Raw genomic sequence first — 72,089 nt, forward strand, 5'->3', positions numbered from 1 at the left:
CATTTCTAGTCTAACCGGAAACATACAAATTTAATTAAAATTTAAAGCTCATATAAATTTATAATTGAATCCAAAAAGTTTAATTTAATTTCAGTCGTTATTTAAATTAATTCATGATTTTAATTTTAGTAAAATAATTAGAATAAATAAAATTTATTATAATTACAATATTCAAAATTAAAATCCAAGAAAATAATTTAAATTATTAATTTTAAAATTAATTAAAATTACGTGAACTGAAATTTTCAAATTAAACATTCAAAACGATCTAATCGTAACGCAAACACCCTACGCATTGCACGCCCATGGGCCGCACGCACACAGCCATCGCTGGCCATGTGCGCGCAGCCCATGCGCTCGTCGCATAGCTGCTGCATCTCCCATCGCAAGCCATCGCACGCTGTGGTGCTCGCTGCGCGCGCGCCAGCGCTCGTCGCACGCGAGCCATCGCTCGCAGTGCGCGCTCGCCAGCGCTCGCTGCGCGCGCTCCATAGCTCGCTGTGCGCGCGAGCCATTGCTCGCTGTGCGCGCGAGCCATTGCTCGCTGTGCGCGCGAAATCGCTCGATGGGCGCGCGACATCGCTCGCTGGGCGCGCGACATCGCTCGGTGGGCGCGCGAGCAACGCTGGGCGCAGCGCTCGTGGCACGCGAGCTTGCGCTCGCTGCGCGCGAGGCTGCGCGCTCTTGCGCGAGGCAGTGCACGTTGTGGCGCAGCTCGCTTGCTGCCCACACGCGACTGCCTTGGCTTGCCTTTCGCCCATGCCCATTTGTTCATAGCTCGTGGCACACGACACAAGGCAGGGCTGCTGCCTTGTGCTCGTGCACTACGCCCTTGCTCATTGCATTCGTGCCGCACGGGCGACGAGCTCCCTTGCTCGTCGTCGCATGCCCGCACTATACAACACCCCTTAAGGGTAACACGAAGCGTCCATTGCTTTGTGCGTGCAAGTTTTATGAACGAATCGCATAAAATTTAAAATTTATATTTAAAATTAATGACAAATTAATAAATAATATTAATTTCATAATTTTAGGGCGAAAAAATCGAAAATTTATTATTCAATTGATTTCCGATTGTTATGGATTCAAGTCTAGGTCATAAAAATTTAAAATTTATCATAAATTTACAATTTTTATGGTGGTTTTTAATCATAGGTTTCTAATTAAATTATAATTAATTATGAAAATCAAATTAATTCTAAATTTTCTAATTTTCAACAAATTAATCATAATTACAAATTAGATTGCATAATTAACAAGGCTAGGCATTCAAACTTGTTAAACATATACAGTAGGTCAATCAAAAATTCAAGATTTATCAACAAGAATCGCAAATAATTAATTTAACATCTTAAATTTACGAAATTTTGCATTCGAAAAACTAAAACCTTCGAAAAGTCATAGTTTGGCTTCGAATTTGAGAATTCTGGGTTCGGCAGAATTGACACAAAAATCACTCGATTTGGATGAGTAACGAAGAAACTGCCGAAAAACTGCGTACGTATAATTAAATAAACGCAATTTGCAATTAATTAACAATTACGAAAATTCATCACCCCTTTTAATTCTTGCAAATTTGTAATATTTAACCATGTTCATGCAAATTAGATTATGAAAATAATAAGGGGCTCGTGATACCACTGTTGGGTTATGATACATATGATATTACATAAATCATGCGGAAACAACCATTAACCCAGGATTACATATTATTTACACATAATCATATAGCATAATTTAGATGCATACTCTTTGTTGCGTGCCCTCCCTAGCTGCGCCCGAACCGAGCAAGAACAAGTCTTTAGGACTCCAAGTGTCGTCCCTCCGTAGATAGTCCACAGCACGTCCGGATCCGCCTTAAGATTGACCAACTAGAATCGCCCTTAAGGTACTAGAATTTTCGGCACTTTTGAGCAAGATGTGTGATTGAATTTTTCTCTCAAAAACTCACTTTGAATACTTTTAAAACTCGTTATAAATTGTGAACCCAGGCCACATATTTATAGGGGTATGGAAAGGGAATTGGAATCCTATTCAGATACAAATTAATTAAACCTAGAATCCTACAAGAACTCTAATTAATTAATTCATCAAATAGAATTAGGAATTTAATCATTAACCGAACTCTGCACGTTTTAGGAATCGTGCATGAACACAAACACTTACGCACACGCACACGGCAGCCACGATGGGCCGCCCATGCGCGTGCGTGCGAGCAGCAGCCCACGCAGCGAGGCCTACGCGAGCTACAAGCCCACGTAGCTCCTGGGCGCGCTGCGCGCGCTGTGCGCGCTGCCACGGCCTGCTGGGCCTGGCGTGGCCTTGGCTGTTCGTGTGGCGCGCTTGGCTTGCTGGGCGATGGCCTGGCTTCGTGCTGGGCCCTCGTCCGGCAGGCCTCGTCCGATGCTTATTCGTACGATACGCTTCCGATTAAATTTCCGATTCTGGAATTCATTTCCGATACGAACAATATTTAATATTTCCGATTCCGGAATTAATTTCCGTTTCGAACAAATATTTAATATTTCCGTTTCCGGAATTATTTTCCGATTCCGATAATATTTCCGATTCTGACAATATTTCCGTTTCCGGCAATATTTCCGATTCTGGCAATATTTCCATTTCCGATAATATTTTCCGATACGTACCATGTTTCCGTTTCCGGCAACATCTACGACTTGGATAATATTTATATTTCCGATACGATCCATATTTCCGTTTCCGGCAATATCATCGTTTCCGGAGTATTCATTTCTTGCCTGTGACGATCTCAGCTCCCACTGAAACCAAGATCCGTCGATTCCGAATATTCATAGATGGAGTATTTAATGCCATTAAATACTTGATCCGTTTACGTACTATTTGTGTGACCCTACGGGTTCAGTCAAGAGTAAGCTGTGGATTAATATCATTAATTCCACTTGAACTGAAGCGGCCTCTAGCTAGGCATTCAGCTCACTTGATCTCACTGAATTATTAACTTGTTAATTAATACTGAACCGCATTTATTAGACTTATCATAGAATGCATACTTGGACCAAGGGCATTATTTCCTTCACAGGCCCCTTCATGTTAGGCATCTTTTTAGGCCTGAAACTGGAACGGGGAGGAACTTCCTTTCGCTTTCGATCAGGACGAGCTTTCACAGTCTTAATACTATAGCTACGAGGTCTGGCAGAATCAGGACCCTCATACTTAACACGAATACGAGGTATCAAAAGCTCAGCCGGCTCCCCATTTCGAGCTTCGGTCCTCACATCTTTGTCATCGGAGCTCATCCACAACTTGTAGTTTTCAGAAAGACCCACAAAGCCATTTGTAGCTACGGCCCAACGCGGGAGACCATCATAATACTTGGCCCACTCTAGGACCCGTGTTTGTGCAAAGGCCGCTACCTTAGGTGGTACCGTATCAGAAAAGGGGATAGTCTGCCTTAAACCATATTGACGCATGACTCGGTAAGGGAAAATATAAATGGGACGAGATAGCCCCAACAAAGAAATATAAACCGATACATCAGAACCCCCTGTCATAGTAGTCAAACCCCACCATGGTACCAACCACTTAATAGAACAAATTCCATAAGTAAAAAAGGAGGTCCATTCGGCCTCGTCCTGGCCTTGGTGCAAGTATTTTCGGTTACCCAAAGCTATAGGACGATAATGTTTAGGATCGGCAGGAGCTTCCAAAAGTCTAAGACGTTCCGCAAGCCAAATCTGCAAAAACAGGTACGATCGAATCAAAAGAATGAAAAGAAAGAAAAAAACGGTTCCTGAGGCGCAGTTTCAACGCCCAGGACCAGGCGCCGAAAATTCCAGCGCCCAGCCCTGGGCGCTGAAACTCAGCCCCAGGCAAAAAGAAATATATGCAAAAGGGACGTGTATGCGCGCAAGGAAAAGATAGATTACCTGCAGCAATAGGGGGCTCCCCTTAAAATATTCAGATTTGGCGCCCTTCTTCAGTTCATCCGCACTCAGCAAAGTCTCAGCAACAACCAACGGCATAATAGAATAGCAACTTTCCATCTGGCTAATCAAGGGGATCAACCTTATGTCACCGAACTCACCATTATTATTCGACAGCAAATAATGATTCAACAAGCAAAATACAAGGGCTCGAATGTTCAATTTTTGTTCGGTCATATTCTTACTAGGCCTAAAGTGATGTTTTACAAGTTTCGCCAAGTTAACCTTATCATCTACAACAATTTCAGCAAACATGTTATCATCTAGCCCTAGGAAAGCCCTTATGGTTGTTTTACCCTCTTCAAAAGTGCCAGGGGTAACAGGAGTAGCATTAGTAGGATAGCCAAGAATCGCAGCAAATTCATCAGGCAAAGGACATATTTCATTGCCCCGAAAGGCAAAAACATGATGATCGGAGTCCCAAAAGCTTAGGGCAGCATGCAGAAAGTTATAATCGATATTAATTTGTTGTAAACCTAAAAGTGCCTCTAAGTGGTATTCTTTTAACAAAGCTTTTTCTGTGGGAGTAAGGGCCCGTAGCCCACGCCTAACAGTCCGTTGGAGTGAGAAAGTAGGGATCGACATGGAAAAAGCAGTGAATAATTAGAGCACAGTAAAAAGGAGAGAAAGAATTTGAGAGTGGTGGAAAATAAGGACGTATCTAGCCCCCTATATATAGCTGAACACACCCAATGACATCCTGATCCCATTCGGAAACGTGTTAGGAAATCCGAAAATCAAATATTACCAGGAAAGGACTTTCAGCGCCCACGCCTGGGCGCCGAAATGTTTAACGCCTGAACTTGGGCGCTGGAAATGCAGCCCAAAGCCCAGATTTCACAAAACACGGAACAGGAAAGGACTTAAGACCGTGTTGCTAAAACACGAGGCCCTATTGCAAGTAGGATCAAGCCCAAAGCACCTTTAGCTCCCAAATAAGCAAGAAAAAATAATAACATTAAAACTTGGTCGAAACTTAGACTCGTCTCAGAAAATGCTTATGTACACTTTAAAAAAAAAAAAAAAGCAAGTTAAATATCATGGTCATTCTTCGAAACACCAAAAATATGTGTCGTCAAGTCATTGGTTTTCCAAATAAAAAAAATGTTTGTCTGTCAAAGGGTTAATCCGGGCCAAGCTAAAACCGGATGTCGCCTGAAAACTAAAGTCGCACTCCACGGCTTCGCTAAAGTAGCACACTACTATAGAAGGTCGCTCGCACATACGAGCATGACCCCAAACATGATTACAAGATGCGAAAAACAACCGACGAGCCCCAGTGCTTGGGGGCTCGCGAAAAATAGACTCCAACAAGGAGCGCTAAAATCACATTCCCGGACTGCGCCAAACACCATATCATGTTTGGATATCTCAAAAAAAAAGAACAATAATAGGTTCGACCTCATCGAAAGGACATCACTGATACTTGTACACGGTCCTCTGATCAAAGAGCAAGTCGAGCCGTAAAGACTAGCTCAAAGTCACGAAAGCGGACGGTCGCAAGACAAAGATCCGTCTGACCACGTTGTTAGCCCACGTTCAGGTTACAACTAAATTCGAGCACCCCTCGAAAGAATTCACTCTTGCAAGAATGAATAAAAGAAATTCTCAAAAGAAATCACAAAGAACCAAAGAAATAGGAACTTGCCCATCTTCAGTCGGCAAAATCTCGTCACAAACCGCGCGAGTTCCCAAATCAAAAAGAAAACGAATTCCGGGACGTCCACCCTCAGCGGAAAGGGCTCGCCCACCCTCAGCGGACAGGGCTCGCCCACCCTCAGCGGGCGGGGTCTGCGTCACTAGCCGCGCAGGTCCTCAGTTTTCGACAAAAATAAAGTCTTCAAATTTAAAATAGGCTCGCCATCTTCAGCCGGCGGGGTCTACGGCGCAAACCACGTAGGTCCTTATTTTCAAAAAAGCAAAATAAATTTCAAAATAGATTCGTCCACTTCTATCGGACGGGGGTGTCCACCCTTAGCGGACAGGTTCGCCATCTTCAGCCGGCGGGGTCTACGTCACAAACCGCGTAGGTCCTTATTTTCAAAACATCAAAACAAATTCGTCCACTTCTATCGGACGGGGCGTCCACCCTCAGCGGACAGGCTCGCCATCTTCAGCTGGCGGGGTCTCACTAACCGCGCAGGTCCTTAGTCGCTGCAGCGATAACTTTTGCTGGATTTTCCTTCGTTTTACGTCCTATAAAAACAAGGGTGATGGATTTTCCTTCGTTTTACGTCCTATAAAAACAAGGGGGTTTTCTCGTTTAGCTAGCCCTGAAAATGAGAATCTTTAAAAAACATTTTTTACCTCGTGATTGGGCTTGGCCAGGCCCAATTACACTTTATAGCTTTGATTTCGAAAAACTCTGTAGCTACTCCCAATGACAAAGTGAGGGAGTTTCTACGCACCTTTAGATTCTTCCAATGACAAAGTGAGGAAGTTTCTATACTATCAGTTGACAAATCCCAATGACATGTGAGGGATATGTCGACACTTCAAGTGATGACCCTTAAGTCAAATGTTATCACTCGGGGGCTCGTGAGACCCTCGCAAAACAGGTCACATACACCATGGCTTGTGTGACGCACTCCGTCTAATACTTTGACCATCGTCTTACTCCAAGACTTAGTCAAAGTGGGGGCTAACTGTAGACACCTACTTTTGTCCCCGTTCCCGCAAGGGAAAGGTTCGATGATGAAAACGTAAATCTCCACTTGACAACGCATCTCCTATGAAATAAACGAATCTCAATTCCCCTTTTCATTTCACCCGAAACCTGCTATTTATGGAAACCTGCTAAAAATAGTGACTGCCGTAAAAGGTAGCTTCTAAAAGTGGCAAATCATAAAAGATAGAAACCTGTCAGAATTAGGTGTTGCATTCCAACATAAATCCTAAGTGAGATAGAAAACTGCAAGAATCCTATTCCTAATATGATTCGGAAATAAGAGTTACGTATTAATTAAAATCCTAACGAGCCTAGAGTTCGTAACGGGCCCAGACGCATTCCGTCATAAAATTGATACGCGCTAAAAGACTCGAATTAATCTCAAACTCTACGGATTTCAGGAATCCGAATCTGACTAAAGAAAACAGCCCAGACCCTATTTTCAACGCCTGGCTCTGGGCGCCGAAATCTTCGGCGCCCAGGCCTGGGCGCTGAAAATACCTGGGTACGTGTTTTTTCCTAATTCTTTGTGGATTAGAACTCTGCAATTCTATCTTTCCACGAACTCTTCCCTATAAATAGGCCCCTAAATTCGACGTGAAAGAACACACAACAACACACAATTATATTCTGAGTATTGACTCCAACCCTTAGCCTAAGCCTCTCGCTGCGAAACTGTTCACGCGTTCTGTCGCAATCGATCCATGGACGTATCCTGTCCCATATTTGAGATTCGTTAAATAAAAAGGAGAAATAGCAAAGTCAAAGTGGTTAGTTTTCTGAGAACCGTGACGCACCTCTCAAGGGTGCATCGTAATGTGTCCCTTTTCGATGATTTAACTGCTTTCCTCGCCCTTTTTATGAACTGTTAAACTAACCTAATCTGATTGTTCTATCACGCCTAACAAATATAATATTTTTGGGAAATCGGATTATCATGCTAGGTCCCTTAATGCTATTTAAATCAGATAATCACGATCGAATTAGTATTATATGTTGCATATTGCTAAAATCAACTCAGATTAGTTTAATAGTTAACGCATGTCCCTTCAATTATTTATGCTGAGCTAGTAAGGATATCCTGCCTCTGGAGTTATCGACAAGCGAAGTACTCCTCTCGGTAGTTACAGTCCCCCGAACCCTCAATCTCTACCTTGCGGGTGTATATTGAGAGATCCCCACACCAGGGATCACAAGGGAACCTACGGCCGTCGTGGTCAAACATAATTGCACTCCCTTTATGTCACGATAACCGGGTTTTGTCAGTTTTTCTCATTGTCGTTAAAAACTGAATGGCGACTCCTATATTACTAGTCAATTGGGTATATGCTCACAGGAAATCCAATTACACTTGATTGAATAAAAAGAATCGTCACACCCACGAGGGACGAGGTCACGCATTAGCCTCGCGCTTTTTCGACCCCCTCACACATACTTGAAATAGTATATAAAGTTACGTACCTATTGCTAGAAAAGGTGGTGTCGAAACTGATCACATCCCAGAAAATTTTTGCAAGTTCCTCTACTACGCGCGTCGGACCAGAATGCGTTCTTTAAAATACCTTCTTCATTTCGTTGCATAGAACTATAAAAATCACCATTCAATTCTCGTTGTGCTTTGAAATACTCTTCAAGACCGGCAGCATCTCCTTTCTCAAAAATTGTTTTACGACGTTCAACGGCTATGGCGTTTCTCTATCCTTCTTGTTGAACGTAATTTTATCAAAACCACCTTTTTCAATCAATTGAGTGCCGAAGTTTCTACTAATGCTACACCCCCCACTACTACAAAAAAGTGAATAGAGAACTGTTGAAATATGCTTTAGAGGACGCATGAGGACCGTTCTCCTGCTAAGCGATCTCTATAGTATAGAGGACGGTTTGGATAGCCGTTCTATATACATATAAATGGAGTACGGTGGTCTCAGCTAACCGTTCTCTATTCCCTTCCTTAAATCAGAAAATATAGGAGGAATAGAGAACGGTTGAGACACTAAACTGTTATGTATTTACTAAAATAAAGGACAGCTTGCTTAGATAGGCGTACTCTATTCTTCCTCTTTTACATTAAGATAAAGGACATTTTACATAGATAACAGTCCTTTATTCCCCATTTTTTTTCAAAAAAAAAAATATATTATTTTATTAGATAAATAAGCATTAAATATATAAATAAAAAAATAACGTTCGTACAAGCTGCAACCTTTGGAATGATACTAATTAAGTTCCCTTAAAAAAAATAGTTATTGCACTAAAACAAAGACTATACTAACCTACAGTAACGTATTACAACATTCTATTCCCATACCCTTTTTATACCTGCAACATATAGTCCATACCCTTTATACCTACAATATATTCCATACCCTTTAACTTCTAACCTAGTACAACTAACCTACTGCTCACCCAATAAACTATGAGCTTAAAACCAGACTAGTGTTGCCATAGTACGTAAACAACTTCTTTCGAACATCAACTTCATGGAAACCGTTGCCTGAATATCAGCTTCAAAACAACTTGTCGCTCTACTTAATCTTCTTCTATGGCCTCAACTGCAAACCAACAACACAATTTTTCAATAGCAAACCAACAGAACCATGAAATCGAAGGCGAGTTTGTCCTGATAGGCTTCTAAATACTACAATTAGTAGCAGTAGAGTACTACTTGAAATAGAAGTCACACACTTGTTGTACTCACTTGCATACCTTAGTGGAAGCCAATGCATAAATCGTATATATTAAATAGATTAATGAGCACATTAACACTTGTTAACAGGGAATAAATATGCAGGCAAAGCCAAATAAATTAATTAATTAACCATAAGTTTAGCAAGGATTCTACATGTAAAACACATGCTTAAGCTCACCTACACAATAGCTGAAGGAAATAATGCCCTTGGTCCAAGTATGCATTCTATGTTGAGTCTAATAAATGCGGTTCAGTATTAATTAACAAGTTAATAATTCAGTGAGATCAAGTGAGCTGAATGCCTAGCTAGAGGCCGCTTCAGTTCAAGTGGAATTAATGATATTAATCCACAGCTTACTCTTGACTGAACCCGTAGGGTCACACAAATAGTACGTAAACGGATCAAGTATTTAATGGCATTAAATACTCCAACTATGGATATTCGGAATCGACGGATCTTGGTTTCAGTGGGAGCTGAGATCGTCACAGGCAAGAAATGAATACTCCGGAAACGATGATATTGCCGGAAACGGAAATATGGATCGTATCGGAAATATAAATATTATCCAAGTCGTAGATGTTGCCGGAAACGGAAACATGGTACGTATCGGAAAATATTATCGGAAATGGAAATATTGCCAGAATCGGAAATATTGCCGGAAACGGAAATATTGTCAGAATCGGAAATATTATCGGAATCGGAAAATAATTCCGGAAACGGAAATATTAAATATTTGTTCGAAACGGAAATTGATTCCGGGATCGGAAATATTAAATATTGTTCGTATCGGAAATGAATTCCGGAATCGGGAATTTAATCGGAAGCGTATCGTACGAATTAGCATCGGACGAGGCCCGCTAGACGAAGGCCCAGCACGAAGCCAGGCCATCGCCCAGCGAGCCAACGCGCACCATCGCACGCCAAGCCTCGACCAGGCCCAGCGCAAGGCCAGGCCCAGCCAAGGCCTTGGGCGCGCGCGCGAGAGCACAGCAGTGGGCCGAGCGCTGTGCGCCTAGCGTGGGCCGCAAGGCTTGCGCGGGTGTACGGTGCTCGTGCAATGCTTGTGCGGGAATCCTGAAGCAATCGGGATTCGAAGTATGATTAAATCCTAAAACTATTAGATAATGATTATTTAATTAGAGTCCTAGTAGGGTTATAATTAAATAAATTAGTATCCTAATAGGATTCCAAAACCTTTTCCATAACTCTATAAATAGGTGTCTAGGGTCACATATTTACATAGATTTTTCAAGTATTCAAAGTGAGTTTTTGAGAGAAAATTCAGACACATTCCTTGCCTAAAAGTGCCGAAAATCTTTAGTACCTTAAGGGCGATTCTAGTTGGTCAATCTTAAGGCGGATCCGGACGTGCTGTGGACTATCTACGGAGGGACGACATTTGGAGTCCTAAAGACTTGTTCTTGTTCGGTTCGGGCGCAGCTAGGGAAGGCACGCAACAAAGAGTATGCATCTAAATTATGCTATATGATTATGTGTAAATAATATGTATTCCTGGCTAAATGGTTTTTCCGCATGATTTATGAATTGTCATATGAATCATAACCTAACAGTGGTATCAGAGCCTCTTATTATTTTCATAATCTAAATTGCATGAACATGGTTAAATATTACAAATTTGCAAGAATTAAAAGGGGTGATTAATTTTCGTAATTGCTAATTAATTGCAAATTGCGTTTATTTAATTATACGTACGCAGTTTTTCGGCAGTTTCTTCGTTACTCATCCAAATCGAGTGATTTTTGTGTCAATTCCGCATGTAAAAGGCATTCTAAAATTTTGACAAAAAAAGTATTTTTCTGCCGAACCCAGAATTCTCAAATTCGAAGCCTAACTATGACTTTTCGAAGGTTTTAGTTTTTCGAATGCAAAATTTCGTAAATTTAAGATGTTAAATTAAATATTTGCGATTCTTGTTGATAAATCTTGAATTTTTGATTGACCTACTGTATATGTTTAACAAGTTTGAATGCCTAGCCTTGTTAATTATGCAATCTAATTTGTAATTATGATTAATTTGTTGAAAATTAGAATAATTTAGAATTAATTTGATTTTCATAATTAATTATAATTTAATTAGAAACCTATGATTAAAAACCACCATAAAAATTGTAAATTTATGATAAATTTTAAATTTTTATGACCTAGGCTTGAATCCATATTAATCGGAAATCAATTGAATAATAAATTTTCGATTTTTCGCCCTAAAATTATGAAATTAATATTATTTATTAATTTGTCATTAATTTTAAATATAAATTTTTAAATTTTATGCGATTCGTTCATAAAACTTGCACGCACAAAGCAATGGACGCTACGTGTTACCCTTAAGGGGTGTTGTATAGTGCGGGCATGCGACGACGAGCAAGGGAGCTCGTCGCCCGTGCGGCACGAATGCAATGAGCAAGGCCATGGTGCACGAGCACAAGGCAGCAGCCCTGCCTTGTGTCGTGGGCTACGAGCTATGGACGAATGGGCATGGGCGAAGGCAAGGCACGGCAGTCGCGTGTGGGCAGCAAGCAAGCTGCGCTACAACGCGCACTGCCTCGCGCAAGCGCGCGCAGCCTCGCGCGCAGCGAGCGCAAGCTCGCGTGCCACGATCGAGTGCTGCGCCCAGCGTCGATGCCTCGCGCAGCGTCGATGCCTCGCGCAGCGAGCGATGGCTCGCGCACAGCGAGCGCTGGCGAGCGCGCACAGCGAGCAATTGCTCGCGCACAGCGAGCGATGGCTCGCGTGCATCGAGCGCTGGCAAGCGTGCACAGCGAGCGATGGCTCGCGTGCATCGAGCGCTGGCGCGCGCGCAGCGAGCACCAACTTGTGCGATGGCTTGCGAAGGGTAGAAGCAGCAGCTATGCGACGAGCGCATGGGCTGCGCGCACATGGCCAGCGATGGCTGTGTGCGTGTGGCCCATGGGCTTGCGATGCGTAGGGTGTTTGCGTTGCGATTAGATCGTTTTGAATGTTTAATTTGAAATTTTCAGTTCACGTAATTTTAATTAATTTTAAAATTAATAATTTAAATTATTTTCTTGGATTTTAATTTTGAATATTGTAATTATAATAAATTTTATTTATTCTAATTATTTTACTAAAATTAAAATCATGAATTAATTTAAATACGACTGAAATTAAATTAAAATTTTTGGATTCAATTATAAATTTATATGAGCTTTAAATTTTAATTAAATTTGTATGTTTCGGTTAGACTAGAAATACATTTTTATGTTTAAAATTAGTAAAGCATATGAATTTATTGGTTTTAGTGGGAGCCCCTTTTAGTCATAAACTCTTGATTAGGTCTACAAATCCTTAAGGTTAAAACAACTTGATTAGAATTAATAAGGACTGAATAATTGGTAGATTATTGGTGCCCTTGATTAATTGCTGCAAATGTTTACGTGATGCATAATGTGTTATACTAACCAGCTATGCGGGCCATTCATGATGATGAATGGGTGAATGGTATATATTGTATATGTACTGTTTTGCAGGTTATGAAGTGACTAGTATGGCCCAAATAGGATAGAAAATATGGTCTGCGTACCATTAATTTGAATGTAATTGGTCTAAAGTACCAAAGTTGTTTTTCAAATCAAATATGGTCTGCGTACCATCAAATAGTTGTAATTAGTTTTAATTATAGCTTATCCTATTTGAAGAAAATGGTGCCTCCCACGGAGATTTTCAAGACGGACTTTGAAGTTAAAGCTTCAAGATGAAGTCGGGCCATACTAGATCACATTTATCTTGTGCATGCTTTAAGTTATTTATTGCTTTAAATATGTCTTAATTATGCATAAGATTGTGGCTTGATTATGTTGCATGATTAAGGATTTTAGTTCACTTAAAATCTAACCAACATAGTAAGAGCCTTAAGTTCCAAACTTAAAAATTGAGTTAAAAGGTGCCATGCCAAAATATACACTTGCTTGGATATCCTTTACATCAATCTAGTAATAGTTTTCGCTCAGCGAGGTGTTACTTATTGGTCCTAAAGGGGCAAGGTACACAAATAATTGTGAGTACATGTTAGTTTTGGTGAAACTCAACGATATAAGTAAGGAGTCCTTTTATGTCGTGGCAAAATCGATAGGTTTACCTAATAAGTTCTTAGACGTACCTATCAACCAAGAATAGTTTCTAGACTATTAGCAAAAGGCTTTTTCTTACCTAAGATGTTTTAGGATTAAGTCGACAAACTGTGCTTAATTCTTCAATGATTTTAGGATCTTGGAATCATTTTATTCACACCTGCCGGAACAATAAATTCGAATAAAATGCTAATAACTTGTTGAAATTGCATGATTGCTTTAATTTTCAAGTTATTACTCATGATAAATGTTTAGACTTTGCATGCTTCAATGTATGTTTTAATTATTGTTTATAATTAAATATCTTGCACTGCAGTAAATCCTTTTAGAAAGGTAACAGTAAATTTCCTCGATTGGTAATGAATCCAAGAACGATTCACGGAAATGAGAGAAAGTGAGCAATTTAAAATGTACGTTTCTTATAGCGACTTTTATGGTTGTTTTCGAACATCAAAGTCGAATGGCAAACCAATTGGTGCTTGTGAATTCAAAATACACTGTAGTTTTGAGATCATAAAGCATTGAGTTTAATACGCTCAGCTTTACCAATGGTTAAAAACTAATATCTTTGTCCATTTAATTCTCGAATGAGTCTAGTCCCTAGACATTCGAATAGATCGATGCTTAGAGAACTTTAGAAGCTTCTGGTAAGATCATCTAGTTGAAACTTAATATTCAACATAAATTAAATGGTAAGAACCTTGTTGGGGTGACATTGGACATGTCTAACAAAGTATAAAAGTCAACACTAAAGAATTCAATTCTTAAGACTATAAGAAAGGGTACAAGAAATAGGAAAACGAGGAACAAATGAAAGGAATTTACGATTCCGTTTCTACCTATAAATTTATGTTTAAAGAGAAGTGACCTAGCAATCAAACTTCCTTGGTATCATATACCGCTTGAGGTTCTTACTTCGGTAATAACTCAAACAATGGAAGCTAGGATACACTAATGACCTACAAGTAGGAAATGAAGCATGGCAATGCTACATTAGTTGTAGGGTCATCTAGTTTGTTTTAAGTCCTTTCAAGGCTGGAACTAAATGGTTATTTTGTTCCATAATCAGCATACCTAAATTTCTGCTTCAAACACAGAAAGACTCACATTCAGAAGAACAAAAACAATGCTTGTTTGTTTGTTTATTTGAATGAAATGGTCATTTACGGGTTGAGTCAATTTGCTTGATTAAAACAAACAACTCTTTAACAATAAAAAACTTTACTAGGTTCAAATCAACCCCTTGATTTGAGTTCCACTAATCTTTGGCATTGTTGCTTAGACCATATCAACAAGTTAACATTCATAAGCTCTATTTTGATGGACTTTTGAAAGTTGATTGATTTCTAGATCATTTTAAGACAACTAGTCTTACTTGTTGAAAGTAACAAAAGATATGAACTATTGTTAGAACGCCTAGACAATAGAGTTCAAAGCTAAAGAAAGATTTTATGACTTTATTATTTCACATGGATTTGAGTGAATATAGGTTTATTGACTCAAATGTGATATAAGTTGAATCTGTTTGGGTAGTTCCAAGATTCAGAAGTATAAAATCCACTTGGCAAGAAATCATAAAAATCTAGGTTGGATCATGTTGGTGATTACTTGAGACCAAATATGATCATCAATGATTGTGTGTTGTAATTTCACAATCTAGGTCCATAAGATATGGCATATCTTAGTTGGAATAATCGAAGTCAATTAGTACTTGATTCGATTAATGATGGATCATAAAGACTTTTCCTATAATTTCTAAAACAAAATGATCAACTACCACCAAACTAAACCAAATTCGTCAAAGCTATTGAAAAGTAATTTCAAAATATCTTTTCATAATATATCTAAAGAGTTCCTAAACTCAGTGGGAGCTTAGTGTTTGTTATTCGAAAAACTAAGGCCCAAGTATAGATATATGTTTCATTGTGATTTATTCAAATGAGACACAAGGGTATTGTTTCTACCACGAATTTTTTGAGAACATAATGTTTGTTTGCTCGAAATGATGTCCTTTTGGAGATTCGTTTCCAAAATGACAAGTGGGAGAAAATAGGCCTCGAAAGTATTCGAGGCGAACAACAAACATAAACGGACATTCCGGAGGCTTTTCGAAGTGCTTCAGAAAAACCGAACTTATTCTTTAAGGACTTTAGAAGTGGCTTTAAAGAATAGACATCTCTTAGAAGACTTTACAAGTGCTTCAAGGAGAACAGAATATCGAAAGTATTCGAGGCGAACAACAAACATAAACGGACATTCCGGAGGCTTTTCGAAGTGCTTCAGAAAAACCGAACTTATTCTTTAAGGACTTTAGAAGTGGCTTTAAAGAATAGACATCTCTTAGAAGACTTTACAAGTGCTTCAAGGAGAACAGAATATTCAAAGGACTTTCAAGTGGCTATTGATGTTCTATACCCAAGTAGGCATAGAATTCAAGCCACTGAAACTATGCAATTCTTCTATTAAATAGTAAAGAAACCTACAACTTGCAGTCAAACTTAAAGAAGTGACTTGTAAGAAAGCTATGACGAAACCCAGATTCCCTAAAATGGTTAGAGGCCATATATAGACTATATGTTTAATTGGTTAAAGGCCATAAAACATACTCAATGTTTTGATGACAAAATTGAAATTTTGTTGATTTGCAAGAATAGTTTCACACCTATTGGTTGCAAGTTTGTTTTAAGGATAAAAACCATCAAACATGGAATTGTGTTCACACACAAAGCTAGATTAGTTGCTAAAGGTTAAAAGCAAATTCATGGCATGGATTGTGTTGAAACCTCATGCAAAATCGTAATGCTTAAGTCTATAATTCAAGCAATGATTGCATATTGGTACATATGGCAATTGGATGACAAAACGTATTCCTCAATCAAATGTTGGAATATAATATGTACATGGTATGTCATAGAATTTGTGGATCCAAATAAATGCTTGAAAAGGAAAGCTAGCTTATAAAATCTAAGTACAGATTTAAGCAAGCAATTGGGAATTGGAACTGTATTTTAAGTGAAGCTAATAAGCATTTTAGTTTCATAAAATATACATGATTCTTATCGATATATAAGAAGTTTAGTGGGAGTACTTAAAACTTAATTGGTCCTATGTGTATTACACACATATCTCTCTATTGTGAAATAACATTCAAATGCTAATGACTTAGATTTGAAATTATTCATCAATGATGGACCATGGCGAAACTTAGGACATACTGGGTATTAAGATCTATTTACAAAGATCTTATGATATTATTTTGGATTAAGTAATGGCATTTACTAAATCAAACACGAAAGTCTCCATTGGAGATATTCGACCCATGTGAATAAATCTAAGTAAAGGATGTTTGAACTATGTATAAGCATTTACTAAGTTAAACATCAAAGGATCTAAATAAGATTCTTAACCTATATTATATGTCAAAGAATTTAGCTGAATTTAGTATCTACTGAAACTAGATAAGCTAAAGTTACATGAATAGAATTCAATTGGGAATTATTCTGCAAAAAAATTTATCATGTATGATATAATATGAGGATCGCCAAAAACGTATCGTATGACTTTAGCCATGACGAACATATACCAATCTCTATTGATCTAAGTAAAGATCAACTAGATTGAGATCAAGAATACTTATGGTACTTGAAAAGGTACATAGGAATAGTTCTTGATTCAAGGAAATAAAGATATGCTAAATATTGATGCTACACGCATAAACACTGGCAAAGGATCAAGCAAGACCCTTTGGAGTTAACCATTGATAAGGACGAGCTATAGAGCATCGTGTTTTGAAAATGGCAACATGGGTTGGAGACCATGAGTTGTTGCGTGGGAAATTAAAATAATAATTTCTATGTTCTAAGATATAGTTGGAGAATCTTCCACATATCTATGAACTGCCTGGATAGGTAAATCCAAACAAAGCATCACTAGCAACCTATACAGTTGAAGTAAAAGTAATTATTGCCTAAGAAGCAATAAAACAGGGTTGTTTAAAGTTCTTGATTGAACTTGGGTAGATCACCTATCTGCTGGCTTGATGGTTCTTCATTGAAAAATGCGTAGAACCACTCTTGAAGCAAGAAAAACGTCTGCTAACTTGATGGTTCTTCATTGCAAAATGAGTAAAACCACCATCGAAGTAAGAAAGACTAGATCACATAATAAACAAACTCGAAAAGATCTTATCATCATATCTCGAAGAACATTTGATGAAAAGGATATTAAGATTGGCAAAGCATGATAACTAAACCTATGAAACAAGTGAGAAGCAACACTCACGTTGTAGCACTGGAAATCAAGCATAGCTTTGAATTCCATGAATTGTTTTAGAAGATGGGTTTGAGGCCCATGGTTATAAAACATTGGGGTTGAACATTTATCATATATGAAATGTATTTTCATATTCCATTTAATCTTGGTTTAGTATTAAATGATGAGTCCCTTCAAATTTGACGATATATTCAAGATAGACTGTCAGGACCAGTCCTATGACTAAGAAATGTCTATCAAGTGAACTTGAATGTCAAAAGGTTGAAAATGGTCCCTAGTCGGAGTTTTCTATAAAATTGGACGCATAGAAAACGTTAGACGATTAGAATGCAAGATGACTAGTAGTTCTGTTTCTTGAACTATGTGGACATGGCAATGTCATAATCATTTGCATAGATACCTACTTTGGGAAGACTAGTATCGGACAAGACCTATGAAACTTTACTGTAAGAGATGAAAATCTGTCATAAGTAAATTTCATTAAAATTATTAGACACTAAATCCTCAATACCTGAGTAATTTGAGATTACTTGTTTGAGAACTGGTTGCTTTGACGTTGACCAACCGTCGCACCGTAAAAGGAGGCTATAAAGGCAACGCTCAGGTAATCACCTATCAAACGAAGTCTAATCTCAAGATCGCAAGATTGGGATTGTCCTACCATAAATCGGGATGAGATGCTTAAAAGTTGTACAAGGCCACTCGGAGAGCTAGAAACTGTGAAATGCATGGCCGTGCTCGGATGAATCATAGGCTATGATTATCTGTTTATTTGATCAGTTGAACTCTGAAACCGAGGAACACCTCTGGACATAATAAGGATGACAACTCTTACCTTATGTTCAAGAGCAAGCATCGAGCGACAAAGGAATTAGGAAATGCACACTTGTCCCTAAGGACAAGTGGGAGACTGAAGGAAATAATGCCCTTGGTCCAAGTATGCATTCTATGTTGAGTCTAATAAATGCGGTTCAGTATTAATTAACAAGTTAATAATTCAGTGAGATCAAGTGAGCTGAATGCCTAGCTAGAGGCCGCTTCAGTTCAAGTGGAATTAATGATATTAATCCACAGCTTACTCTTGACTGAACCCGTAGGGTCACACAAATAGTACGTAAACGGATCAAGTATTTAATGGCATTAAATACTCCAACTATGGATATTCGGAATCGACGGATCTTGGTTTCAGTGGGAGCTGAGATCGTCACAGGCAAGAAATGAATACTCCGGAAACGATGATATTGCCGGAAACGGAAATATGGATCGTATCGGAAATATAAATATTATCCAAGTCGTAGATGTTGCCGGAAACGGAAACATGGTACGTATCGGAAAATATTATCGGAAATGGAAATATTGCCAGAATCGGAAATATTGCCGGAAACGGAAATATTGTCAGAATCGGAAATATTATCGGAATCGGAAAATAATTCCGGAAACGGAAATATTAAATATTTGTTCGAAACGGAAATTGATTCCGGGATCGGAAATATTAAATATTGTTCGTATCGGAAATGAATTCCGGAATCGGGAATTTAATCGGAAGCGTATCGTACGAATTAGCATCGGACGAGGCCCGCTAGACGAAGGCCCAGCACGAAGCCAGGCCATCGCCCAGCGAGCCAACGCGCACCATCGCACGCCAAGCCTCGACCAGGCCCAGCGAAAGGCCAGGCCCAGCCAAGGCCTTGGGCGCGCGCGCGAGAGCACAGCAGTGGGCCGAGCGCTGTGCGCCTAGCGTGGGCCGCAAGGCTTGCGCGGGTGTACGGTGCTCGTGCAATGCTTGTGCGGGAATCCTGAAGCAATCGGGATTCGAAGTATGATTAAATCCTAAAACTATTAGATAATGATTATTTAATTAGAGTCCTAGTAGGGTTATAATTAAATAAATTAGTATCCTAATAGGATTCCAAAACCTTTTCCATAACTCTATAAATAGGTGCCTAGGGTCACATATTTACATAGATTATTCAAGTATTCAAAGTGAGTTTTTGAGAGAAAATTCAGACACATTCCTTGCCTAAAAGTGCCGAAAATCTTTAGTACCTTAAGGGCGATTCTAGTTGGTCAATCTTAAGGCGGATCCGGACGTGCTGTGAACTATCTACGGAGGGACGACATTTGGAGTCCTAAAGACTTGTTCTTGTTCGGTTCGGGCGCAGCTAGGGAAGGCACGCAACAAAGAGTATGCATCTAAATTATGCTATATGATTATGTGTAAATAATATGTATTCCTGGCTAAATGGTTTTTCCGCATGATTTATGAATTGTCATATGAATCATAACCTAACAATAGCTTCTTCTAGTGCACGCATCCCTTAAAAGCAAAGGCAACCATGAGTGATTGATTAGCCAAATAAACATCAGCAATGCAGCGGCTTAAAACAACACCTGCTCACCAAATCAGTAATGGTTGCGGAGTACTGATTTGCCGATCACCATAGAAAGCTTGTTAAAAACGCATCAAGAGACTTACTTGCGACAAATTATCTTCTCTTGGTTAAATTTCCTAGCCATGACCGTCGGAGAAAGCTCAAGGGGAACCAAAATGTGCACTTCTGTTTGGCCTTTTGAATGCAATACTGATTACATATCTGCATCAAAGAAAAAAGGCAAACAAGAACACCTAAGTAAAGAACTTCAGCTAATTACACAAAATATCTTATAAGGGGTTAAAGACAATCAATAAGCTGCCAGAAAGGTAGAAATAATTTCAAATGATGAATTCTGTAACCAGTGAAATAACCCAGACTGAGAGGGATCACAAGTAAGAGAATGGAGATAGGGAGAATTTTAATGTGTACAAGATGAAAAAGAATACGTAATCAATCAGTGGTAATATATGAATTGATAATATGGAACCAACAAAAATATTTAACAAGTGCGTCAGGGAGAAGCATTAGGCCTCTGAAGCTTGCTCTTTGAAATTCTAGTACAAAACATGAACATTAAAATAACACAAGAAAGCAAAAATAGTCTGAAATAAGATCGTATTTCCTGCAATCCCAACTCAAACACCTCCAATTTCTTTCCATATCGACTCCGTCTACTCATCAGGTATCCATCTAAAAAATCATCCATCGATATCAACTTTACTGATTCATTCGAGTTTGCCATACCCAGCAATTGTGGCCCAAACTTGAATAGTGTGAAGAATGCAGCGGACCAGTCATTAAGAATTCTCTACAATAAAGAAAACTATCCCAGCCCACTAAAAACAAACTAATGTAATACCAAGTATTACTTACTTACTCATCATACCTTAAAGGTGGTTTGATCTGTTGGGTTAAACATTCTGAAGCAGATTCATCTCCATAAATCTGCAAGTGTGAATCAAACTTATATATATAAAACCATCGCATCAAGTAACTTGGTCAGAAAAATACATCATCTCACAAACCTCAAAAGTGAAAGCCATGGGAACTTTTGCAATCTCATAAATGTAGTCTGTTGCAGTACCGTGTGCTAGATACCTATAAAAAAAGGATTTCTGAAGTGAGTTGTAAATTAAATACAGCAATACCTTTATAAGAACTACAGATAATAACCAATGCTATTATTCTTAGCTTTATTAGTTAGATGAACTAACCCAACGGAGCCTCCCCCAGAACCAGTCATGCAGTGACCTTGGAAGTGCCGATAATTCAAATCATTCACCAATGCTTTCATTTTAGCTGAAGAAGCTCCATCCGGGGTAGTATTTCTGTGGTCATATGGCATGAATAAAGTCTGATAAACATGTAAGGTAGATTAATTAAACTGACACGGACATATAATTCCTACTTACAAAAAAACTACATGATAAGTAAATGGACTAAAATCTGTCACGTCACATTTAAATATAATTATTCCTTAATTGTCTTCCATGCGTTTCACAGCTTGGTACAGAAGCAGACAGTGAAAATTCTGTCACTCTGTAATTGTTTCTATTATTTAGTAATGAGAAATTAGTGTTCCAACCAAGCTGTCACTAGTTACCTGCTTCATCCGTTCTGTGTTTTAAACACCCAAATCACAAATAGGCAAAGACAATTGCAGAACATCCTTTATGTAAGGTGTTAGAGAAAAAACCAAGACATTATGGCCAATCAAATTTGAAGATATTCTTCAGGTTTCAAGAATAATTTGTTTACAATATTTGCCCCTCAATCCTCAACTAGTATAGACAAATTCAAGTAAGCAAGAAAAAAATCACGTTTTCTCATCCACTGACATAGAAGGACATACATATAGGTTGGCTGTAGGCAAGAAAGATCTGGAGTTCAAAAAAATTTATCTAAACAAATGAGAACGAATAAATTAGGAATTTACATATTCTGTTGTGTTGATAGTCAAGATTATGGGCCGGAATAAGCAGAAACGTGTCCCTTGAAACCATCCTCATGGAAACCGTAATGGTAGGAGCTCTGCTATTGCTAATTTAGTGTATGCCCCTTCTTCTAATCGAACCAAACTGCAACATGTAAAGCAAACAGCACCAACACAACTCAACTGCAAAACAAAAAGCCCAACTGCAGATCATCAGAGAAACATCACAACCTGCAATTATAGTTACAACAATCTAAAAATTTAAAAAAAAAAATTAGATGAGCTCCCATTAAAAGCAACAAATTTGAATATTATTTCACTCACTTCAGTTTTCTTTTCCCACCTCTTTGTCTGTTACTCCCAGCGGACATCAATTTATCCTTCCCCCTCTTTATTTCGATTCTAACTGAGAAATTTTATTCAGCCTAAACCATATTAACTAAAAGAAAATTAGCTCAATAAGATCTTAATTCAGAAAACTCAATCGATAATAATTCTACATATGTAATTCGATTTAATTGTTGCTCCTTTCTGTGTATTCATCAAGCGGAAGTGATTCGATTAAATTAATTTGACCTAATATAATTAGAAATCCTTACTCTATTTTTATGTTGTCAATTAACAAGCTAGAATTCCTTATTCATATATTGCAATTAGATAATTAAATATATTCATATCCCTAGGCTATTACTTGAATAAGTAGTATGAAAAAATATAAGAACACTAACCTTAGAATTGACGGAAGGGGCGGAACAAACGTCATCTACGGGAGGTTTGTAGGCGGTGGGAAAGGCGGCGCTGAAGACGACAGTAAATGGAGGAGATCAGCGAAAGGGTGGTGGGAAAGGCGGTGCTGAAGACGACAGTAAATGGAGGAGATCAGAGAAAGGGCGGTGGGAAAGGCAGGCGGACGACGCTTTGCTTTTGCAATTCTCCATCTCGCTCTTTGAACTGGAAGCTTATTTTTCTTTTGGGCGTATATTGGGGATTGGTTGCAGGCTTGCAGCGCCCTAACAATCAATATAAGTAATTTTTTTTTATTAGTATTATTATATTTTTTTGGTCTAAACGTAAGAATACACAACGGTTATCATAAAACACTGCTATATATTTTATAAAGTATTTTATATTTATTTAATTATATTTATTTTGGTAAAGAATACAAGACAGCTAGGTAAGGTAACTGTTCTCTATTATTTTTTCCACACAACTGTTATAAGAGAAATGCGTACTCTATACTCCTAGACAACGTTTCACTTACTTAACTGTTCTCTATTCAGCGTTGCTTATTCCAACTTTTGTAGTAGTGCCCCCCCCTTTCATTTATCATTATCCTATCAAAGGTGGGTCCATCAATGTTTCTGTAATTAAGCATCATCCTACTACATTCGGGACTAAGAGGGTGATTATGCTTCAAATCACAACTAACTACTACAAAATCTCCATTTTTAACGGAACCATAAACAAACATTTTGCAACTAGTAACATTAGACCTCGAGCTTTTTTTAACACCTCCCTTCTTACATTTTAATCTAATTCTTTCCATCATATGTGGCCTATCCTCAAGTTCTCCAACACCTATTTTACTATCACCCTTATCTTTGTACTCCTTCTTTAACGTATTACAACTCACAAACATCTCAAAACCTTCCTCAAAAGCGTAACAATGACAAAATTCACTAAATTCGTGACCGGAATGAAAACACATTCCTTCAGTAGGGGGGTTCGACGTACTAGTATTGACAATAGTTCCATCTTCGGCCTCTGGTTCAACGTTAAGGTCTACACTAACCATTGCACTGTTGAATACATAATTAAATTAATAAAAACATTTAGAATTCAAGATTAAATAATGATTCATGCATATTCAATTAATTCATCGGGAAAATAAAATATTACTGCATACTGTACGAATTTCTTAGTATTAATGCTACATATACATTTAATTAAATTTAATTGGATGACATACAACATTTATCAAACATATTAAATACTGCACTTACACACCAGACATTGTTTTCTCCGTCATTAACAACTAATCTTACCGTTTTTCCCTCGATCCAAATTAACAAAAAAATTGCAAAGTACTAATACACATTAATAACAGATAAAATCGGAACTTCATATACCGTGAAGGTTAATAATTCCGAAATATATGTTCCAGGAAAAAAAAATTACAGAGAAAATAGAGTTCAAAAAACTTCACCTCACAAACGAAGAAGAAGAACGTTGTAGCATAGCAAACTGTAAAACTCGAAATTGTTTTTCTTTTTAAGATTGAAAAATTGGGCGGGCTAAATTTTGGAGTATTTTGGGCGCTTAAAGTCCCACTGCTGAAGACTTGAATGGCGGCATTACTGAAAATTCCCCCCCTTAAACAAGGATTTCCCCCCAAACCTAATTTTACATTGCTAACTTGTCATAATATTATTGCAGGATAAGTCCACTAATCTTACCCCAGACTAACTGTATGAATTTCCTCAACATTGTAATCATTTAGTCTTGTCAATTATCATTTAACCCAAGCTACATGTCAAGGTTGGTGTGTATTAGAGCACACACAACCTTGACATGTAGCTTGGGTCAAGTGATAATTGACAGGACAAAATGACTACAATGTTGACAGTGTACAAGGGTCAAAATTTAATTAACTTGACCCAGGTCGCATATGTGACCCAAGGTCAATTGTATTAAAATTGGAGGTGGGACCGACTTCAACTCCACTTGCAGTTGCATCGGCTGTTTGCATGCAAATATTTAATGCAATTTGTACCGTGATTATATTACTGTATGCATGCAACAAATATTTCAAGTTGTTGGGCTCGTATGAACCTGCCACGCATGCAAGCATGTAATTAAATTTTTTTTTTTTGTTTTTTATTTTGCATGATAACAATCCTATTATGTATCAATTTTACTTTATTGTGCTATATATGTATGTTTAAGATTATACGTTACATTTTTTTTATTTATATGTAATGTTAATTTAATTTCATATTTTTTTGTTTGTTAAAATTAATAATTGTGTTTGAAGGTGAATTTAAAGGGGAGTATGTGTAAAAGTAAAAAAAGTAGGTAAGAGAAATTAAGGACCTTAAGTCAAAATTGTAGAAGAAAAATGAGAGATTTAAGTAAGTGCTATGTCAAGTTAGTGGAATATGAGGTGGAAGAAGGAGAAGGATGAGAAATAAATTATTTTTCATGGTCTTAGAGTACTAGAGTTCGTTACTCGTTACTTTGTTAGCACGTACACTATTTATTGTTGCGGAAAAGGTTTCTGGAAAAAGGAAAAAAAAAAAGCTGCAGTTTATCAATTTGAACGTGAAAGTATTTACTGTTTAGGCTCCTCTGAGAAATTGGGGATTACCGAATTTAGGGTTTTTCCATTAATCCGAACATTGTACAAGTCAATCAATCTTCAGTGAAATGATTATGAGCAATTTAATCGATTCACAGTAACAGATTCCTGTTTAAATAATGGCCGTCATGGAAGAAAATCAGCAGAAGGAGGTGGAGAGAGAAATCGATGAAAAAACAATCAACCCCGACGACAGTACAATGGCGACGATGAGTCGGAAGGAGAAGAGGAAAGCGATGAAGAAGATGAAAAGGAAGCAAGTGAGGAAGGAAATTGCGGTGAAGGAGCGGGAAGAGGAGGAAGCTCGATTGAACGATCCTGAAGAGAAGATGAGATTGCTGCGGTTAGAGCAAGAGGAGGCTGAGAGAATGGAGAGGGAGCGGCTCGAGTTTGAGGAGAGAGAAAGGCAGTTTCTGCAAGCATTGGAGATGGAGAAGAAGAGACGGGAGGAAGAAGAGGAGGAACAGCGCAAACTCGAAGAAGAAGAATCTCAGAGAAAGCTGGTTAGTAGTATTCTTTTGAATTTTTTTTATGTTAAGTTGTTGATTTAGTTGCTCTTGAATTTGAGATTGAGTACCCTCGTACAATAGGTGGGCAGCTGTTTAAAACTCCAGTGCTATGATGATTCAGAAATTGAGATTGAGTAGACAGAAATATCGAATGCTTTCGAATGTACATTATGCTTTCGAGAATCTGTTTTTTACATAGTTACTGAATTTGCTGGTATTGATAGCAGCTATCATTCTAGTTTGATGATATACTGATACGGTGGCGATTTTGATCTTTTTGCTTGTATTTGAGACATGGTAAGCCGATGTTTTGAACACCATAGTACATCATTTATTCGAGAATCTGGGTTACATAGTAACTGAATTTTCCGGTGGTCATAGCACTGTCATTGCTGTTTGAAGATATACCGATTCGGTGTAGGCTTTGATCTTTTTGCTTGTACTTGAAAGATGATTGACCAATGTTTTGATTGCCATAGTGATTGGAGAAAATATTGAGGTGTTAGCTTGATGTGTTCAATATACCATGATTGGGTAGCTAATTTTTTTAATATGTTAGTGTTTCAACTGTGTAAAAGGAGCAGGAAAGGTGTCATTGATTTCAGGTGCTTATGCTTGTTTTCACTTGTGTCAGCTTTCTAGTTTCTCTGATATGGTTTGGTACAATCTGTACTATTCTCCATGGCACTGGGCTATCTGTATTCTTTTGCTAAATCAGCTAAATTGATGCTTTATGCAATGTTTGATGCTAGGTTAACAATGAGAATGCTAATGACGCGGATGAAGATGATGATTGGGAATATATAGAAGATGGACCAGCGGAAATAATATGGAAAGGAAACGAGATAATCGTTAAGAAGAAAAAAGTCAGAGTGCCCAAGAAAGCTCCTGATATTCTTAAAGAAAAACAGGTAACCGATGTGGCAGATTAGTTTTTGCTTTTAGTTTTGGCAGATAGTAGCAATCCTAAAGTGTACGGAACTTGCCAGGAAAGCGAAAGACCAATATCGAACCCTCTTGCTCCTCAATCTGAAGTCTTTGAAGATTATAAGAGTGCACAAGATGCTCTAGAAAGTGTTGCACAACAAGTTCCTAACTTTGGAACTGAGCAGGTTTGCTTTTATACTTATTCTTTTGCGTTTTCTTAAAATATCCTCTTTGTTTCCACGCACAATGTTCTCAGTCATATGAAAAGGATAAAATTCTCTCTTTTACTCACCTGAATTTCTTTTGTTAATTCTTTTTCTATGGTATAATTGTTTTCAGCTGTTAGCTGTTTTTAATGGCAGGATAAAGCACATTGCCCTTTCCATCTTAAAACTGGGGTTTGTCGCTTTGGAGCACGGTGTAGCAGAGTTCATTTCTACCCAGATAAATCTTGTACGATACTCATTAAGAATATGTACAATGGTCCTGGCCTTGCTTGGGAGCAGGATGAAGGGCTTGAGGTCTGTTATTGAAGCCATTGGGTGGTTCTTGTATCCTGAATGCCATCTTAACTAGCTTTTAGCCTCTTTTGTTATTCTTTTGCATGATTTTAGTTGCGGCTTATATGTGATTGAGTATGCTTAGTTGGCCAATATGAACACTCCTGGAAATTTTATGCTGCCTAGAAAGTAGGACAGTTGGGATTCCACAATGACGCATAAATCTGTTTATTGGGTTACTTACTCTAAGCATTTCTCCTATCAAGTTTCCAATTTGATTGTGTGACTTGGAGATTGTTAATTTGGGAGTTTACATCCTGTTTTGTTCTTATTTATTCTGGTCACTAGAAAACGATTCATGGAATATGTAGGTTGTAACTTTGCATCTTTTTAACTATGAAGCAAATGAACGTTGTTCTTATTTTTCATAGCATCAGAGTCCTCAGAAATTAGTGGTACTTTCCTTAACAGCCAGTAGTCTACTGGGGAATTCTGAAGGTACTGAAGGTGGACACTGAAGCTTCAGCTCATCATATGATGGGTTTTCTTTCCATTATTTTCAGTCACATGCTGCACTGATGGAACTTTAAAATATTTGTTAGCAAGTTGAAGGTTTGAACCTTAACCCTTATTAGGAAGAGAATGTTATATATAAAAAAAAGAGAAAAAACGGCAACTTATTAGTAGGCAACAATATCCAATGTGCTTTTATGGGTAACACATGCTTTTTATTTTGACTCGGAAAACGTTTGTCTTTGACATGGTCATCTAGTTCTACACTGATCATTATGGTGACTGTTACTTTTGAGTGACTTGGTAGAAAGGGATTTCTTCCTTGTCATGTTTGCAGACTTGTTTTATACTGGAACATTTTTTTCCCCAAGGGTGTTGTAAATGATAATCCTTAAAGGTTAGAATGGAAGTAGATCAGCAATATGTTTCTGGGAAATATGCCATTTGTTGTACAGACTTCAGAACCTTTGTTCCTGTTCCTCTTCTCTTTTTCCCATCCCTCCCCAAAAAGATAAGAAAAGATTATCGAATGAGAAAGAGTATTATTGACTGTATAGACTGAATATGTTCTCATGTTTTCTCCAAATTACATTATCTATTGAATGTTCCCTTTGAAAAGCAATAATATGGCGCAGACATGTCGAGTTAGTTACTAATTCTTCTTTTTAGATAAATTGCTTTTCTGAAGCTTATAACACTACAACTTATTCTAAGGTTTGCTGTTTTTTCTGTATAAGTAACAATTCAGCATTAGAAGATTATACCTTAGTAGACTTCTAGTGTTTTGACATTGGCACCCTTTATCTGAAGGTTATTGTCTTTTTCTAGCCTTATTTTAGTTTAGGATGGGAAGAAAAGAATCATATAGCTTTTCTTATGAAAATTTCCTAGATTATACTGACTTTAAGATGTATTATTTGCCATAGATTGTAAGCTTATTTAAGGGGTAAAAGACAATCAAAGATGTATGGATGGTTTGATACTGGTGAAAGACAATAAAGTGATTAAGAAAGCTCATACTGGTGAAAGGCTGATTATGCCTATGCAGCTTAACTTTCTGACACGATTGAAATGTTTTTAAGATGAAACAGAATACTTCGTATAAAAATACTCTTCATCCTCGTTGACTGTTCATATCTTCTACTGCTGTTTGTATCTCTTTCAAGGGAAATGAGGTTGCACCCCCCCTTTCGTGTGCCTTTTATTTGATCCCTTTCGTGTAGTGTCTGCTTAATTGATGGTCAGAGATCATCAAAGTAAACAACTCAATTTTCTCTATCCGTATTTTGTATAATTGCTCAAATTTATTTTTAAGAAGTGACTGCTAGATGTTTTGCTTCCTTTGTCAGCATACGGAAGAAGAGGTGGAACGGAGTTTTGTAGACTTCTATGAGGACGTTCATACAGAATTTTTGAAGTTTGGGGAACTTGTGAACTTCAAGGTGATTTGTAGACATGTTCGTTTTCTTCAATTGAGCCCTCATATATCATAATTCATAATCGGGCACTTTTACAATCCCTTATTTCCAGAAGAGATCACCTATTAATTTTGTCCTGTATTGTTTTTCATGTTGCCCCATCCCCATTCCCCCTTGTTAGGAGGGGATTGAGTGATTAGTTGACCCTTGGCGTAGTTAATGCATGCCTGTTCAACTTTCTTATTTCATATACAAGTATAATTTTTTGTTAATTTTAGACTAGTATATTTTCTTGTCTTTTTCTTATTTGGGCCTGGACCCTGGTATCCTTGGATAAAAATTATGTGAATGGTTTCCAGGCCTTTTTAGTGTCTCTTATTCCATTGAATATCTAGCTGTGAAGTTACCTTTCACACTACTCAAATGGACATTACGCTTGATGTGTAGTTGGGGAACTTTTGTAAACCTGACCTGCTTTAATGGTAGTTGCCTTTTACAGGTGTGCAAAAATGGTTCTTCCCATTTGCGGGGTAATGTATATGTGCATTATAAGTCATTGGAATCAGCTATGCTTGCATACCAATCTACTAATGCTCGGTATTTTGCTGGGAAGCTGGTAAGATGTATTCCTTGTGTTTAGTTCTAGAAGTAATGTTTTTATGATAGTGATTTGCTTGAAAAATAGAGTCTGGTTCAAGAGATACGAACTCTGTTAATATATATATGGCTTCACACAATTATGTTTTATGAAAAGATAGGTTGATCATCGATATTTGGATGGAAACAACTAAGATGGTATCTTTTCAATGTTAATGTGCAGCAGTGTAGTTATATTTGTTATTTGGTTGAGAATAGAGTCAGGTTAAATATCCTAATCTCGATCGTTATGCATATTGTTGATTTTCCTGAGCCAAGAAAGATTATATAGTTTTATATTTCTACACAATCAAGGAAGAGGAACCTTGAGCTTCTTATGATACTTTAAATTTGTCTTCTGATCTTGGTATTAATCATTTGTTGAAGAAATACCACAACTGAATATTGCTAAAAACTAGGCAAAGCCTAAATTAAATAGGTGCCGACGTGCCGTATGGCCGTACAAGGTCCCTATCTTGTTTAAAAACTCTGGCGTTCTTAAGCTACCTCGTCTCTGCTGCTCTGACTAATCATTTTCAGCTCCTTGTTTGTGTCTACAGTAGTTAACACGGGGTACGTCTTAGAATATAAGTTTGATGTTAGGGGGAGCCACTTGACATTTCAACCTTGGGCAGGTTTCCTTGTCAATTAAAGTTCGACTTGTTGCACTTTATGTGAAGAAAATTGTTTCAGACCTAGGGTTTCTATTGGAAAATCATAGAGCTGTAAATTGAACCGTTGATTAATTGATTAAAGGAAGTACTAGACCAAGTGATTTTCGTCATTATAGGCTGAGGTGCTCAACTCATGTGATTGTAGGAAAATGTCGAACACATTGGTGTAGAATATAATTGGAAAGTTTGCTTATTGAAAGAGTATAGGAATAATTTGCTAATCACAATTCCCTACTTACTCATCATATGATACAACTGTCAATAAAAGTAATTAGTAAAACAATAAAGGTGCATATTGACAGTTGTCTTATTGGCCATTTGATTGTAGAAGTGAGTACAAACTTTTGATCTGTAGTCATATTTTGACCTTCTTTTCAAGTACATTTTGGCACTCCCATTCTTCTCTTGTCAGAATATTTATATCGTTGTTAGTAGTAAATATGTCAGAACAATTTAAATTGTGAAGAGCTTTGTTAGTCTTGTCAGTTCCAATAGCTAAGAGATTGTCTACATTTTCATTAAACCTCTGATCCAATAGATGACCAATTAATATAATTTTCTTAGGCATTGGATACATTTCATTCTGATTTCAAAATCATGTGAAATTTACTTGTAACATATATGTTCCTCATTTATACTCCCTCCATTCCGAATCTATTACTATTCCAATGCATTATCGAATGCCGTTTCAAAAATATCAATATAACACTATAGACAAGATAACAATATTAAGTGCCTTATATTTTGGATAAAAGAGAGTACCAATGAGGACAGAAGATTGCATTTCCGTGTGCTTTGGATTTGTCACATGATGTTCTATAAATTACTTCAAAATTTTCAATGGGGAATCACATCTAAAGTATTTACCATGTGTGAAATTGGACGACTTTTGGGAAATTCTAGTAGTTTGACATTTGCGGCAACTCGGCAAGTGCATGTGTAAGTGGAGGTTTTATCTTCATAAGTATTAGATACACTCATGTACTAACTGCAAATTAATCTTGACAGTTGACCTGTGAATTTATTAATATAACGAGATGGAGGGTTGCTATTTGTGGGGAATATATGAAGTCAAGGCTCAAGGTATGCCTACAAACTTGGGATTAATCCCCCCCCTGGTTTAATCACCATTCACTCTGATTTTATATGCTTTTCAGAATGCTCTGACATGTAATATACTTAGTTATGAACAATACTCTTTTTCCATAAAAAAATTGCATTTTCTTGAACAGACATGTTCTCGGGGATCAGCTTGCAACTTTATCCATTGTTTCCGAAATCCCGGTGGAGATTATGAATGGGCTGACTGGGATAAACCAGCTCCTAGGTATTGGCTGAAAGATATGGCTGCTTTATTTGGATACACTGGAGACAGTTACACAGATGAAGTTAGTCCGAGGTATGTGAAAACTTTCAGCAAAGTTATTTGTGCATACAGATATCGAATACACATATTTTCAAGGTTAGCTTGTTGGAATCTTTTTGCGAAATTGAGCTTATTGCTTCCTGCCAGAAAAGTGAGCGATTGTTTTGCTTAATTGAAGGTTTATTGCTTCCTTTCTAATAAAAAATATGGAGGGTTAAGTTTTTATTTTAAAGTGACTGTGACATACTAACATATGAAACTTTGTCCAGAGGTAAAGAATTAGCTCTGTTTTGAATAATGTGCTGAATGGTTGCTCTGTGAAATGGTGAGGAAAGTATTACGATTAAACCAAAATGCAGCAGGAAGCAGAGATTGACAATGACTTTAGATGCAATGAGCGACAAATAAGGACCATGAGAGAGTAGCCTTTTACAAGATAGATGTGCTGTTTATATTGTTGATGAGGCAAAGTTATCCTGGCCTCTCGGCCCAGTTATTTCCTACAACTTTCCGGCTTATGCAGGGTTGACAGACAAAGTGATGCTTATTGGATAAAAACCAGAAAAAAAAAGATAAAAAAAAGGAAAAGAAAACAGGCCTAAGCTGACAGGAATTGACTGTTAAGGGAAAGTTTTGCATGTTTAATGTTCTCTGCACTTCAGCAGTATTAAGAATATGATTGATTGGATGGGATCTGCGTGGGAGCAAATTGTAGTCTCCACCTTTGATATTCTTTTAATTCAGAAGAAAAAAGAACTTTCTGCTGAATGAATTAATAATTCTGTAATTTTTTTTTGACTATAAGTCCCCCCCCCTCCCCCTTGCCACCCTTCATCCTTCTCACTCACTTTCACTGGGCTTCACATGTATACAAATCTTTGACGTCCCCAGTCCGCAACCTTCTGTTCAGTAGTGCATGCTTTCATGTCGAGACTTTTATATCAGGTACCATTCAAGGAGATCAAGGTCTAGGAGCCCTCATAGAAGAAGTTTTTCTGATGAGGATGATGGTCACAGGAGAAGTCGTGGGAGGCGCAGTCCGCACAGAGAAAAAAGAATCTCTCAAGATTACCATTGCTCCAAGCACAGAGAAACTGACAATGCTAAAGTTGATGGGGCAAAGAGGAGCTCAAGGAAGAGGGAAAGGGAACGAGAGTCAAGTAGACAAGATAGCAAGAGTAGAAAAGTTGAAGCTGTTTCTGCCACAGTTGAGTCTGCAGAGGGATGTGCAAGTGACAAATACCTTGAACACAAAAGTAGAAGTAGGCGGAAGAGTGCTGTAGAGTCGGTTCATGAATGTCACCATGAGAAAGTTGACAAATATGACCAGGAAAAGAGTTTTTATGCAGACAAGTATCATGATAAATTTAATAGACATAAAGATAAATGTGTCGTACAGAAAGAGGCAGATTCCTTAAATTTTGAATCTCATGGTGACAGTCAGGACAGTGACGAAGATGGACACCACAGTCGTAGTAAGAAAGACATGAGAAGGATGAAAGATGATGCAGACTCATCCGGCAGTGCTTCTGATGAAAGCAGGCTTGTCAAAGTCGAGAAGAGACAGCAAAAGAAAAGAGGGAAAAGTTCAAGGTTGAAGAACAAGACACGTGTTGCTGATATTGGGTGTGATAGAGACAGTCGAGAGACTTATGAAGATAGACAACATAGACACCATGACAAAAGCCCGAGAAAGATGAAAAATATATCAGAAAGTGCTGATGGTAGAGATAGGCTAGGCAAGGATGATAAGAGGCCTCAAAAGAAAGTAAGAAAATGTTCAATGCTAATGAATCAGTCAGGCTTCACAGACACGGAAAGTGATATGGATGAAGATAGACACCATAGACATAGTAAACAACACTCAAAAAACGTGGGAAATGATGTAGCATCAGACGATGCTTTGGATGGAGATAGGCTTGGTCGGTCTGAGAAAAGTTCCCGAAAGAGTAGGAGTTCTAGGTCGAAGAAAGAGTCAGACCTTACAGATAAAAAGACCAATAGAGAGAGGATTGATGAGGAAGAGAGACATTGTGGAGATAGAAGTGCCAAGCACCATATCAAGGAGCCAAGCTTGTCAAAAGCTGATTCTAAGACACACAGGCGCTCGGGCAAAGCCGATGTTGGAACTTTTGTAACCGATGACAGGTGCAGAAGTTCTCGAGCTTACCTGGCCCCAAATCATCATGCTGAGCAGGAAAATACAGGTGATAGATACCGTGGGACTTGTGATCAAACAGCTAAATTGGTTTTAAGTAGATTTAACGATGGTGACAAGCGTCATGATTCAAGTTATAGGGATTCGACATCTGTAAGAGACCACAAAAGGTGTGATGAAGAAGATACTGCATCTGGAAAGTTGGAGACCAGTTCTGTGCATGTGCATACCAACTGTGAGGGCATTGGTGATGAGGCAGAGGCTGAGCTTGAAAAGGCTTGTCGTTATGCTGCTTTGAAGAAGTTGGAAGAGATCAGAATGCATAAAGATATTCAGGCTGCCAATAGTAGGGAGCCTATTGCAAGTTTGAAGAATTGCACCCAAGAAAATATATTCATTGGAGTCCTGGAGAAAGCTGATTCGAGTAAAGTGGATATAAGTGATGCTTCTATAAAGAGGAGAAGAATTTAATTATCAACAAGGTCAGTAATGTTGTTTCAACAGGTCAGTGATGTTCAAATATTTAATTTGTGATCATGTTTTTTCAAGCAATATCGTAACCCTTCTACGCAATGATGTAAATAGTTCAAGGTTTCTTATTGCCATCAGATCAGATGCTTCTCTCAATGACCTTGTATCTTGCAGAAACAATGTATCAGCGTTTTTCGGATGTATCAACCTATGTTTTTATATGAAGATGGTTGTGTGAAGTGTTCATTTCTTTGGGTTATTCATATTATTTATTATTTATTAAATTGAACTGAACTACCAGATAAGTCCTCCTGAAACTGCAGTTAAGCAACAGGGTCTAACCTTGCTAGTTGGTACACTATCGAGTAATAGTATCCTCCCTAGCATAATTGATTCCGTTTCGTTCAAGTGAAAAAGATTTAGGAAGGAAAAGTTTCAGAAGTGAGGGAAAACTTCAGCTTGTGGAGCTTGTGAGGATACCAAACATTCTCTTATGGAGCAACCTAAACCGCATTAATTGACTCAGACGTGCCAAGCGGATATAACAAGCTGGTTACAATATGCAAATTCAATTAAAGATTAAGGAGTATAATATTGGCCAAGCACTGAAATTTGACAAGGCATTAGCTGGACATGTGAATATCAAAGGAACACTTCCATATTTGGAGGAAACATGATGTGTTACAGAAAATCCAAAAAGATACAAAAAGAATACATGGCGAACCATCGACATCAACAGCCAGATAGATTTAACACTGAAAGTACTGCCTCTCCCCCTAAGATCACATGAAACACCATTTGCAAAATGCAGCCTTCATTTCAGAACACGACTCCTTAACTTTGTCAGATCAACCAATACCATCTGTACTAGTATATATTACAATTGAAAGGGTGTACAAACCCCTGTTCTATATATGATTCCTGCAACAGCCGTAAAACATGTCAGGGACTCGCAAATCAGAACAAAAAAAGTTTTTGCAATTCCATGTTTTTACCTGCAATACACCACAGTTTAAACAGTTGCTCTCTTGCTTGAAACATCTTTTGTTAGAGCATCTCCTTTCTCCTATAACCAAATCACAGATTTAAATATTTATACACAGAATTTGACCATGACAAACTTATGTTTGGCAGAATAATAATATTACTTGCTATTTATTACTCCATCAGTCTCTTTTTGTTCTTTACTTTTGGTATTTTGCACGCGTTTTAACGATTAATTAATGTGGATTGAGATTCCTCTATTTTTTTTATTTAAACAAGACAAATTACGTTTATTTATAATGTTTTCACTTTTATCAAAATTCTGATATTGAAAAAATAAGAAAAATTTAATGTCCCTATGGAAAAGTGTGAGGGATAAAATGACCCAATGAATTTAATTGGTTAAAGTAATCATTGGACACAAATTTTGATAGAATATTAAAGCATTTATGTGATAATATAAAAGGAAATGTAAAGAATATTTTGGGATACACAAAAAGGAAAACGTAAAGAACAAAAAAGAGACGGAGGGAGTAGATGTCAACTATTGCGACAACAATCCATAAACATGATGGTTAATATAGACATATAGTTCATGTCACAACAATACCATTAATACCCCCTCAAGCTAACTACCCAGCTGAAATTGAGTGGTAGCTGAATACACAGGGAATCAGACATATAGTTCATGTCACAACAATACCATTAACTCTGTTTTCTTCCCCAACTTTTTCACCCCAAGTATAGTTTCACGTGTTATGCCTTGACAAACTCAAATAACATCGATAAAGCATACCAATCATCTGTAAACTGAACCTCAAGGATTTTAATTTTCAACTATGTTGCATTTTGTCTTTTCACATCCCATGTAACCCTGTGGGTTGCATGGTACATGGACAGCTAAGAATACAACTTAGGCGGAAGGATTGCAAGCATTTCAAAACCAGCTAACTCTGACCATTAAAGTTTAAAGTCAAGAAAATTTGTTGGTTTATTTAATTAAACTTTAGGCTAACCATTTAAGCCAAGCACTCACATTGAGAGCAGAATGAAAATGAAAAAAGGAAATCAAGAAAATAGGAATGACTAAACAAACAAAAGACACATCCACAGTTATGTAACACATGTTTTACGCAAGGCCTCCACATCCACAGTTACATAAGAGATAAGGTATGCTTTACACAAGGAATCATCAAGTACCATGGGCACGGGTCAACAGTCATCCTCCCAACGGCTACATATACCTTGCCAAATAAGGCTTTGACTAAAAGATCAGGGAATCAAGAAAATAGGTTTGTGCTCACGGGATAAATTTACATTTCCTATGCAAGGATAAATGGCTGAAGAACGAACACAAGGGTATTTCTAAGTTCCAACAATTACCTAAGAAGACACTCTCCAAAACAAACCTGCTAAAGCTCAATAAAGTCACACGGAGAACCTTTCACATTAACAACAAAAAAAGACCTATTAAAGATCCCATTACAGGCAAGGTTCTATTCACAATATTATCCTTTGATTTATGCCCTTCTTTTTGTCAGTGGAGTGAATTCACATGGACAGATGGGCATCTCTACTTCTCTAGGCGAATCACCACTTACATACAGTATTATCCTTAGCTTGTCAACTAGGTAACATAGTTGCATGAACACTTGTAGAGAAGGTGAGTGCCTCTTCTGATGCTCCAACAAAGACAATTCATACGCACACACATTTTATAACTAATCTTTTCAAAATCATCCTTTTTGTGTCTGTTTCATACCTATACTCCATCTCCATGTCCAATTCCATGCAACATTCCCCGACAAGGATTAGTAAGCACACAAATTCCAGAACTCCAACAAAGAACCAGCAACTGTCAATCGAATCTATCAATCGAAAAACTTATCCACTTCACTCAAACTCAATAAAGAGGAACCAGTTTCCTTCTATGTGACACATTCTAAAGACAACAACAAATCATACTGCGAGTAAAAGTCTCGCAGTAAAGAAATGGGCAATATGGTACAATTTGCAAAGAAACAACTCCTACTTTAGAACCAAGTTCAATTCTTCCAATACTAGAAATCGCCGCGATTTCACTCCATTTTCTAACATAAGCATCAAGTTCATGCATAATTAAATAAAGATATACAATAATTAGAAATCATATGAAATCTCATACATAAATACAAAAATCAAAATAAAATAAAATCATACCACTCCTTTAGATTCATAATAATCATCCAATGCCCATTGATATCTCGATTGATTCAACCCTAACCAATTCGCCATAAACTCATCTACACTCGCATGCGCTGAATTTTTCAAAAAAGGAAAAAAAGTAAGAAAAAAAAAGTAGTGATAATAAAAGTGAGCAAGAAAAGAATCCAGAAAAAGGGAAGATGTAGGAGAACGGTACCGTTTTGAACTTTAGCGATGGCTTCCCAGAAGAAAGCGAACTTATCACCGGCTGGTTCGAACTTGGCAGGAGGCGGCTGAACCGGCGGCGCAGAAACGACAGCTCTTTTCTTGGGGGTTTCAGGAATTGCGGCTGGAGGCTCGGAAGTGGGTTTAGGGGTGACTGGTGGAGTGAGGAAGACGGTGTATGGGCCGATCTTACCTATTGACGGTGGCGGATGCGGCGGTGTTGCTGGGTCTTTAGCGCTCGCCATTTCCCGGCGACACTTTTGGAGAGAGAGAAAGAGTGAGGTAGTGTGAACCAAGAGTGTGAGGGCCGAACTTTACTTGTGTTTTTTGGTTTTAAGTTAAGTTCAAAAAAGTAGAGTAGATTTGTACGGAGTAAAAGCAACCCGCTGTGGAAATTCGCAAAAGGTTTTATCTACACAAGGTGTATAATAAATTTATTGTACATCAATATAATTTTTATCCACTTTTCTCTAATTCTTACATGAATAAGAAATTATTGTACACTAATATAATTTTATTTTTGGCAAATAAAAGAGTTTTATTACCAAAAGGGAAGACACAACAGCCTTGTTACATGGGAAGTAGACCACAAAACCAAACAGCCTCAATGAACATCTTTACATTTAGATGCTCAAATCAAGAAGTAAAGACCTAAGACTGGCATTAGCTCTAGATGCAACCCTAAACTGAATGTCTCTGAACAATGCAGCAGGGGTTTTACACTTTTGATTAAAGACTTGATCATTCCTATTCAGCCACACAGCATACAAGGTTTCAGCAAAGAACATCATGAGCAGTTGATGCTTCCCACCACCTCTCTTGCTACTCTTAATCACCCACTGTAATTCAGCAGAAAAACCTCCAACAGGCCTGGTGAACTGTAGTAACTTCAGAACCTCATGCCACACTTGAGAAGCAACAGAACACTCAAAGAACAAGTGTTCAACTGATTCTGTTTTGTCATTACATAAAACACACTTGTCAGAAGCAACAATGTTCCATTTAATCAGTCTGTCTAGTGTGGGCAATCTCCCCCACAGTGCAAGCCACATAATAAACTGACTCTTAGGGGAAGCCTGGTTATTACATATTACTCTCCTCCAGGGGACCTTAGCATGCTCACCACACAGTTTCTGGTACATAATTTTAATAGAGAAGGCATTGTGTTTCTCCACAGCAGTCCATCCTCCAACAGTATGCACTAATTGATAACAGCTGAAAATCTTTTTCAAGGCCCATGACATAGCAGAAGGGCAATGAAAGCTTGACAGAGGTCTTCCCTTCATATAATAGCTGTCAAACCACCTTACCCACAACTTGTCTTTTTTGTGAGTGATTGCCCATAGGAGTTTACAAATAGCAGTCTTATTCCATAACTCCATATCCTTAACATTCCACCCACCAGCACTCCTAGGGAGGCAAAAAGTGCTCCAAGAGACCAAGGACTTCTTAGACATGTCTGTACTACCTGTCCACAAAAATAATCTGCAGTAACTTTGAATCTCTTTAATAATCTTCTTGGGAAGCACAAAGATCTGACACCAGTAAGATTGTAGACTAAGGAGAATAGTCTTAACCAATTGCAGCCTGCCAGCATAAGAAAGATATCTAGTAGTCCAACATTTAGCCCTTGCCAACACCTTTTCCACCAAAGGCTTACACTGAGCATAAGAAAGCTTCTTTGTGGACAAAGGAACTCCTAAGTATCTGAAAGGGAAATCACCCCTAGGGATCTTCAGACAATCAAGTATCTGACCTTGAATCACATCAGGAACCCCACTAAAATATATGTTACTTTTCTCTAGATTAGCTTCCAACCCAGAAGCCTTTGAGAAAGATTGAAATTTCTGAAACAACATTGAAGCTGAAACCAGATCACCTCTACAAAACATAAGTAGATCATCAGCAAACATCATGTGAGTGATGTCTAATCTCTTACACCTTGGGTGAAATTTGAAGTTAGGATCATTTTTAAGTTGCTGCATATTCCTAGACAAATACTCCATGCCAATGGCAAATAAGTAAGGAGACAAAGGGTCTCCTTGTCTTAGCCCTTTCTTAGTAGGGAAAGGAGAGCATGGTCTACCATTGATAAGTATGCTATAAGAGACTGTGGTAATACAGGCAAAGATCCAATCTAGAAATTGGGAGGGAAATCCCATTTCTGTCATCACAGTCCTAAGAAACTCCAACTCAATAGAGTCATAAGCCTTCCTCAAGTCAACCTTTATCATACATCTAGGAGAAAGATGTTTCCTGTTATAACCTTTAACTAATTCTGTAGCTAAGAGGATATTGTCTGAGATGTGCCTCCCTAGAATGAATCCAGCTTGGCATTCACTTACTACACCCCCCACCACATTCTGAAGTCTAGAGGTTAGGATCTTGGAAATCACTTTATACACCACAGTACAGCAAGAAATTGGTCTGAACTCTTTTACCTTGGAGGGGTTAGAAACTTTAGGAACAAGAGTAACAGCAGTACAGTTTACCTGTTTCAGCAGATGTGTATGTGTTAGGTTATGATACATATGACAATTCATAAATCATGCGGAAAAACCATAAAGCCAGGAAAGCATATTATTTACACATAATCATTTAGCATAGTTTAGATGCATACTCTTTGTTGCGTGCCTTCCCTAGCTGCGCCCGAACCAAACAAGAACAAGTCTTTAGGACTCCAAGTGTCGTCCCTCCGTAGATAGTCCACAGCACGTCCGGATCCGCCTTAAGCTTGACCAACTAGGATCGCCCTTAAGGTACTTAGAATTTTAGGCAATTATTAGGCAATTGTATGACTGAATTTTTGCTCTCAAAAATCACTTTGAATACTTGAATACTCGATATAAATTGTGAGCATTGATCACCTATTTATAGGGCATGGGTATCGGATATTAGAATCCTACTAGGAAACGTTTTAGTGAATCTGAATTAATCTAAAATTCAATCACTTAATTTATCTAGTAGACTTAGGAAATTAATCTTATACGAATCCTAACCGATCAAGGTTTCGTACGCAAGCACAAACACACACGCACGCACAGCAGCCCACGAGGGGCGCCATGCGCGCGCGCGCGCTGAGCCCAGGCCCAGCAAGTGCTCGCAGCCCACGAGGGGCGCGCGCCTGCTGGCCTTGCTCTCGCGTTTGGGCTTTGCTTGCTTTGGTCGCGCGCGGGCTTTGCTAGGCGTTGGGCCTAGCTTCGTGCTAGGCCTTGCGTCTAGCAAGCTCGTCCGATGTTTATTCGTACGATGCGCTTCCGACTAAATTCCCGGTTCCGGAATTCATTTCCGATACGAACAACATTTAATATTTCCGATTCCGGAATCAATTTCCGTTTCGAACAAATATTTAATATTTCCGTTTCCGGAATTATTTTCCGATTCCGATAATATTTCCGATTCTGACAATATTTCCGTTTCCGGCAATATTTCCGATTCCGGCAATATTTCCATTTCCGATAATATTTTCCAATACGTACCATGTTTCCGTTTACGGCAACATCTACGACTTGGATAATATTTATATTTCCGATACGATCCATATTTCCGTTTCCGACAATATCATCGTTTCCGGAGTATTCATTTCTTGCTTGTGACGATCTCAGCTCCCACTGAAACCAAGATCCGTCGATTCCGAATATCCATAGATGGAGTATTTAATGCCATTAAATACTTGATCCGTTTACGTACTATTTGTGTGACCCTACGGGTTCAGTCAAGAGTAAGCTGTGGATTAATATCATTAATTCCACTTGAACTGAAGCGGCCTCTAGCTAGGCATTCAGCTCACTTGATCTCACTGAATTATTAACTTGTTAATTAATACTGAACCGCACTTATTAGACTCAACATAGAATGCATACTTGGACCAAGGGAATTATTTCCTTCAGTCTCCCACTTGTCCTTAGGGACAAGTGTGCATTTCCTAATTCCTTTGTCGCTCGATGCTTGCTCTTGAACATAAGGTAAGAGTTGTCATCCTTATTATGTCCAGAGGTGTTCCTCGGTTTCAGAGTTCAACTGATCAAATAAACAGATAATCATAGCCTATGATTCATCCGAGCACGGCCATGCATTTCACAGTTTCTAGCTCTCCGAGTGGCCTTGTACAACTTTTAAGCATCTCATCCCGATTTATGGGAGGACAATCCCAATCTTGCGATCTTGAGATTAGACTTCGTTTGATAGGTGATTACCTGAGCGTTGCCTTTATAGCCTCCTTTTACGGTGCGACGGTTGGTCAACGTCAAAGCAACCAGTTCTCAAACAAGTAATCTCAAATCACTCAGGTATTGAGGATTTAGTGTCTAATAATTTTAATGAAATTTACTTATGACAGATTTTCATCTCTTACAGTAAAGTTTCATAGGTCTTGTCCGATACTTAGTCTTCCCAAAGTAAGTATCTATGCAAATGATTATGACATTGCCATGTCCACATAGTTATAGAAACAGAACTACTAGTCATCTTGCATTCTAATCGTCTAACGTTTTCTATGCGTCCAATTTTATAGAAAACTCCGACTAGGGACCATTTTCAACCTTTGACATTCAAGTTCACTTGATAGACATTTCTTAGTCACAGGACTGGTCCTGACAGTCTATCTTGAATATATCGTCAAATTGAAGGGACTCATCATTTAATACTAAACCAAGATTAAATGGAATATGAAAAATACATTTCATATATGATAAATGTTCAACCCCAACGTTTTACAACCATGGGCCTCTAACCCATCTTTAAAACATTTCATGGAATTCAAAGCTATGCTTGATTTCCAGTGCTACAATGTGAGTGTTGTTTCTCACTTGTTGCATAGGTTTAGTTATCATGCTTTGCTAATCTTAATATCCCTTTCATCGAATATTTTTCGAGATATGATGATAAGATCTTTTGAGTTTGTTTATTATGTGATCTAGTCTTTCTTACTTCAAGAGTGGTTCTACGCATTTTGCAATGAAGAACTATTAAGTCAACAGACATGTGATCTTCCCAAGTTCAATGAAGAACTCTTTAATATAAACAACTCTATTTTATTGCTTCTTAGGCAATAAGTACTCTTACTTCAACTGTATAGGTTGCTAGTGATGCTTTGTTTGGATTTACTTATCCAAGCAGTTCACAGATATGCGGAAGACTTTCCAACTATATCTTAGAACTTAGAAATTTAATTTCCCACGCAACAACTCATGGTCTCCAATCCATGTTGCCATTTCAAAACACGATGCTCTATAGCTCGTCCTTATCATTGGTTAACTCCAAAGGGTCTTGCTTGATCCTTTGCCAGTGTTTATGCGTGTAGCATCAATATTTAGCATATCTTTATTTCCTTGAATCAAGAACTATTCCTATGTACCTTTTCAAGTACCATAAGTTTTTCTTGATCTCAATCTAGTTGATCTTCACTTAGATCAATAGAGATTGGTATATGTTCGTCATGCCTAAAGTGATACGATACGTTTTTGGCGATCCTCATATTATATTATATGCATGATCAAATCTTTTGCAGAATAATTCCCAATTGAATTCTATTCATGTAACTTTAGCTCATTCAGTTACAGTAGATACTGAATCCAACTAAATTCTTTGACATATAATATAGGTGAAGAATCTCATTAGATTCTTTGATGTTTAACTTAGTAAATGCTTATACATAGTTCAAACATTCATTACTTAGATTTATTAATATGGATCCAATATCTCCAATGGAGTCTTCCGTGTTTGATTTAGTAAATGCCATTACTAAACAATATCATAAGATCTTTGTAAATAGATCTTAATACCCAGTATGTACTAAGTTTCGCCTTGGTCCATCATTGATGAATAATTTCAAACTAAGTCATTAGCATTTGAATGTTATTTCACAATAGAGAGATATGTGTGATACACATAGGACCAAATAAGTTTTACGTACTCCCACTAAACTTCTTATATATCTATAAGAATCATGTATATTTTATGAAACTAAAATGCTTATTAGCTTCACTAAAATACAGTTCCAATTCCAATTGCTTGCTTAAATCTGTACTTAGATTTCATAAGTTAGCTTTCCTTTTCAAGCATTTATTTGGATCCACAAATCCTATGACATACCATGTACATAGTTTATTCCAACATTTGATTGAGGAATACGTTTTGTCATCCAATTGCTATATGTACCAATATGCAATCATTGCTTGAATATAGACTTGAGCATTACGATTATGCATGAGGTTTCAACACAATCCACACCGTGAATTTGCTTGTAACTTTTAGCAACTAATCTAGCTTTGTGTGTGAACACAATTCAATGTTTGATGGTTTTTATCCTTTAAAACAAACTTGCAACCAATAGGTGTGAAACTATTCTTGCAAATCAACAAAATTTCAATTTTGTCATCAAAACATTGAGTATGTTTTATGGCCTCTAACCATTTAAAACATTTGAGTCTATATATGGCCTCTAACCATTTTAGGGAATCTGGGTTTCGTCATAGCTTTCTTACAGGTCACAAACTCATTAATCTACATGATAATAGTTTGACTGCAAGTTGTAGGTTTCTTCACTATCTAATAGAAGAATTGCATAGTTTTAGTGATTTGAACTCTATGCCTACTTGGGTATAGAACATCAAACAATAGAATATCAATAGCCACTTGAAAGTCCTTTGAATATTCTGTTCTCCTTGAAGCACTTGTAAAGTCTTCTAAGAGATGTCTATTCTTTAAAGCCACTTCTAAAGTCCTTAAAGAATAAGTTCGGATTTTCTGAAGCACTTCGAAAAGCCTCAGGAATGTCCGTTTATGTTTGTTTTTCGCCTCGAAGACTTTCGAGGTCTATTTTCTCCCACTTGTCATTTTGGAAACGAATCTCCAAAAGGACATCATTTCGAGCAAACAAACATTATGTTCTCAAAAATTCGTGGTAGAAACAATACCCTTGTGTCTCATTTGAATAAATCACAATGAAACATATATCTATACTTGGGCCTTAGTTTGTTGAATAACAAACACTAAGCTCCCACTGAGTTTAGGAACTCTTTAGATATATTATGAAAAGATATTCTGAAATTACTTTTCAATAGCTTTGACGAATTTGGTTTAGTTTGGTGGTAGTTGAGCATTTTGTTTTAGAAATTATAGGAAAATTCTTTATGATTCATCATTGATCGAATCAAGTACTAATTGACTTCGATCATTCCAACTTAGATATGCCATATCTTATGGAGCTAGATTGTGAAATTACAACACACAATCATTGATGATCATATTTGGTCTCAAGTAATCATCAACATGATCTAACCTAGATCTTTATGATTTCTTGCCAAGTGGATTTTATACTTCTGAATCTTTGAACTAGTCAAACAGATTCAAACTTATATCACTTTGAGTAAATAAACCTATATTCACTCAAATCCATGTGAAATAATAAAGTCATAAAATCTTTCTTTAGCTTTGAACTCTATTGTCTAGGCGTTCTAACAATAGTTCATATCTTTTGTTACTTTCAACAAGTAAGACTAGTCGTCTTAAATTGATCTAGAAATCAATGAACTTTCAAAAGTCCATCAAAATAGAGCTTTTGAATGTTAACTTGTTGATATGGTCTAAGCAACAATGCCAAAGATTAGTGGAACTCAAATCAAGGGGTTGATTTGAACCTAGTAAAGTTTTTATTGTTAAAGAGTTGTTTGTTTTAATCAAGCATATTGACTCAACCCGTAATTGACCATTTCACTCAAATAAACAAACAAAAATTGTTTTTGTTTTCTTGAATGTGAGTCTTTCTGTGTTTGAAAAACAGAATTTTAGGTATGCTGATTATGGAACAAAATAGCCATTAAGTTCCAGCCTTTGAAAGGACTTAAAACAAACTAGATGACCCTACAACTAATGTAGCATTGCCATGCTTCATTTCCCACTTGTAGGCCATTAGTGTAGCCTAGCTTCCATTGTTTGAGTTATTAGCGAAGTAAGAACCTCAAGCGGTATATGATACCAAGGAAGTTTGATTGCTAGGTCACTTTTCTTTAAACATAAACTTACAGGTAGAAACGGAATTGTAAATTCCTTTCATCTGTTCCTTTGTTTTCCTATTTCTTGTACCCTTTCTTATAGCCTTAAGAATTGAATTCTCTAGTGTTGACTTTTATACTTTGTTAGACATGTCCAATGTCATTTTATCAAAGTTCTTACCATTTATGTTGAATATTCTGTTTCAACTAGATGATCTTACCAGAAGCTTCTAAAGTTCTCTAAGCATCGATCTATTCGAATGTCTAGGAACTAGACTCATTCGAGAATTAAATGGAAAAAGGATTTTAGGTTGTTAACCATTGGTAAAGCTGAGCGTATTAAACTCAATGCTTTATGATCTCAAAACTACAGTGTATTTTGAATTCACAAGCACCAATTGGTTTGCCATTCGACTTTGATATTCGAAAACAACCATAAAAGTCGCTATAAGAAACGTACATTTTAAATTGCTCATTTTCTCTCATTTCCGTGAATCGTTCTTGGATTCACTACCAATCGAAGAAATTTACTGTTACCTTTCTAAAAGGATTTACCGCAGTGCAAGATATTTAATTATAAACAATAATTAAAACATACATTGAAGCATGCAAAGTCTAAACATTTATCATGAATAATAACTTGAAAATGAAATCAATCATGCAATTTAAACAAGTCATTAGCATTTTATTCGAATTATGTGTTCCGGCAGGTGTGAATAAAATGATTCCAAGACCCTAAAACCATTGAAGAATTAAGCACAGTTTGTCGACTCAATTCTAAAACATTTTAGGTAAGCAAAAGCCTTTTTCTAACAGTCTAGAAACTATTCTTGGTTGATAGGTATGCTAAGAACTTATTAGGTAAACCTATCGATTTTGCCATGACATAAAAGGACTCCTTACTTATATCGTTGAGTTTCACCAAAACTAACATGTACTCACAATTATTTGTGTACCTTGCCCCTTTAGGACCAATAAGTAACACCTCGCTGAGCGAAAACTATTACTAGATTGATGTAAAGGATATCCAAGCAAGTGTATATTTTGGCATGGCACCTTTTAACTCAATTTTTAAGTTTGGAACTTAAGGCTCTTACTATGTTGGTTAGATTTTAAGTGAACTAAAATCCTTAATCATGCAACATAATCAAGCTTTTGATCTCATGCATTTTAAGACATATTTAAAAGCAATAAATAACTTAAAACATGCATAAGATAAATGTGATCTAGTATGGCCCGACTTCATCTTGAAGCTTTAACTTCAAAGTCCGTCTTGAAAATCTCCGTGGGAGGCACCATTTTCTTCAAATAGGATAAGCTATAATTAAAAACTAATTACAACTATTTGATGGTACGCAGACCATATTTGAATTGAAAAACAACTTTGGTACTTTAGACCAATTACATTCAAATTAATGGTACGCAGACCATATTTTCTATCCTATTTGGGCCATACTAGTCACTTCATAACCTGCAAAACAGTACATATACAATATATACCATTCACCCATTCATTATCATGAATGGCCCACATAGCTGGTTAGTAAAACACATTATGCATCACATAAACATTTGCAGCAATTAATCAAGGGCACCAATAATCTACCAATTATTCAGTCCTTATTAATTCTAATCAAGTTGTTTTAACCTTAAGGATTTGTAGACCTAATCAAGAGTTTATGACTAAAAGGGGCTCCCACTTAAACCAATAAATTCATATGCTTTACTAATTTTAAACATAAAAATGTATTTCTAGTCTAACCGGAAACATACAAATTTAATTAAAATTTAAAGCTCATATAAATTTATAATTGAATCCAAAAGTTTAATTTAATTTCAGTCGTTTTTAAATTAATTCATGATTTTAATTTTAGTAAAATAATTAGAATAAATAAAATTTATTATAATTACAATATTCAAAATTAAAATCCAAGAAAATAATTTAAATTATCAATTTTAAAATTAATTAAAATTACGTAAACTGAAAATTTCAAATTAAAATTTCAAAACGATCTAATCGTAACGCAACAACCCCACACAACGCACGCCCATGGGTCACACGCACACAGCCATCGCTGGCCATGTGCGCGCAGCCCATGCGCTGCCTCGCATTGCTGCTGCTCACCATCGCAAGGCATCACGCGAGCTGGTGCTCGCTGCGCGCGCCAGCGCTCGACGCACGAGCATGCTGCCGCAGCCCATCGCTGGGCGCAGCGCTCGTCGCACGTCGCAACAAGCACTCGCACGCCATCGCTGGGCGCAGCGCTCGTCGCACGTCGCAACAAGCACTCGTACGCCATCGCTGGGCGCAGCGCTCGTCGCACGCACAACAAGCACTCGCACGCCATCGCTGGGCGCAGCGCTCGTCGCACGCACAATAGCGCTCGCTGCGCGCGAGCGATCGATGCTTGGCGCAGCACTCGTGGCACGCGAGCTTACGCTCGCTGCGCACGAGGCTCCGCACGCTTGCGCGAGGCAGTGCGCGCTGTGGCGCAGCTCGCTTGCTACCCACACGCGACTGCTCGTACCTTGCTCTCGCCCTCGCCCATTCGCCCATGCACACAGCCCATGACACAAGGCAGGGCTGCTGCCTTGTGCTCGTGCACCATGGCCTTGCTCATTGCATTCGTACCGCGTGGGCGACGAACTCCCTTGCTCGTCGTCACATGCCCGCACTATACAACACCCCTTAAGGGTAACACGTAGCGTCCATTGCTTTGTGCGTGCAAGTTATATGAGCGAATCGCATAAAAAATTTAAAATTTATATTCAAAATTAATGAAAAATTAATAAATAATATTAATTTCATAATTTTAGGGCGAAAAATCGAAAATTTATTATTCAATTGATTTCCGATTAACATGGATTCAAGTCTAGGTCATAAAAATTTAAAATTTAACATAAATTTACAATTTTTATGGTGGTTTTTAATCATAGGTATCTAATTAAATTATAATTAATTATGAAAATCAAATTAATTCTAAATTATTCCAATTTTCAACAAATTAATCATAATTACAAATTAGATTGCATAATTAACAAGGCTAGGCATTCAAACTTGTTAAACATATACAGTAGGTCAATCAAAAATTCAAGATTTATCAACAAGAATCGCAAATATTTAATTTAACATCTTAAATTTACGAAATTTTGCATTCGAAAAACTAAAACCTCCGAAAAGTCATAGTTAGGCTTCGAATTTGAGAATTCTGGGTTCGGCCGAAAAACACTATTTTTGTCAAAATTTTAGAATGCCTTTTACATGCGGAATTGACACACAAATCACTCGATTTGGATGAGTAACGAAGAATCTGCCGAAAAACTGCGTACGTATAATTAAATAAACGCAATTTGCAATTAATTAACAATTACGAAAATTAATCACCCCTTTTAATTCTTGCAAATTAGTAATATTTAACCATGTTCATGCAATTTAGATTATGAAAATAATAAGAGGCTCGTGATACCACTGTTAGGTTATGATACATATGACAATTTATAAATCATGCGGAAAAACCATAAAGCCAGGAAAGCATATTATTTACACATAATCATTTAGCATAGTTTAGATGCATACTCTTTGTTGCGTGCCTTCCCTAGCTGCGCCCGAACCGAACAAGAACAAGTCTTTAGGACTCCAAGTGTCGTCCCTCCGTAGATAGTCCACAGCACGTCCGGATCCGCCTTAAGCTTGACCAACTAGGATCGCCCTTAAGGTACTTAGAATTTTCGGCACTTATTAGGCAATTGTATGACTGAATTTTTGCTCTCAAAAATCACTTTGAATACTTGAATACTCGATATAAATTGTGAGCATTGATCACCTATTTATAGGGCATGGGTATCGGATATTAGAATCCTACTAGGAAACGTTTTAGTGAATCTGAATTAATCTAAAATTCAATCACTTAATTTATCTAGTAGACTTAGGAAATTAATCTTATACGAATCCTAACCGATCAAGGTTTCGTACGCAAGCACAAACACACACGCACGCACAGCAGCCCACGAGGGGCGCCATGCGCGCGCGCGCGCTGAGCCCAGGCCCAGCAAGTGCTCGCAGCCCACGAGGGGCGCGCGCCTGCTGGCCTTGCTCTCGCGTTTGGGCTTTGCTTTCTTTGGTCGCGCGCGGGCTTTGCTAGGCGTTGGGCCTAGCTTCGTGCTAGGCCTTGCGTCTAGCAAGCTCGTCCGATGTTTATTCGTACGATGCGCTTCCGATTAAATTCCCGGTTCCGGAATTCATTTCCGATACGAACAATATTTAATATTTCCGATTCCGGAATCAATTTCCGTTTCGAACAAATATTTAATATTTCCGTTTCCGGAATTATTTTCCGATTCCGATAATATTTCCGATTCTGACAATATTTCCGTTTCCGGCAATATTTCCATTTCCGATAATATTTTCCGATACGTACCATGTTTCTGTTTCCGGCAACATCTACGACTTGGATAATATTTATATTTCCGATACGATCCATATTTCCGTTTCCGGCAATATCATCGTTTCCGGAGTATTCATTTCTTGCCTGTGACGATCTCAGCTCCCACTGAAACCAAGATCCGTCGATTCCGAATATCCATAGATGGAGTATTTAATGCCATTAAATACTTGATCCATTTACGTACTATTTGTGTGACCCTACGGGTTCAGTCAAGAGTAAGCTGTGGATTAATATCATTAATTCCACTTGAACTGAAGCGGCCTCTAGCTAGGCATTCAGCTCACTTGATCTCACTGAATTATTTACTTGTTAATTAATACTGAACCGCACTTATTAGACTCAACATAGAATGCATACTTGGACCAAGGGCATTATTTCCTTCGGTATGAACAAAGAAATCCTTGATTGCAGCACACATATCATGCTTGATAACTGGCCATGATTTTTTGAAGAAAACAGCATTTAGACCATCAATCCCAGGGGCCTTAGTATCATCAATACCAGCAAGGGCTGCCTCAATTTCACTATCTGTAACAGGCTGGCATAGCATATTCCTTTCATCAAGAGAAAGAGCAAGACCTTTTCTTACTGTAGGAATGTCCACCACGGGAATTTGAGTAGCACAATCCCCCAGAAGGGACTTGTAGAACTAAAGAATTTCATTTTGGATGTCATCTGGCCTCTCCATCTTATTATTCTGAGAGTCCATCAGCATTGAGATTCTATTTACTCTTTGTCTCTCCTTGACTGCAGCAAAAAATACTTGTTATTCCCATCAACTTGCTGAAGCCAATGAAGCCTGGCTTTCTGTTTTAAAGCAGATTCTTCAAGTTTTAGCCATTTCCTGAGAGTAGTAGAACATTCTTGCTCTTGCACCAGAAGAGAGGAATCAACAACTTGACATTGGAGTTGGGCTTGAACAACCTCCAGTTGTTGTCTAGCTTGTTAAATCCTATCATGGATCCCCTGGAAATCTCTATGGTGGATTTTCTTAAGCTTATTTTTGATAAGCTTCAACCTGGACCATACTGAAAACATGGCAGTCCCCTTACATTCCTGCTTCCAACAACACTCAACAGCTAGCATAAACTCAGCATGGTTAGCTAAGTAATTAAGAAATTTAAATGGCCTCCCACCTCCTTTCTCTTCAGCAAGACAAGTGATTAAGATAGGACTGTGATCTGATAACCCAGGGTTCAAGTATTCTGTGCAAACTGCTCCTTTCTGGCTCATCCATTCAGCATTACCCAAACACCTATCAATTCTGCTAGTAGTTTTGTTTCCATCACCACCTTTGTGCCAAGAGAAAAAATGCCCACTACTCTTGAGTTCAGAGAGAAGGCATTGATCAACAACATCTGAAAAATCCTTGATTTCTGCCAAAGTCACAGGAGCTCCATTAACTCTATCATGGATACCAAGCATGGTATTGAAATCACCAGATAGAATCGAAGGAACATTACCAATACTAGCATTGAGAGCTCTCAACTCATCCCACAACTTCTTCCTATCTTGAATGGTGTGTAAACCATAGATGGCAGTAAAAAAGAATTCAAAATCCCCTTTCTGGTTATGAACTGCACAATGAATGTAATGTTCATGAATGTGCTCAACTTTGATTGTGACTGAACCAGGTATCCAACCAATCCAAATCCTCCCCTTATCACTACAACTGTAATTATTATCCCAGCTCCACTGCCTGCCAAACTTATTCAGCACTGCAGTATACTTCCTACTTTTCACTCTTGTTTCTAGAATGGCAATGACTTTAATATTATGAGTGTTGACCACTCTTCTCACCTCAGAAACCTTAGAGGGGTCATTAAGCCCTCTAATGTTCCATATGCAGATACTAATCATAGCAGATTAGGGGGTGGAGGGATATCCTCCTCCTCTAAACTCTCTACACTGTTCTCATCATCCTCCTTTTCAGATTCCACCTCATCCAAAACACTAAAGTGATTACCAGTAGCAAGTACACCTTTGTTTCTGGACTTCTTTGTGGCCACCTTCCAACCAGCATCAGCACCTGAGTGGTGAGAAATGGTTTGATGCATAGGGGTAACCAGAGAAACAACATTAGTTTGAGTCTGTTGTTTCTTAGGCACACATATCTTCTTCACCACTGGGGGGTTTTTCTTCTTAGCTTGAGTATTCCTGTTAGTCACTACAGAACAATCATGCCCTGGTGTTTTACATTTTTGACAGTAAGTGGGCTTCCAATCATAAACAACAGGCTGCTTGAATTCTTTGCCATTTACATCAACAATCCAAACATGATCAGGCAAGGCTTCAGTGACATCCATTTCAATTAAGACTCGAGCAAAGGAGATTCTCTGCTGTCTTGTAGTACAATCATCAGCACAAACAGGTACACCCAACAGACTCCCTATTCTACTCAAAGAATCACTGCTCCTGCAATTAAAAGGTAAGTTAGGCAGTTTAACCCACAGAGGAATCACTCTAAGTACTTCCTCATAGAAATTAAAATCAGCAGACCATGGTTTGATAATGATTGGCTTGCTAAAAAAGGTATAAGGGCCACCCCTAAGAATACGATCTACATCAGCAACAAAGTCAAATTGGATGAGAAAATACCCATCATCATGAAGGAAAACATTAGGAGTACCAATCTGAGACCAATTAGCAGCAATATATCGTTTAATAGAAGCAATTGAAGGAGTTTCCTGAAGGAAATAATGCCCTTGGTCCAAGTATGCATTCTATGTTAAGTCTAATAAATGCGGTTCAGTATTAATTAACAAGTTAATAATTCAGTGAGATCAAGTGAGCTGAATGCCTAGCTAGAGGCCGCTTCAGTTCAAGTGGAATTAATGATATTAATCCACAGCTTACTCTTGACTGAACCCGTAGGGTCACACAAATAGTACGTAAACGGGTCAAGTATTTAATGGCATTAAATACTCCATCTATGAATATTCGGAACCGACGGATCTTGGTTTCAGTGGGAGCTAAGATCGTCACAGGCAAGAAATGAATACTCCGGAAACGATGATATTGCCGGAAACGGAAATATGGATCGTATCGGAAATATGAATATTATCCAAGTCGTAGATGTTGCCGGAAACGGAAACATGGTACGTATCGGAAAATATTATTGGAAATGGAAATATTACCAGAATCGGAAATATTGCCGGAAACGGAAATATTGTCAGAATCGGAAATATTACCGGAATCGGAAAATAATTCCGGAAACGGAAATATTAAATATTTGTTCGAAACGGAAATTAATTCCGGAATCGGAAATATTAAATATTGTTCGTATCGGAAATAGATTCCGGAAATGGAAATTTAATCGGAAGCGTATCGTACGAATTAGCATCGGACGAGGCCTGCCAGACGAAGGCCCAGCACGAAGCCGGGCCATCGCCCAGCAAGCACGCACGCCACAAGCCCAGTGCGCGCCAAGGCCACGGATGCGTGGGCCGCGCTGCATGGGCTGCTGCTCGCATGCGCATGGGCAGCCCTAGTGGCTGCCGTGTGTATGTGTGAGTTTGTGCTCATGCGTGATTCCTAAAACTGCAAGAGTTAGTGTGTGATTAAATTCCTATTCCTAATTAGATAAATTAATTAAATAGAATTCATGTAGGATTCTAATTTCAATTAGTTCGTATCTTACTAGGATTGCGATTCCTTTTCCATAACTCTATAAATAAAGGCCTAGGGGTCATTATTTATACACGAGTTTCAAGTATTCAAAACTAAGATTTTTAAGCAGAAAAATCAGCCAATATTCTTGCCTACCTAACCGAAAATATTAGAACCTTAAGGGCGATTCTAGTTGGTCAATCTTAAGGCGGATCCGGACGTGCTGTGGACTATCTACGGAGGGACGACACTTGGAGTCCTAAAGACTTGTTCTTGTTCGGTTCGGGCGCAGCTAGGGAAGGCACGCAACAAAGAGTATGCATCTAAACTATGCTAAATGATTATGTGTAAATAATATGTTTCCTGGCTTTATGGTTTTTCCGCATGATTTATGAACTGTCATATGAATCATAACCTAACAGTGGTATCACGAGCCCCTTATTATTTTCATAATCTAAATTGCATGAACATGGTTAAATATTACAAATTTGCAAGAATTAAAAGGGGTGATTAATTTTCGTAATTGTTAATTAATTGCAAATTGCGTTTATTTAATTATACGTACGCAGTTTTTCGGCAGTTTCTTCGTTACTCATCCGAATTGAGTGATTTTTGTGTCAATTCCGCATGTAAAAGGCATTCTAAAATTTTGACAAAAATAGTATTTTTCTGCCGAACCCAGAATTCTCAAATTCGAAGCCTAACTATGACTTTTCGAAGGTTTTAGTTTTTCGAATGCAAAATTTCGTAAATTTAAGATGTTAAATTAAATATTTGCGATTCTTGTTGATAAATCTTGAATTTTTGATTGACCTACTGCATATGTTTAACAAGTTTGAATGCCTAGTCTTGTTAATTATGCAATCTAATTTGTAATTATGATTAATTTGTTGAAAATTAGAATAATTTAGAATTAATTTGATTTTCATAATTAATTGTAATTTAATTAGAAACCTATGATTAAAAACCACCATAAAAATTGTAAATTTACGATAAATTTTAAATTTTTATGACCTAGACTTGAATCCATATCAATCGGAAATCAATTGGATAATAAATTTTCGATTTTTTCGCCCTAAAATTATGAAATTAATAATATTTATTAATTTGTCATTAATTTTAAATATAAATTTTAAATTTTTATGCGATTCGTTCAAATAACTTGCACGCACGAAGCAATGGACGCTTCGTGTTACCCTTAAGGGGTGTTGTATAATGCGGGCATGCGACGACGAGCAAGGGAGCTCGTCGCCCGTGCGGCACGAATGCAATGAGCAAGGGCGTAGTGCACGAGCACAAGGCAGCAGCCCTGCCTTGTGTCGTGTGCCACGAGCAATGAACGAATGGGCATGGGCGAGGGGCGAGCCAAGGCAGTCGCGTGTGGGCAGCAAGCGAGCTGCGCCACAACGCGCGCTGCCTCGCACAAGTGCGCGCAGCCTCGTGCGCAGCGAGCGCAAGCTCGCGTGCCACGAGCGCTGCGCCCAGCACTACTCGCGCGCACAGCGCGCGATGTCGCTCGCCCAGCGAGCGATGTCGCGCCCCAGCGAGCGATGGCTCGCGCGCACAGCGCGCGATGTCGCCCGCCCAGCGAGCGGTGTCACGCCCCAGCGAGCGATGGCTCGCGCGCACAGCGAGCGAGCCAGCGCGCCCAGCGAGCGATGTCGCGCGCCCAGCGAGCGATCTCGCGCGCGCGCACTGCGAGCGATAGCTCGCGTGCGATGGGGCGCTGTGCGGAGACTTGCGTTAGGACAGCAGCAGCTATGCGACGAGCGCATGGGCTGCGCGCACATGGCCAGCAATGGCTGTGTGCGTACGGCCCATGGGCGTGCAACGCGTAGGGTGTTTGCGTTACGATTAGATCGTTTTGAATGTTTAATTTGAAAATTTCAGTTCACGTAATTTTAATTAATTTTAAAATTAATAATTTGAATTAATTTCTTGGATTTTAATTTTGAATATTATAATTATAATAAATGGTATTTATTCTAATTATTTTACTAAAATTAAAATGATGAATTAATTTAAATGCGACTGAAATTAAATTAAATTTTTGGATTCAATTATAAATTTATATGAGCTTTAAATTTTAATTAAAATTGTATGTTTCCGGTTAGACTAGAAATACAATTTTATGTTTAAAATTAGTAAAGCATATGAATTTATTGATTTGAGTGGGAGCGCTTTTTAGTCATAAACTCTTGATTAGGTCTACAAATCCTTAAGGTTAAAACAACTTGATTAGAATTAATAAGGACTGAATAATTGGTAGATTATTGGTGCCCTTGATTAATTGCTGCAAATGTTTACGTGATGCATAATGTGTTTTACTAACCAGCTATGTGGGCCATTCATGATAATGAATGGGTGAATGGTATATATTGTATATGTACTGTTTTGCAGGTTATGAAGTGACTAGTATGGCCCAAATAGGATAGAAAATATGGTCTGCGTACCATTAATTTGAATGTAATTGGTCTAAAGCACCAAAGTTATTTTTCAATTCAAATATGGTCTGCGTACCATCAAATAGTTGTAATTAGTTATAGCTTATCCTATTTGAAGAAAATGGTGCCTCCCACGGAGATTTTCAAGACGGACTTTGAAGTCAAAGCTTCAAGATGAAGTCGGGCCATACTAGATCACAAATATCTTATGCATGTTTTAAGTTATTTATTGTTTTAAATATGTCTTAAAATGCATGAGATCAAAAGCTTGATTATGTTGCATGATTAAGGATTTTAGTTCACTTAAAATCTAACCAACATAGTAAGAGCCTTAAGTTCCAAACTTAAAAATTGAGTTAAAAGGTGCCATGCCAAAATATACACTTGCTTGGATATCCTTTACATCAATCTAGTAATAGTTTTCGCTCAGCGAGGTGTTACTTATTGGTCCTAAAGGGGCAAGGTACACAAATAATTGTGAGTACATGTTAGTTTTGGTGAAACTCAACGATATAAGTAAGGAGTCCTTTTATGTCGTGGCAAATTCGATAGGTTTACCTAATAAGTTCTTAGACGTACCTATCAACCAAGAATAGTTTCTAGACTATTAGCAAAAGGCTTTTGCTTACCTAAGATGTTCTAGGATTAAGTCGACAAACTGTGCTTAGTTCTTCAATGATTTTAGGATCTTGGAATCATTTTATTCACACCTGCCGGAACAATAAAATCGAATAAAATGCTAATAACTTGTTTGAATTGCATGGTTGCTTTAATTTCAAGTTATTATTCATGATAAATGTTTAGACTTTGCATGCTTCAATGTATGTTTTAATTATTGTTTATAATTAAATATCTTGCACTGCAATAAATCCTTTTAGAAAGGTAACAGTAAATTTCCTCGATTGGTAGTGAATCCAAGAACGATTCACGGAAAAGAGAGAAAGTGAGCAATTTAAAATGTACGTTTCTTTTAGCGACTTTTATGGTTGTTTTCGAATATCAAAATCGAATGGCAAACCAATTGGTGCTTGTGAATTCAAAATACAATGTAGTTTTGAGATCATAAAGCATTGAGTTTAATACGCTCAGCTTTACCAATGGTTAACAACCTAATATCTTTGTCCATTTAATTCTCGAATGAGTCTAGTCCCTAGACATTCGAATAGATCGATGCTTAGAGAACTTTAGAAGCTTCTGGTAAGATCATCTAGTTGAAACAAAATATTCAACATAAATTAAAATGGTAAAGAACCTTGTTGGTGACATTGGACATGTCTAACAAAGTATAAAAGTCAACACTAAAGAATTCAATAAGACTATAAGAAAGGGTACAAGAAATAGGAAAACGAGGAACAAATGAAAGGAATTTACGATTCCGTTTCTACCTATAAATTTATGTTTAAAAAGAAGTGACCTAGCAATCAAACTTCCTTGGTATCATATACCGCTTGAGGTTCTTACTTCGGTAATAACTCAAACAATGGAAGCTAGGATACACTAATGACCTACAAGTGGGAAATGAAGCATGGCATTGCTACATTAATTGTAGGGTCATCTAGTTTGTTTTAAGTCCTTTCAAAGGCTGGAACTTAATGACTATTTTGTTCCATAATCAGCATACCTAAATTTCTGCTTCAAACACAGAAAGACTCACATTCAGAAGAACAAAAACAATGCTTGTTTGTTTGTTTATTTGAATGAAATGGTCAATTACTGGTTGAGTCAATATGCTTGATTAAAACAAACAACTCTTTAAAGAACTTTACTAGGTTCAAATCAAACCCTTGATTTGAGTTCCATTAAATCTTTGGCATTGTTGCTTAGACCATATCAACAAGTTAACATTCATAAGCTCTATTTTGATGGACTTCTGAAAGTTGATTGATTTCCAGATCATTTTAAGACAACTAGTCTTACTTGTTGAAAGTAACAAAAGATATGAACTATTGTTAGAACGCCTAGACAATGGAGTTCAAAGCTAAAGAAAGATTTTATGACTTTATTATTTCACATGGATTTGAGTGAATATAGGTTTATTTACTCAAATGTGATATAAGTTGAATCTGTTTGGCTAGTTCAAAGATTCAAAAGTATAAAATCCACTTGGCAAGAAATCATAAAGATCTAGGTTAGATCATGTTGATGATTACTTGAGACCAAATATGATCATCAATGATTGTGTGTTGCAATTTCACAATCTAGGTCCATAAGATATGGCATATCGTAGTTGGAATAATCGAAGTCAATTAGTACTTGATTCGATCAATGATGAATCATAAAGACTTTTCCTATAATTTCTAAAACAAAATGCTCAACTACCACCAAACTAAACCAAATTCGTCAAAGATATTGAAAAGTAATTTCAGAATATCTTTTCATAATATATCTAAAGAGTTCCTAAACTCAGTGGGAGCTTAGTGTTTGTTATTCAACAAACTAAGGCCCAAGCATAGATATATGTTTCATTGTGATTTATTCAAATGAGACACAAGGGTATTGTTTCTACCACGAATTTTTGAGAACATAATGTTTGTTTGCTCGAAATAATGTCCTTTTGGAGATTCGTTTCCAAAATGACAAGTGGGAGAAAATAGACCTCGAAAGTTTTCGAGGCGAACAACAAACATAAACGGACATTCCGGAGGCTTTTCGAAGTACTTCAGAAAATCCGAACTTATTCTTTAAGGACTTTAGAAGTGGCTTTAAAGAATAGATATCTCTTAGAAGACTTTACAAGTGCTTCAAAGAGAACAGAATATTCAAAGGACTTTCAAGTGGCTATTGATATTCTAATGTTTGATGTTCTATACCCAAGTAGGCATAGAATTCAAGTCACTGAAACTATGAGATTCTTCTATTAGATAGTAAAGAAACATAGAGATCAGGTCAATGAAACTATGAGATTCTTCTATTAAATAGTGAAGAAACCTACAACTTGCAGTCAAACTATTATCATGTAGATTAATGAGTTTGTGACTTGTAAGAAAGCTATGACGAAACCTAGATTCCCTAAAATGGTTAGAGGCCATATATAGACTCAAATGTTTTAAATGGTTAGAGGCCATAAAACATACTCAATGTTTTGATGACAAAATTGAAATTTTGTTGATTTGCAAGAATAGTTTCACACCTATTGGTTGCAAGTTTGTTTTAAGGATAAAAACCATCAAACAAGAATTGTGTTCACACACAAAGCTAGATTAGTTGCTAAAGGTTACAAGCAAATTCATGGCATGGATTGTGTTGAAACCTCATGCATAATCGTAATGCTCAAGTCTATAATTCAAGCAATGATTGCATATTGGTACATATAGCAATTGGATGACAAAACGTATTCCTCAATCAAATGTTGGAATAAACTATGTACATGGTATGTCATAGGATTTGTGGATCCAAATGAATGCTTGAAAAAGAAAGCTAGCTTATGAAATCTAAAGTACAGATTTAAGCAAGCAATTGGGAATTAGAAATGTATTTTAGTGAAGCTAATAAGTATTTTAGTTTCATAAAATGTACATGATTCTTATAGATATATAAGAAGTTTAGTGGGAGTACATAAAAACTTATTTGGTCCTATGTGTATCACACACATATCTCTCTATTGTGAAATAACATTCAAATGCTAAATACTTAGATTTGAGATTATTCATCAATGACGGACCAAGGCGAAACTTAGTACATACTGGGTATTAAGATCTATTCACAAAGATCTTATGATATTGTTTTGGATTAAGTAAATGGCATTTACTAAATCAAACACGAAAGTCTCCATTGGAGATATTCGACCCATGTGAATAAATCTAAGTAAAGGATGTTTGAACTATGTATAAGCATTTACTAAGTTAAACATCAAAGGATCTAAATAAGATTCTTAACCTATATTATATGTCAAAGAATTTAGCTGGATTTAGTATCTACTGAAACTAGATAAGCTAAAGTTACATGAATAGAATTCAATTGGGAATTATTCTCCAAAAGAATTTATCATGTATGATATAATATGAGGATCGCCAAAAACGTATCGTATGACTTTAGCCATGACGAACATATACCAATCTCTATTGATCTAAGTAAAGATCAACTAGATTGAGATCAAGAATACTTATGGTACTTGAAAAGGTACATAGGAATAGTTCTTGATTCAAGGAAATAAAGATATGCTAAATATTGATGCTACACGCATAAACACTGGCAAAGGATCAAGCAAGACCCTTTGGAGTTAACCATTGATAAGGACGAGCTATAGAGCATCGTGTTTTGAAATGGCAACATGGATTGGAGACCATGAGTTGTTGCGTGGGAAATTAAAATAATAATTTCTATGTTCTAAGATATAGTTGGAGAGTCTTCCACATATCTATGAACTGCTTGGATAGGTAAATCCAAACAAAGCATCACTAGCAACCTATACAGTTGAAGTAAAAGTAATTATTGCCTAAGAAGCAATAAAACAGGGTTGTTTAAAGAGTTCTTCACTGAACTTGGGAAGATCACCTATCTGCTGGCTTGATGGTTCTTCATTGAAAAATGCGTAGAACCACTCTTGAAGCAAGAAAAAGGTCTGCTAACTTGATGGTTCTTCATTGAGAAATGCGTAGAACCACCATTGTAGCGAGAAAGACTAGATCACAAAATAAACATACTCAAAAGATCTTATCATCTATCTCGAAGAACATTCGATGAAAAGGATATTAAGATTGGCAAAGCATGATAACTAAACCTATGCAACAAGTGAGAAGCAACACTTACATTGTAGCACTGGAAATCAAGCATAGCTTTGAATTCCATGAATTGTTTTAGAAAATGGGTTTGAGGCCCATGGTTATAAAACATTGGGGTTGAACATTTATCATATATGAAATGTATTTTCATATTCCATTTAATCTTGGTTTAGTATTAAATGATGAGTCCCTTCAATTTGACGATATATTCAAGATAGACTGTCAGGACCAGTCCTGTGACTAAGAAATGTCTGTCAAGTGAACTTGAATGTCAAAGATTGAAAATGGTCCCTAATCGGAGTTTTCTATAAAGTTGGACGCATAGAAAACGTTAGACGATTAGAATGCAAGATGACTAGTAGTTCTGTTTCTTGAACTATGTGGACATGGCAATGTCATAATCATTTGCATAGATACTTACTTTGGGAAGACTAGTATCGGACAAGACCTATGAAACTTTACTGTAAGAGATGAAAATCTGTCATGAGTAAATTTCATTAAATTATTAGACACTAAATCCTCAATACCTGAGTGATTTGAGATTACTTGTTTGAGAACTGGTTGCTTTGACGTTGACCAACCGTCGCACCGTAAAAGGAGGCTATAAAGGCAACGCTCAGGTAATCACCTATCAAACGAAGTCTAATCTCAAGATCGCAAGATTGGGATTGTCCTCCCATAAATCGGGATGAGATGCTTAAAAGTTGTACAAGGCCACTCGGAGAGCTAGAAACTGTGAAATGCATGGCCGTGCTCGGATGAATCATAGGCTATGATTATCTGTTTATTTGATCAGTTGAACTCTGAAACCGAGGAACACCTCTGGACATAATAAGGATGACAACTCTTACCTTATGTTCAAGAGCAAGCATCGAGTGACAAAGGAATTAGGAAATGCACACTTGTCCCTAAGGACAAGTGGGAGACTGAAGGAAATAATGCCCTTGGTCCAAGTATGCATTCTATGTTAAGTCTAATAAATGCGGTTCAGTATTAATTAACAAGTTAATAATTCAGTGAGATCAAGTGAGCTGAATGCCTAGCTAGAGGCCGCTTCAGTTCAAGTGGAATTAATGATATTAATCCACAGCTTACTCTTGACTGAACCCGTAGGGTCACACAAATAGTACGTAAACGGGTCAAGTATTTAATGGCATTAAATACTCCATCTATGAATATTCGGAACCGACGGATCTTGGTTTCAGTGGGAGCTAAGATCGTCACAGGCAAGAAATGAATACTCCGGAAACGATGATATTGCCGGAAACGGAAATATGGATCGTATCGGAAATATGAATATTATCCAAGTCGTAGATGTTGCCGGAAACGGAAACATGGTACGTATCGGAAAATATTATTGGAAATGGAAATATTACCAGAATCGGAAATATTGCCGGAAACGGAAATATTGTCAGAATCGGAAATATTACCGGAATCGGAAAATAATTCCGGAAACGGAAATATTAAATATTTGTTCGAAACGGAAATTAATTCCGGAATCGGAAATATTAAATATTGTTCGTATCGGAAATAGATTCCGGAAATGGAAATTTAATCGGAAGCGTATCGTACGAATTAGCATCGGACGAGGCCTGCCAGACGAAGGCCCAGCACGAAGCCGGGCCATCGCCCAGCAAGCACGCACGCCACAAGCCCAGCGCGCGCCAAGGCCACGGATGCGTGGGCCGCGCTGCATGGGCTGCTGCTCGCATGCGCATGGGCAGCCCTAGTGGCTGCCGTGTGTATGTGTGAGTTTGTGCTCATGCGTGATTCCTAAAACTGCAAGAGTTAGTGTGTGATTAAATTCCTATTCCTAATTAGATAAATTAATTAAATAGAATTCATGTAGGATTCTAATTTCAATTAGTTCGTATCTTACTAGGATTGCGATTCCTTTTCCATAACTCTATAAATAAAGGCCTAGGGGTCATTATTTATACACGAGTTTCAAGTATTCAAAACTAAGATTTTTAAGCAGAAAAATCAGCCAATATTCTTGCCTACCTAACCGAAAATATTAGAACCTTAAGGGCGATTCTAGTTGGTCAATCTTAAGGCGGATCCGGACGTGCTGTGGACTATCTACGGAGGGACGACACTTGGAGTCCTAAAGACTTGTTCTTGTTCGGTTCGGGCGCAGCTAGGGAAGGCACGCAACAAAGAGTATGCATCTAAACTATGCTAAATGATTATGTGTAAATAATATGTTTCCTGGCTTTATGGTTTTTCCGCATGATTTATGAACTGTCATATGAATCATAACCTAACATTTCCCCCACAACATACAACACCAAAGAGGCCAGCCATTTATCAGTCAATTTATCAATCTCATATTTCTGTAGATGAGCTAGTTTCTTCCCATCTTTAATGGTAGGAGCAACAAACTGAAGTGAGATACCCTTACCAGTCAGAGGAGAGCGTTGAAAAAGGCTAGACCAAGTTCCAGCCTGCGCTTGCGGTGCAGCAACACCTACGCCAGAAACAGGGGGAGGCACAACGGTGGAGCTCCGGCTTGCTAGAGTGCCAACAAGTCTACTAGAGAGGTCACTAATCCTCGCATCAATCGCTTCATTGGGCTGCCCTGGTGCGCCATTGATTCCGCCATTAACACCTTCAACTTGTGAGGCCAGATTCAAAAACGGCTCCAACGGCTCTATTTGAGGCCGAGTTCCAGAAATTCCTAGGGCTTGATTCAGCTCGATTATAGTATTGTGAAGTTCAACAGGAATCATACCAGCACTGGGATGCACAAATGGCGAGGAAATCAGCCTTGACGGCGGTTCCGAAAAAGTGGGAGGATGGCTAGGCTGATTCTGCGAATCCGGAATATTATCCAAACCCTTATTGTTACTACTATTTTTAGACGGAGATCCACTATTTTTAGCAAGGTTATCATTACCTGATTTCTTCTTCCTTCCCATCGAGAATGGTGTGTGATAGTAATCGCCCTAAACACACTCCATGGCTAGAGAGAAGAGAGAGCTTTTTTTTTCTAATTTTTCTCGGAATTTTCGGGCTTCCATTACACCAATATAATTTTTAATAGATAAACATCTTAAAGTGTTAAATAATTAATTTTATACATTATTAGTGATTTTGAAGAATCACTTTTATTAAAATGAAAAATTTTATCACTAGAAAATAGATGGAGTAACTTTTAACTATATAAGGATAACTTTAAGCATTTTTAAATATATAAGGGTAACTTTGGTGTACAATATTTATCGTACACCCCATGTAAATAAGAATTCGTGTTCGAGGTTACTTCAATCGTGCAATCTGGTAAAAGAAAAAAGGTCTTTAGGTGATAAACCCTGTTCTTTTGGACTTCATTGCAGTTCAGTTTAATTCAGCCCCATTCAGTTCATTTCAAAGGAACGACAATGTGTTCATCTTATTTTATTATGATAATTTTAAATATTACTAGTAATTATATTGTAATGTTGATATTTATTTACTATTATTATTATTATTATTATTATTATTATTATTATTATTATTATTATTATTTTTATTATTATTTCTATTGTTGTATTATTATTATTATTATTATTATTATTATTGTTTATTACACTATTATTTATTATTTATTATTTTATTATTTTATTATTTTAATATTTTAATATATTTTAATATTTATTATTTTATTTATTTATTATTTATTATTTATTATTATTATTTATTATTTATTATTTATTATTTATTATTTATTATTTATTATTTATTATTTATTATTTATTATTTATTATTTATTATTTATTATTTATTATTTATTATTTATTATTTATTATTTATTATTTATTATTTATTATTTATTATTTATTATTTATTATTTATTATTTATTATTTATTATTTATTATTTATTATTTATTATTTATTATTTATTATTTATTATTTATTATTTATTATTTATTATTTATTATTTATTATTTATTATTTATTATTTATTATTTACTATTTACTATTTACTTTACTATTTACTATTTACTATATTATTTATTATTTATTATTTAGGAAAAATTAATTTTAATAATCGAACCTTTGGGGCATTTACTTTTAATAATCCAACATATCGATTATTATCTAATAATCCAACCTTTATTCCCCATCCTCTTTTATTGCACCCAACAGGTAAAACACCCGCTATAGCTGGTCATATGTCCACGTGGCATGTTGCTATTAGTCAATTGTATACTACCTTCGTTTCAGAAATTTCTTTACGCTTTGGAAAATGTGTCCAAAGTATGAAAACTTTGACCGTAAATTCTCACTATTATATACATCAAAATATTACATGTAAGATCTTGTTAGATTGGTCTCGTTATTCATTGTGAGAATATCGACTTTTTATAATTTTCTCACATACGAAATTGAATATATTAGTAGTTAAATATTGCATTGGAGTCCGTGAAAATAGTAACTGTAAATAATTTTATGAAACGGAGGTAGTATTATTTAATTTTTAGTTATGACTTATGTTTTAGGATTTCTATTTGCTGGGATTTATTTTTTCCACTTTCTAAAATAGCTTCTATTATTGTTAAACAACCTTTCGTAACGTTATTTTGCAAAAAGTAGAACAAAAAACACCCGTAAATAATTAAAATTTTAATTTTTTTTCTTTTCAAAAAACTAATCCAATCGTCTTCTTTACTACATGAATAAACTCCAGACCACCATCACACCTCATAGCTACCGATTCCACACCACCATAACCTCACCTCGGAGCATGGAAAAACTTCGGCGACAACCTGGAATGTTCTAAGCAAAGAGTGTATGAAATTCGCAAATTAACCATTAGTACTCCCTCTGTCCCTTAACATTCGACCCGGTTTGACTTTTTATAATTCACTTTAATTTGACCCTATTTTATTTCAGTATATGAAAACAAATGTTAGTATATAGTATATTGTTGGCTTCATCTTAATATATATTTTCAAAATATTAATATTTTTATAAGTTTTTATAATATGTAATTAAAGAAATTGGTGATCAAAGTTGTGTATTGACAAGCGTGTCCGATCAAAACAGATCGAGTATTAAGGGACGAAGGGATTGGAGTGAAATTGCTGGTGAACACGTCAAATTAGTTGGAGTGAATTACTAATTTATTATAGGTTTTTGAGTAATCGTGGTTTTTGATGTTTTTGAATTAAGTAAATGCTCTCACCCTCTTTTGACTCTATGGTCCATCTGAATTTGATATTCAATTTCTTTTTACTTGAATTGAGTGGGTCATTGGTGGTGCAACGGTAGGGAAGGGGAATGAAACACAACAAATACTGAGAGACTTTCTCCCCAAGTTTTCTCTCGGTGTATGTTAGCCTAACGTGCACCGCAGCCATGGCAGGAAAATCTGGCTCGAAATCTCACAGCAACAAGCATGGAAATGGCAAAGGAAAACCTCGAGGTCCATCATCGGATTCCCAGGCATTGAAAACGCGCAGTATTGAGGAGGTATTGGGGGTTGAAGCTCTTGATTTTGGAGTTGAAAATGAAATTTTTACGCCAAAATCTGGGTTGAAGCATCTTCAAGCTCGTTCAGAATTGCGTCACTCATTCAATGAGTTCTTGGAAGTGATTCATGGCTCAGCAAACCAGTTGAAGCGAGGTAATACTCGATCGAATATGGAGGTTGGTGCGATTTCAATCCCTATTCTACAACAATTTGATGAGGTTGCGAATAATCATAATGTTGATTCGAATACTGTGAATGATAATATGAATACTGAATATATTGATTTTGATAATGCTGCTGGAAATGATGTTCATGATAATCACCCTATTGAAATTGAGGTTGATGACATTCAAGAGGAGATCGATTTCTGGAATTCAGCAGTAGTTTGTTACATTGTGGGAGCTAATCTTCCTATCAATGTTATGGAGAGTTTCATTAGGAGAATCTGGAAACAGTTGAATGTTGATAAGGTAGTGATGGTGAGAAAAGGGGTGTTTCTAGTGAGATTCCTTACTATGGATTCAAGGGATAAGGTGTTGACAGGTCATTACTTCTTTGATAACAAGCCCTTGATTCTGAAACCCTGGAACCCTGATATGGACATGGACAAGCCAGAACTTCAGTCTGTCCCAATATGGGTACAATTGAAGCTACACTTTAAATATTGGGGGGAGAGGGCTCTGTTTAAGATTGTAGCACAAATAGGGAAGCCAATCAAAAGAGATCAAGCTACAACATATAGAGATAAGCTGCAGTTTGCTAGGGTAATGATTGATGTTCCACTGACTCAAGAGTTGCATGAACATGTTTCATTTAGAGATGAGAATGGAATAATGGTAAGAGCTCCTGTTTTCTATGAATGGAAGCCAACACAGTGTACTAAGTGCAAGATGATGGGGCATTTGCAAGGTGATTGTAGGCAAGGTAGGAAAAGAGTTTGGGTTAGGAAGTAACCTACAATTCCTACTCAAACAGCTCAAGTGACTAGTCCTATTGTGGATCAGGAAGGTTTCCAAAGATCATTAAGGCCCATAAGGGTGAGAGTTGAGTCAGAACAACCAGTTAGAACTTCTAATGCTTTTCAAGTATTGGATGTGATTGAGAATGATATCCTGATGGGAGAGCAAGTGCAAGGGGTTGTACAAGGGGGTGATCCAACTGGAAGAGGGGACTCTTCTGAATCTTATGGATAGAGTGTTAGCTTGGAATGTTAGGGGTCTGAACTCCACACAGAAACAGGATGAGGTCAAGCATTTCATTCAGAAGTATGCTGTGGGTTTAGTTGGGCTCCTAGAACATAAGGTAAAGCTCTCAAATCTTTGGAGGCTTTATCAAAGAGTTTTTGCAAATTGGTGTTTTTCTAGCAACTCTAGCTTTCATGATGGAGGAAGAATTGTGATTGCATGGAAGCCTGGATGTTTTAATGTGAATATAGTGGCTGCTTCTAGTCAATTTGTGCATTGCCATGTTACTCCAGTCAGTGGCATGCATAGCTTTTATTGCACTTTTGTTTATGCTTTTAATAATCCTAATTTGAGACAGGAGTTGTGGAGGGATTTAGGATTACTTAACACTCAGGATCCATGGATTCTGTGTGGTGATTTTAATAGTGTGATGGCAGTTGATGAAAGAATTGGGGCCCCTGTCAGACAGAGTGATATTGTTGATATAAGTAATTTCTTTCACAACTGTGGAATGGAGGATATCAAAAGTGTGGGGAATTTCTTCACATGGAATAACAAGCAGCAAGGCACTAATAGGGTTTTCTCAAAAATAGACAGATTCATGGCCAATCAAGCATGGCAAGGAATCTTTCCAGCTGCTGAAGTTTGCTTCATGCCAGAAGGTCATTTTGATCACTCACCTGGTCTTTTGACAGTGTACCCTAGGAGTGATGGAGGAAGGAAGCCATTCAAGTACTTTACAATGTGGAAGAGTTCTCTTGTGTTTTCTGAAACTGTCAAGAAGGCTTGGAGTAGTCACATAGATGGAAGTAAAATGTTCAGATTGGTTTGCAAACTTAAGAAAGTTAAGCAAGCCTTGAGAGAATTGAACAAAGTTGGCTTTACTGATGTTCAAGCTGCAGATATAAAGGCCTATCAGGAAATGGTGAATGCTCAAAGTTCATTACATATCAATCCTACTGATGCAAGTGTAGCTGATGCTGAGCTGAAAGCTATACAAGATTATAAAGAAAAACATAAGGCATACTTGGCATTCTTAAGTCAAAAAGCTAAAGTTAATTGGCTTAAAGATGGAGATGAAAATACTGCTCTATTTCATCAAAGCTAGAAGAGTTCAAAATCAAGTTTACAGTATCTGTGATATGACTGGACATTGGAAAGACACAGCTGATGAGGTTTCTGAAGCCTTCTTAGCTTATTACAGAATGTTATTAGGCACCACTCATGACCACAGAACTCCTGTTATTAAACAAATAGTTCAGCAGGGTCCTGTGTGTCAGGATCATCACAAAAGTATTCTCAATGCCCCTTACACTGCTGATGAGGTTAAATCTGCTTTATTCTCTATTCCAGGAGTCAAAGCTCCAGGTCCAGATGGTTTTGGGTCTTATTTCTACAAAGATGCTTGGCATATTGTTGGAGATGAGGTTATAGAAGCTATTCTGGATATGTTACAGAATGGGAAGCTCTTGAAGGAGGTGAATCATACTGTCATCACTCTCATCCCCAAGACTAAATGTCCAAAAGATGTGAGTGAATTCAGACCAATTTCATGTTGTAACACCATTTATAAGTGCATAACAAAGGTCCTTTGTGGGAGATTAAGACAAGTATTACCTGATCTGATCTTAGAAAACCAAGGTGGTTTTGTTCATGGTAGGTTTATTATCCATAACATTATGGTTGTTCAAGACTTAGTCAAGCACTATGGCAGGAAGGCAGTCAAACCTAGCTGTCTCATGAAGATTGATCTTCAGAAGGCTTATGACACAGTTGATTGGCAGTTCTTGTATGAAATGCTCACTTATCTGGAGTTTCCATGCTCTTTTGTGAAAATGGTAATGCAGTGTGTTACTACTCCCATGTTCTCTTTGATGTTGAATGGAAGTATGCATGGATTTTTTAAATCCAAAAGAGGGTTGAGGCAGGGGGATCCCATATCTCCATTGTTGTTTGTCATATGTATGGAATATCTGTCTAGGATATTGAGCAGAATGTGTGAATCTTCTCATTTCCAGTTTCATCCAAGATGTAAAGATATCAAGCTCACTCACCTTTGTTTTGCTGATGACTTGATCCTGTGCAGTAAGGGTGAATATCAATCTATTCTCCTCTTGTTACAAGCTTTCAAACTTTTTTCAAATTCAGCTGGTTTAAAGGCTAATCAGCAGAAGTCTTCTGTGTACTGTCATGGCATGCCAGAGATTGAAGTTCAAAGAATAGTTGATGTTTCTGGTTTCTCCAGAAGTTCTTTGCCTTTCAAGTATCTGGGTGTTCCCATTTGTTCTAAAAAGATTACTGTAGCTCAATGTGGACATCTAGTGGATAAAATGATCACTAGGATTAAGATCTGGAGCTCAAGGAACTTATCTTACACTGCCAGAATGCAACTAATCAATTCTGTTTTGCTTAGTCTGCATATGTATTGGGCTCAGATTTATGTTCTTCCCAAATCTGTGCTGCAGGACATTGTGAGGATATGTAGAGCCTTCCTGTGGAGTGGACAAGCTTTCAGCCAGAAACCAAGTAATATAGCTTGGGATAAGGTTTGTTGTGACAAGCAGCATGGTGGTTTGGGTTTTAGGGATGTTGTTCTGTGGAATCTGGCTTTCATTAGTAAATATGTTTGGGCTCTTGTCAAGAAGCAGGATAATATCTGGATCAAGTGGATTACTTCAGTTTACCTCAAAGATGGGGAATGGTGGGATTACCAACCTAGCTCTTCTACTAGTTGGTATTGGAGACAAATTTGTGTTACTAAGGAGAAGCTTAAGCAATTTTTTACTCTGTCTGACCTGGAGGGCATGGCTCATTATTCAGTAAAGCAAGTTTATGAGAAAATGTTGGATTTGAAACCTAGGGTGCATTGGGATAGATTAGCTTGGAATAGATTGCTCACCCCTAAGCACAGATTCATCTGTTGGTTAGCTGCTCAATGTAGGCTACAGACTACAGCTAAATTAGCTAGAATTGGGATTAGTCAATCTGCTCTATGCTTGATTTGTGGGTTGCAGGATGAAGATCACAACCATCTTTTCTTTCAGTGTCAGTTCAGCTATCAGATTATGCAGGCAATGCAGCAGTGGTTGGGTGTTCCTATGGCTGGTACCTTGCATCAGTTGGTAAGGAAGATTGGTCATAGCAGAGTTACTAAGTTCAGAAAACAAGTTATTTTTGCTGCTGTTGGTACTGCTGTGTACCTGATTTGGAAGAGCGGGAATGCAAGCTTTTGGGATAATCACATCCCCACTGTTAGTCACACTGTGGGTAGCTTGAAGCAGTTGGTTAAGGGCAGAATTCAAATAGTTTTGCCAAAAGCTGTGAGCAAGAGAGATTATGATTGGTTTTTAACCTTGTAATAGGCTTTGTGCCTTGTTCGTTTTGTTTGTGTGCCTTGTATAGCTGTGAGTTGCTAAGTCCTTGTTGATAGAGTCCAACCTAGTTGGTTTGTATCACTTGGTTTAGCCTAAGTTGTAATGTTTTGCTCAATTAATATATTCTCTCTTGCTTAGCAAAAAAAAAAAAAAACGGTAGGGAAGGGGTGGTCTGAGTGATCACAAAGGTGGGGCGGTGGTGGTAGTGGGATGATTAATAATTTGTTCTTATAAATTAAGGAGGAGGTTGGGCTAATTAATATTTAGGCTCCGTTTGGTAAGGCGTAAAACGTTTTCATTGTAAAACAATTTTTCATGGAAAACAGTTTTCAAGGGAAAATACAATTTCAAACTAGTTTTTCTTTGTTTGGTAACTTAAAGAAAAATGGGAGAAGATGGTGAAGATTGAGGGGAAGAAAGGAGAGGGAGGTAAGGAGGAAAGAAGGAAAAGTGGTTTCCCTCCCTTTCAAATTGAAAAGGGTTTTCCACCTTTGAGAGAGTAATGGAAAATTGGTTTCCATCCCTTACCCAACCAAACAACGTAAAATGATTAAAAAGGCGAAAATCGTTTTCCATGAAAACGTTTTACGCCCTACCAAACGGAGCCTTAAAGGAATTGCTTTTACTTTTGTAATATCACTTGTGGGTTTTTTCCCTTTATATTTTTTGATAAAAATGATAGGGTTACCTTATTAGCAGGTAATCGGTTATTTGGGTGCAATAAAAGCGGAAGAGGTATAAAGGTTGGATTATTAGATAACCAATGATATGTTGGATTATTCAAACGGTTTTTTAATGAAATGCCTTCGAGGTTTCACGTAATGCACTAAATACACGTGCGTGTTTCAAAATACATAATATACCCCTATTTAAACTTATTTGCACCAAATGCCCCTGAACTTAACGAAAGTCTAACGCCGTTAG

At 37.3% G+C, this 72,089-nt stretch overlaps 5 protein-coding genes across 7 annotated transcripts; 2 read left to right on the forward strand and 3 right to left on the reverse strand.

Annotated features, from left to right (window-relative positions):
• Positions 1-8,824: 8,824 nt before the first annotated feature.
• LOC110779119 (uncharacterized) lies at positions 8,825-22,981 on the reverse strand. 3 transcript variants are annotated; one of them, XR_008927067.1, is made up of 7 exons: positions 22,741-22,981; positions 22,016-22,195; positions 21,294-21,407; positions 21,105-21,177; positions 20,966-21,024; positions 20,181-20,298; positions 8,825-9,185 (listed from the first exon to the last, which is right to left on the reverse strand). XR_008927067.1 is itself a non-coding variant. In XM_056835474.1 (6 exons), exons 3-6 carry the CDS (start codon positions 21,422-21,424, stop codon positions 20,238-20,240), a joined length of 324 nt encoding a protein of 107 aa, XP_056691452.1. In that variant the 5' UTR covers positions 21,425-21,433; positions 22,016-22,195; positions 22,741-22,981; the 3' UTR covers positions 19,780-20,237. The 3 variants fall into 3 exon arrangements, 1 of the variants encoding a protein (XP_056691452.1); XR_008927066.1 differs by having other exon boundaries at positions 21,294-21,433; XM_056835474.1 differs by lacking the exon at positions 8,825-9,185 and having other exon boundaries at positions 19,780-20,298; positions 21,294-21,433.
• Positions 22,982-25,281: 2,300 nt separating this feature from the next.
• On the forward strand, positions 25,282-34,788 carry LOC110779120 (zinc finger CCCH domain-containing protein 5). Its single transcript, XM_021983648.2, has 9 exons — positions 25,282-25,873; positions 26,632-26,790; positions 26,869-26,991; positions 27,169-27,327; positions 29,169-29,261; positions 29,737-29,853; positions 31,556-31,630; positions 31,780-31,946; positions 32,859-34,788. Exons 1-9 carry the CDS (start codon positions 25,490-25,492, stop codon positions 34,540-34,542), a joined length of 2,961 nt encoding a protein of 986 aa, XP_021839340.1. The 5' UTR covers positions 25,282-25,489; the 3' UTR covers positions 34,543-34,788.
• A 304-nt stretch (positions 34,789-35,092) lies between these two features.
• On the reverse strand, positions 35,093-38,265 carry LOC110779118 (uncharacterized). Its single transcript, XM_021983647.2, has 4 exons — positions 37,928-38,265; positions 37,726-37,823; positions 35,538-35,608; positions 35,093-35,463 (listed from the first exon to the last, which is right to left on the reverse strand). The coding sequence occupies exons 1-3, from the start codon at positions 38,178-38,180 to the stop codon at positions 35,555-35,557; spliced, it is 405 nt and encodes a 134-aa protein (XP_021839339.1). The 5' UTR covers positions 38,181-38,265; the 3' UTR covers positions 35,093-35,463; positions 35,538-35,554.
• A 14,141-nt stretch (positions 38,266-52,406) lies between these two features.
• On the reverse strand, positions 52,407-64,163 carry LOC130466911 (uncharacterized). Its single transcript, XM_056835475.1, has 2 exons — positions 63,553-64,163; positions 52,407-52,789 (listed from the first exon to the last, which is right to left on the reverse strand). The coding sequence occupies exons 1-2, from the start codon at positions 64,067-64,069 to the stop codon at positions 52,773-52,775; spliced, it is 534 nt and encodes a 177-aa protein (XP_056691453.1). The 5' UTR covers positions 64,070-64,163; the 3' UTR covers positions 52,407-52,772.
• A 3,629-nt stretch (positions 64,164-67,792) lies between these two features.
• On the forward strand, positions 67,793-68,899 carry LOC130467392 (uncharacterized). The gene has a single exon (XM_056835893.1). It carries the CDS (start codon positions 67,793-67,795, stop codon positions 68,897-68,899), a length of 1,107 nt encoding a protein of 368 aa, XP_056691871.1.
• The last annotated feature ends 3,190 nt before the right edge of the window (positions 68,900-72,089 follow it).

The sequence above is a fragment of the Spinacia oleracea genome, chromosome 2, assembly GCF_020520425.1.
Source record: "Spinacia oleracea cultivar Varoflay chromosome 2, BTI_SOV_V1, whole genome shotgun sequence".
NCBI lineage: Eukaryota > Viridiplantae > Streptophyta > Magnoliopsida > Caryophyllales > Amaranthaceae > Spinacia > Spinacia oleracea.

What these genes read in the sequence shown, in the direction of transcription:
- LOC110779119 (XM_056835474.1), bottom strand. Translation starts at nt 21,424, where the DNA reads ATGCCATATGACCACAGAAATACTACCCCGGATGGAGCTTCTTCAGCT. An exon ending in CCATGGCTTTCACTTTTGAG is followed by an intron (nt 21,025 to 21,104) that starts GTTTGTGAGATG and finishes TCACACTTGCAG; the next exon opens with ATTTATGGAGATGAATCTGC. An exon ending in CAGATCAAACCACCTTTAAG is followed by an intron (nt 20,299 to 20,965) that starts GTATGATGAGTA and finishes TCTTTGATGCAG; the next exon opens with ATATGTAATCAGTATTGCAT.
- LOC110779120 (XM_021983648.2), top strand. Translation starts at nt 25,490, where the DNA reads ATGGCCGTCATGGAAGAAAATCAGCAGAAGGAGGTGGAGAGAGAAATC. An exon ending in GGTATTTTGCTGGGAAGCTG is followed by an intron (nt 29,854 to 31,555) that starts GTAAGATGTATT and finishes TAATCTTGACAG; the next exon opens with TTGACCTGTGAATTTATTAA. An exon ending in ACAGATGAAGTTAGTCCGAG is followed by an intron (nt 31,947 to 32,858) that starts GTATGTGAAAAC and finishes CTTTTATATCAG; the next exon opens with GTACCATTCAAGGAGATCAA.
- LOC110779118 (XM_021983647.2), bottom strand. Translation starts at nt 38,180, where the DNA reads ATGGCGAGCGCTAAAGACCCAGCAACACCGCCGCATCCGCCACCGTCA. An exon ending in CATCGCTAAAGTTCAAAACG is followed by an intron (nt 37,824 to 37,927) that starts GTACCGTTCTCC and finishes TGAAAAATTCAG; the next exon opens with CGCATGCGAGTGTAGATGAG. An exon ending in ATTATGAATCTAAAGGAGTG is followed by an intron (nt 35,609 to 37,725) that starts GTATGATTTTAT and finishes ATTTGGTTATAG; the next exon opens with GAGAAAGGAGATGCTCTAAC.
- LOC130466911 (XM_056835475.1), bottom strand. Translation starts at nt 64,069, where the DNA reads ATGGGAAGGAAGAAGAAATCAGGTAATGATAACCTTGCTAAAAATAGT.
- LOC130467392 (XM_056835893.1), top strand. Translation starts at nt 67,793, where the DNA reads ATGGATAGAGTGTTAGCTTGGAATGTTAGGGGTCTGAACTCCACACAG.